Raw genomic sequence first — 72089 nt, 5'->3', positions numbered from 1 at the left:
CTGCTGAGATCACTTGATAGTTCGTTTGACATCCTGGCCCTGATGATTCAAGAACGTCCTGATTTCAAGACACTCGATCCGTCTGACATACTTGAGAGGCTCAACACACATGAGTTTCAGCTTTCTGAGAAAAGAGATATCTACGGTCCAAACTATGGGCGAACTCGTGCCTTGAAGGCAAAAGCTGTCTCCTCATCTGAAGAAGAATCTGACTGCAGTTCTGATGATCCTGAAGACATTGGAAGAGAACTTGCAATGCTAGTGAAGAAGTTCCAAAAATTCACCAAGAAGAAAGGCTTCGGAAAATCTTCACGATCAAGCTCAAGGAATGATGAAGTTTCTGCTCATGACTACAAGAAGAAAACATGTCACAAGTGCAAGAAAACTGGGCACTTCATTTCTGAGTGTCCACAGTGGGACAATGAGAACAAAAAGAAGAAGAAGAGCAAGGAATATGACTCTGACGACAAGAAGAAGAAGAAATACTCAAAGTCTTCTTCCAAGTCTTCCTCAAAGTCTTCATCACACAAGAAGAGCTCATCTGGCAAGGCACGTGCGTTTGTTGGAAAGGAGATGGATTCAGAGGAGGAGTCCGCATCTGAGGAGGCAGAGGTGGAGTCTGAGGAGGAGTCTGATTCTGGCATTGCGAGTCTGGCTAAAGCATACGTCGCCAAGTCCATTTTCAACACTGAAGACAATGACTGCAACACCGACACGACGCAAATGACAAGAACGACTCCACTCCTACCTACTGCTTCATGGCACGCGGTGCCAAGGTAAACACACGCACTACTCGCTATGAAACATCTAGTGACGATGACTCTGAATGTGATTCAAAACCTAGCTACAAAACACTTGCTAAAATTGCAACTGAACAACAGAAAGCTATGGAACATATTCAAAAACTGTTAGACAGAAGCGATGATCTGTTGGGTGCTGAAATGACTCGATCTGAATCCTTAATTGAAGACATAAAAAACCTTCACGTTAAGTATCAGGAACTTGAAGATCGTTCATGATACTCTCTCAACAACTCATGAAAAGCTTTCCTATGATTATCTTCAAAGGAAGCAAGAACTTGAAATTGAGGGTGGCTCATGAAGATCTTCAAAAGGAAAACGAGTCACTTCGCTCCGAACAGATCAGTCCCGCTCAGAAGGATTTGAACCACCATGTCTTAAATGCATTGAGCGTGATAATGCTGCTTCTGTTGCTGAATGTTCCACTGCTACTACTCTTGTCCAATATCTTCAACTGTTGATGTGGCCTAACCCCTCTACTGAGGATACCACTCAATTGCTGATGAGAATGCTAGGTTGAAGACATTGCTTGAAACAGGGATGTACAAAAGTCTAAAAGGCATCAGACATTATGTGATGTCCTTAAGAAGCAGATTCTGAACCGAAAACCCTAGGAAAGAGGGTGTTGGGTTCGTGAGGAAAATAATGCAGATGGCTCTTACTGGAAACCTGAGCAGTACCCCAAAACCTACATGGGTTGCTGCAAAGGAACTTTCAGCAGATCCATCCAATTTATCTGGCTTCACTTGTGCTAACCCAATTATCATTGATGAATCCTTTGATGCAAACTATAAACTGTTTAAGAATCAGAATGGTGAAGTGTTTGCCAGGTACATTGGTACTAACTGCAGGAATGGACCGCCTATGAAGAAGATCTGGGTTCCGAAAACATGTCTGGAAAATCTTCCTGTGAATGTCTTCATGACACCTCACTTGAAGAAGACAAACCTCGGTCCAAAGGCTTCATACAAAAGGGGACTCCTGAGTCCACACTAACGCAAATGTTGGCAGGGAAACCCATACTCAGGCATATGAATATGAGAGTGGTTCATCGAACCGTCATGTTCATAGACCAAAACTTATTCTGCTTATTCCTATGAGTATTATTGTCCACCTGCTAGACTGTTTGCTAAGGTTTCAAAGCCAAAATTCTCAGATGTTGCACTTAGACTTATAGCTTCTAAGCCACCCTTGAGATTGTGGTGGTAAGAAGCTTAACTCTTTGCAGGAGGTCTCCAGCACAAAAACGAAATCGTTCTGATGGCTAATTGCTGGGGACCATAAAATCTTGTGGGGGCGCATAACTGCCCAAATGGCATCATTATGTACTTCGTTCCTGAATCGCATGCTACTCTCCCCATTAGTCCTAATCTGGATTAAGTTTTCATAACCCACTGGTTCGTCAAATGTTTATGCTTCACAACACTCTCGAAGCCTATCCCCCTAACTGCACTGTAGGGTACGACCCAGCGACTTCAAAGTCTTCAGAATGGATTATTGACAGTGGGTGTACAAATCACATGACTGGCAGAAGAAGCCTTCTTATGGACTCAACTTTACGTCCATTCCGACAAGAGCCACATTACATTCGCTGACACTGGTAAAAGTAAGGTATTGGGTCTAGGTAGAGTTGCAATCTCAAAGGATCAACACATGGATAAAGTCATGCTTGTTGAATCCCTTGGCTTCAACTTAATGTCTGTCTCAATGCTTTGCGATTTGAATATGATTGTAATGTTTGGCAAATATCGCTGCCTGGTGCTAATGGAATCTGACAAATCTCTAGTGTTTGAAGGTATAGGAAAGGTGATTTGTATGTGGTAGATTTCTCAGCAGGACCACAACTTGCAGTATGTCTTCTTGCAAAAGCTTCAGAATGCTGGCTTTGGCATCGAAGGCTTGGGCATGCTGGCATGAGGAACCTCCACACCCTTGCGAAAAAAAAGCACGTCATATGGCATCGAGGGCGTCAAGTCAAGAAAGATCACTTATGCGTGCATGTGAAGCAGGGAAGATGACAAGGGCAAAACATCCTTCGAAGACAATCATGACCACTACTCAACCCTTCGAACTGCTTCACATGGATCTTTTCGGTCCCACTCACTACACAACTTTTACTACTTCTGCATGCCTCTATGGCTTCGTAATTGTTGATGATTATTCTAGATATACTTGGGTGCACATAATCCTTTACAAGACTGAAGTGCAGGATGTCTTCAGACGCTTCGCAAATCGAGCTATGAACAATTTTGGCGCCAAGATAAAGCACATCAGAAGTGACAATGGCACTGAATTCAAGAACACTGGCCTTGATACATATCTGGATACCTTGGGCATCACACATGAATTCTCAGCTCCATACACGCCACAGCAGAATGGCGTCGTCGAACGCAAGAACAGAACACTCATTGAGATGGCCAGAACAATGCTAGATGAATACAAGACTCCAAGAAAATTCTGGACTGAAGCCATTGATACTGCATGCCATACAATCAATCGTGTTTATCTTCACAAGCTTCTGAACAAGACATCTTATGAACTCCTAACTGGCAAGAAGCCAAATGTCAGTTATTTCAGAGTATTTGGCGCAAAATGCTGGATCAAGGACCCACATCACACCTCAAAGTTTGCACCAAAAGCACATGAAGGCTTCATGCTTGGATATGGAAAGGATTCGCACTCCTACAGAGTCTTCAATCTCTTCCACTACAAAGTGGTTGAAACAGTGGATGTGCGATTTGATGAAACCAATGGATCACAAAGAGAGCAATTGCCAAATGTGCTAGATGAAGTTCCAGCAAATGAATCAATCAAGCTTATGGGAACTGGAGAAATTGTACCTTCTGAAGCTCAACCTGAAGAAGAACTTATCATCTCAGCACCTGATCCACATGAAGACAATGCTCAGCCTGAAGATATACCTTCAAATGACCACATAGATCAGCAAGAGCAAAGTCTTCACCCCACACACCCTCGTGTTGCAAATGAAGTACAAATTGACAAAATACTTGACAGCATCAATGCACCTGGTCCACTCACTCGTTCAAGGGCAACTCAGCTAACAAACTTCTGTGGGCATTTCGCATTTGTCTCAATATCAGAACCCAAGAAAGTTGAAGAAGCATTCATGGAATCTGAATGGATTCAAGCTATGCAAGAAGAGCTTCAACAGTTTGAGCTGAATAATGTATGGGAACTGGTTAAGCGTCCTGATCCACGGAAGCACAACATAATAGGCACCAAATGGATATACCACAACAAGCAAGATGAGCATGGTCAAGTTGTCAGGAACAAAGCTCGTCTCGTTGCTCAAGGATATACTCAAGTGGAGGGCATTGACTTCGATGAAACATTTGCTCCTGTGGCTAGGCTTGAAGCCATACGCATACTGCTAGCCTATGCAAATCATCATAACATACTTCTCTATCAGATGGATGTGAAAAGTGCCTTTCTCAATGGCAAGATTGAAGAAGAAGTGTATGTTGCACAACCACCTGGCTTTGAAAATCCAAAACATCCTGATATGGTATACAAGCTCAACAAGGCACTGTATGGCCTCAAACAAGCCCCTAGGGCCTGGTATGATACACTCAAGTACTTTCTGAAAAGCAAAGGCTTCATACCTGGTTCCCTGGATCCCACTCTTTTCACGAAGACATATGATGGTGAACTGTTTGTGTGCCAAATATATGTGGATGACATTATCTTCGGCTGCACCAATCAGAAGTATAATGAAGAGTTTGGATATATGAGGCAAGAGCAATATCAGATGTCCATGATGGGGGAGCTGAAGTTCTTCCTCGGTCTTCAAATATGGCAACAACGCAACGGCATCTTCATATCTCAAGAGAAATATCTTAAAGAGTGCCTGAAGAAGTTCGGTATGCAAGACTGCAAAGGCTTCACAACACCAATGCCAGCCAAGCATCATCTGGGTCCCGACGACAATGGTAAAGAGTTCGATCAAAAGGTATACCGCTCCATGATTGGGTCTTTGCTTTATTTATGTGCATCTAGGCCAGATATCATGCTTAGTGTTTGCATGTGTGCTCGATTTCAAGCGACACCAAAGGAGTCGCATCACTTAGCTGTGAAGCGAATTCTTCGATATTTGGCTCACACCCCAACTCTAGGATTATGGTACCAAAGGGCTCAGAGTTTGATTTGGTTGGATTTTCGGATGCTGATTATGCTGGTGACAAAGTTGATCGCAAGTCTACATCAGGCACATGTCACTTTCTGGGACGATCACTTGTATGTTGGTCTTCAAAGAAGCAGAACTGTGTATCACTCTCCACTGCTGAATCTGAATACATTGCTGCTGGATCTTGCTGCGCTCAGCTTCTGTGGATGAAGCAAACACTCAAAGATTATGGCATTCATCTGAAGCAAGTGCCACTTTACTGCGACAACGAAAGTGCCATCAAGATTGCCAACAACCCAGTTCAGCACTCGAAGACAAAGCACATTGAAATTCGTCATCACTTTCTCAGAGATCATGTTTTGAAGGAAGACATTGATATCATACACGTCAACACTGAAGAGCAATTGGCAGATATCTTCACCAAGCCCTTGGATGAGAAGAGATTTTGCAAGTTACGGTGTGAGCTAAATATCTTGGAATCCTCAAATGTCCTGTGATCAGGCACACATCCTAACACTTAAGCATATTGATGACTTAGATGTGCAACACACGAAGTAGCGTATATCTTCAAACAATGAAGACATACATTCTAAGTGTGAATACATTAATGTGGAAATTGACTTCGGAGCGCCACGATAATTGTGCGCCGTGTCTGGGTCTAATACTTCCAATACGGTGGGTAACGCCACCACCAAACGTTCCATTTTGAAGTGTTTCTCTCATGGCGTTACCTCTCAATGTCTTCACAATTGGTTTGGCTTCATTCTCAGTATGTCTTCATGATTATCTTCACTGCGTTGATTATATGGATATATATGTACTGATGTTCTGTCCTCTACAGCATTCACTTATAGCTATGTCTTCTTGGTTGAATCTTTTTGAACTTAGTGAATGTGATCGGACCCTAACCTCTCTATGCTTCCTATCCCAAACTCTATCTCTCCAAGTCATATGCATTCTGTTGAAACTGTCAAATGTCTTCACTGTGTCCTTGTCAGCTGAAGACATAGTGACAACCATAAAAGTCCAGTTTTAATGCTCATTCCTCCACATAAGATCCGAAGAAGCAGGAACGACCGCCCGACAATTTAGGCATGCGTGGGACGTGGAACAAATCCCAATCTTCCTCTAACTGGCCACGCATGCCTCAAATGCGAACCGCCAGGGGTACCTGCGTAATAGCGCAGTGCCACCTCTATCCCTATAAATACACGATTCACTACGGTCATTATCTCCTTCTTCCACCCTCGCACGAACCCTAGCGCCACCGCTAGCACTCGACGACGCCGGCGACGAAGCGCTTCACTGCCGCAACCTCTCCGACGCTATTTTCACGCCGACAGCGGACATCGCTCTCTCCGCCGTCGCCGTAGGTGTCTTCCGTCGCCAAGTTAGGGCACGGAGGATCGAACTGCTCGACCTCAACTCTCACTTCGTCTAGTAGTTCCAAGTGTGGTAAATAAAACCTCTTTTTACAGCCCCTTTTGATCCCACAGTTCAGTCACTTTCTGCCATAAGAAGTTTCTCTTCACATCAGTTAGTTATCTCGCTACATCTCATGACATGCCTAGTATATTCACTTGTGCTTCATAAGGTAGTTAGATTCCTCACTTGTACTGATCTATGGGTTCGTACAAATCTGGAACCAACTTCTTATCTGTGAGTGAATGTCTTCGCACAATGAGGTCTATGTCTTCTAAACCGATTTATCTTCAAAATCTTCTGAGAATGCATATGACCTCTTCCCCTTCCCTCGCGCCTTAATGCTGTCATAGGTACATGTCCGTGGGAGAATCCTTTGGTTCTCATAGTCTGCATTCATTTGCAGAGTACTTCCAGCATCACATCAACTCTCCTGAAGCCAGTTCTTGCAAAAGGAAGCCTTTGAACATCTTGAAGCCTTCCAAGTTATTCATGGCTTCAGAAACAGCAGCAAGGAAGGGAGGCAGACAGCGACGTGGTGAAACGTCCAAAGATCTGCCTGATGAATTGGCAGAGATGTACAAAACTGATCCTGAAGAAAGCTATGGTCAGCGCAAGACACGAATCCAATGGATTCGAAGATATTGGGCAGAGCAATGGTTCCACTACCGCTTCGTCACTCAGGAATATGCGGAGAAGTGCGCCATCAAGAGACCGTGGGGAGACGTACTATACAAAAATCTCGTACCCAGGTCTAGAGTCGAAGCCATTGCTCAAGGCTTCTATCCATGCATGGTGAGAGGACCACAACCAGCTGAGGCACATCCGTCATCACTTCTCTGGTGCCGCGATGATAATCTCTTCAAGCGCAACTTTCAGTTTGCACAACAGTCAGCGAAGATAAACAAGAAGAAATTTGGGCTTGACTTCAACCCTGGTCCCTCCTCACCAAGGGCAGATGGCACACGCAACGCCGATCCCAATATCATCGGGCCGTATGCCAATCTTGCAGGCCTCATCACTCGCATCCTAGTCCAAGGGACTGCTGTGAATAACCCTCCAGCAGATACTGAGTCAGATGACGCCCCTGCTGCGCCGAAGCCGAAGCAGAAGAAGCCAAAGGCTTCAAAGCCAGCCGCTTCTCCCAAGATCGCAAGAGTGAAGCCTTTAGCAACTGCACCTCCTGAAGCCAGTGTGCTGTCAGAAGGCTTATCACGAGTGTCCAAGCCCCAAGAAGCCAAGAAGCCTCAGCCACACACAGGCAAAGAGCTCACAGCTGCTGACATTCTGCGCTGCGAAGCCATTGATCTCTCAAGCGATGAAGATCTTGGAGATGATGCTCTTGAGCAGCTCATCAAGAGTAAGGAGGAGGCTGAAATCTTCAACAATCTGCCTCTGTTCGATGTCGCCATCATCCACAACTTCATCGATGAATGGTTTGCCTCACCAGACATCAGCTTCAACGATCTGCAGCTGCCCATAGGCCTCAGCGTTGCTTTTCAAGGCGCAATTGCTTCAGAACTTGCAATAGCCCAGCGCATTGTAGAACTGAAGCAGAAAATTGATTATGAAAAGGATCAGTTCAAGAAGCACGTGGCAAAGCTCAGTGTGCAAGAAGTGAGAAACTTCAAGATCATGTTGCACGAGCTGAAAGAGAACTTCCTGAAGACGCGTGCCGAAGCTCAAGGCTCGCGAGAACGCATGAAGACTTTGGCTGATCGCTGCGTGCAGGCCTACAATGAGGTAGAGAAACGCAAGGCACTTGGGCGTCCTGGCATTGACCCCAGGATGGCCGCGAAGAAGAAAAAGAAGGCTGCTGTGCCTGAACCTGAAGCGCCAAGGTCAGAAACTACTCCGATTGTCTTCCCCGCTGCAACGACTGGCTCGAAGCCAAAGAGTCGATCAACCGCCTCACAGCACAAGAAGACACAGACTGCAGAGGCTGAAGCTAAGAAAAGAAAGCATTCTGAAGCCTCTCCTTCTGAACCCATCATCAAGAAGCGCAAGACCAAGAAATCTCGGGCTGCTCCCACAGAGCCCTTAACAGTTGAACCCCTCTCCATCCGCTATCCTGACGCAGATCGTCAGTTGACTATGCATGAACCCAACACTGAAGACATTCCAGCAGACGAACCCTACGCTGCTGAAGACATTGGTCTCCAAGAAAATGTGCAAGGTGATGCAGCCCTTCCTCAGCTTGAGACAAGCGAACTGATCAGTATTGGTCGTCCATTGACGCCAATCACACAAGATGCATCGTGGGCAGATCGCTCACAGGAGGAAGATGAGCCACAGCCCACTGCAACTCCACAAGCGTCGCCCAAATTCCGTAGGCTTCGCAAAGGGACAAGGGCTCAGGCTGCTGACGACATTCCGGCTGCATCAGCCGAAGAGCATGCAGAGACACCACAAGCTCCAACTCCTCCACACCAACAAGAAGCAGTTCTCCAGGAGAACGTGCCTGAGTCTGCAAATGTTGAGGCTGCCATAAACAACGCCGAAGCAAATGTGGAGCCCAACCCAACAATAGCTTCAGAAGACAATGAAGCTACTGCTCCTGAACATTCTGTGCCTGAGTCTGCTGCCAGACCACAATTCAACTATCGTATTGCGTACAGACCCCAGGTCCAGAAGCCAATCCCACGACTGCCAAGGTTCCCAGGTCCTGCATCAGCTCCTGGTTCCTTCAACATCAACGGCTTCAGGGCAGATAACACGTTTTCGACCGCTCCAAGAACCCTTATTCAAGGGAACGGATTGTATCGGATAGGTTCTGGAGCCATCAACAGCGCAGCTATTATTCATGCATCCTATACAACCAAGGCCGCATCTTTCCTCACAAGCGCCTTGAGGTTGAAGCTGTTGCTGGTCTGCCTGGTCTGGAAGAAGCACTGGATTGCTTCAAGCAAGTAGGTTTGCTGCCATTTATCACTGATGAAGAGCACTGGAACAAAGAGCTTCTGCTCCAGTTCTATGCCACTTTGCATATCAAAGGCTATAACAGAGATCCGAAGACATGGATTCTAGAGTGGATGACAGGCAATATCCATCATGAAGCCAATGCTTTCGACCTAATTGAGCTTACCGGCCTTCCCACTCCTGGCGAATTCTTTGAAGAAGGGTGCCAACTCCATGCTGAAGCAATTGAGAGCATATTTCAGCGTCCTGAGCCAGATATGAGTCAGATGCTCTCAATGATGAAGCCACTGCCTCCTAATGCACCCTATCCAACTAGGTTCTTCGTTGAAGACTTAGAGTACTTGCCCAGAACAATATATCATATCATAAGGCAGACTCTATGGCCTGTTAAGGGACACTCTCGATATGCGACAATTGATGGTGCAATGAAGACTCTCATCTTCTGCATTCTACATGGCAAATGCTTCAACGCACAGGATCTCTTCATCCGTCACTTTGCAGCGTCTGCCTCAGAACTGTTTGGATTAAAGTTCTATGCTCCTTGGGTTATGAGGCTGATCAAGCTTCACTCTGCAATCTCCTATCAACCCTCAGCCCGCAACCATAGGATATTTTTGCCAGATGTGGACACATCTGCTGAAGCAATATATCCAGAGCCTGGAAAGCAACCACTAAGTCTTCAAAATGCAGAACACCAGAGCTTCACTCAAAATATTGAAGGTGTTGCAGCTCTCTCCCGAGTGTATCCAGTGGCTGGCACCACACGTGCCCCTGCATCAACTGAAGCCACTGACAGCACATCTGCCAAGAGACCCAAGAAGCGCGCTCCAGCACTCAATGACCGAGAGCTTCTTGTGGCTCTTCACCAAAAGCAAGATAGGCATCACGACTGGCTCAAACGGCAGATGAAAAGCATCATGCAAGACGTCAATCGCATCAGAAATCTGGCAACCAAGAATGCGTTTGTCGCACACGAGACCTGTCGCCGCACTTGGAAAGGTCTCACCATGATGAGCAATGAAGCTGAACTGCAAGAGGATGGCTTCAGAGAGAGATTCCAATTTGACTCCACGCCTCCAAGAAGAGCTGTGATGCGAAGCACACCATCACTTGAAGAGTCAGAATTCTCTTCTTCTGCTGCCATCGTGTCTGCCCGGATTATTGAAGAAGACGACGACGCGACATCATCTCCACCTGCTTCAACATACGTCGAATCTGCACCAAGCTCATCTGCTCCGCCACCAAACAACTCCACCGACCCTGCTGCGCCTGGGAACGCGTAGAAAACTCTATGTCTTCAAACCTTTTTGGTCATCACTGACAAAAGGGGGAGAAGCATGATGTTTATAGTCTTCAAGCGGGTCACTTTGGGTGGGTGCCTTTATACATTTTGCTACATTTTGCTTCGTGCTTACAACTCCCGTTTTTGCTACATTTGCTTCTTTGAGTTGTAACACTTAGCCTTGATGGCCGTCTGCTACCTGTTTGTCACTCCGTTATGCGAAGATAAATTTCGCATGTGCGACGATAAATTCCGCACTCATCTCTTACTGCAGACGTCCATTTTCCATTATGCATGTCATTATCTTCATATACTTTCACATGCATAGTGGATTGTCATCATAAGTTGAAGAGGATCTCCACAAGTACAACCTGCCATGTGCATTTGCATTCAAAAGACAAATTACTTATATGCACATCTTCAGGGGGAGCCCTTGCAACTTATGAAGACAAATTCCTTTACTATTTCACAAATTATGTTCCCCGTTGAAAACTTCAACTAGTTTGTCATCAATCACCAAAAAGGGGGAGATTGTAAGTGCATCTAGTGCCACCCCTAGTTGGTTTTGGAGTATTGACGACAAACCTAGTTGAGGGACTAATGTGTTTGTGAGAATTGCAGGAAAACACAGGTAGAAGTCCCTTATTGATTCGGTTTTACCAACAGAGATGACCCCTAAAAATGTACGAAGACATTGAAGACAATGGTGGTTTATGAAGATATTCATATTGAAGACAATGACATGAGAAGACTCCCTATGAAGCTTATGGAACTCAAAGACTTAGATCCTTCGTAGTTTTATTTCATTTATGTAGTGTCATAGGAATCACCGTACTGTTAAGTGGGGTCCAAAAGAACCAGTCAGAATGACTGTAGTGATGCCTAATTCAAATCCTATGTCTTCAAGCGAAGACTTTGAGAGAAAATCTTGTCCAGAGTCAGACAAGTCAGCTTTACTTGTAGCCCAAGTAAAGTTGCCGTGTGAGTTCAAAATTCGACCGTTGGTACACGTGTCAGTTCCTCAGTGACCCAGGGTCATTTCGGACAAATCAGGTCGGGTTGCCAAGTGGCTATAAATAGTCCACCCCCCACAACCTTAAACGGTTGGCTGCTCAGATTTCAGTGCACGGCTTTTGTCGTTTGAGAGCAACCCACCTCGAAGCCTTTGAGAGAAAAATTCCTAGTGAGGAGAAAAGCCCTAACCACCCAGAGCCAGAGTAAATTGGGCATCACTTAAGTCTTCATGTTTGTGTGATTTGAAGACTTATTACACTTGAGGACTGTGCATCCTCCAGACGGTTAGGCGTCGCGTTCTGAGCATCCAAGAGAAATTGTGGATTGCCAGTGAACGAAGTCTGTGAAGGTTTGGGAGTCTACCTTGAAGACTTACTTGAGTGATTGAGCGAGGTCTGTGTGAACTTAGCTCAAGGAGAAAACGGTGAGGACTGGGTGTCTTGGACTAAGTGTCCTTGACTGGGTGTCCGGGACTGTGTGTCCTTTGGTTTAAATACCTAGCCGCTCCAACCAGACGTACAGTTGTCACAGCAACTGGAACTGGTCCAACAAATCATTGTCTTCAACTTGTCACTGGTTTCATCTTCACTTCCCTTCACTTACAGTTATTCATTGTGAAGCCATTGCATGCTTGCTTTATCTTTTGTCTTCACAACATGAATGTATGATCTGTTCGGCTTCATAACTTCTTCCTACCTGATCCTTATTACACTGAAGCTGTTTGTCATTGCGCTTTCACTCTATTGAATACATGACCATGGCTGGCCTAGTGTAATCTAACTTCCGCTGCATAGTAATAGGCATAATCTTCACTGTTTGTCTTCATAACTCTCACGTTTTGAAGACTTTCATAAAAATCGCCTATTCACCCCCCCTCTAGTCGATATAACGCACTTTCAATGGTGCATTTGGCTGTTCATCTACCTGATGAGGCACTACTTAGAGGTCCAGTACAGTATGGCTGGATGTACCCTATTGAAAGGCGTCTAGGCACTTTCCAGGGCTATGTTAGGAACAGAGCTAGACCTAAGAGTTCCATTGCAGAGGCCTACATTGCTATAGAAGCATTGACATTCTGCTCAAAATACATTGAAACAGCTGATCAGCTTAGTAATGAGGTGGGTGAAGACAATCCTGAGCTCAATGTTTTCAATTGTTCTGTTTGAGTTACAGGGAAGAGTCGACAAGGCGAGAAACCTAAAGATTTGGACAAAATGGTTTAGTATGTCCTGAATAACTGTCCTAAGATTCTACTTTGTATCAAGTAAGTGCAAAGTACTGCAGCTTATAAATCATAATCTACTAAACTTGCAGCAACTCTTATATATTTAGATGTTTGACGTGATCACTATGTTGTGCAGCATCTACAAAAAGGAATTACTGCCGCAAAATCCAAGAAACATTGACAAACTGGTTAAGGCAGGATTTGCGAAATGGCTTCAAGAGCCATGTAAACTTTTCAATTGCACTGTCAGTTTTTTTAATATGTTGAGTACATAAGATGATCAGCTTGTCTATTTTCTAACCATAGGTTAAGAAGATGCGGGAGCATGGCCAGGCAGTTAATGATGCCCTTTACACACTAGCAATGGGTCATGACACTCGGGTAAGACATTATGAATCTTGCGTTGTTGGAGATGTGCGCTACAACACCCTTGCACACGACGAAGGCATGAAGACACAAAACAGTGCCATCATGAGCATAGATATGTACGGGGAAGAGACAACTAAAATGTATGCCAACATAATAGACATTGTTCAGTTGCAGTATATCTCTAGTTTCGAGGTTCATCGGTGTGTGGTTCTGTTGTGTTGTCGTTGGTATAACCTGTTTTTCAGGATCGCAAAACCCAAACTGACGAGCCTTTTATTTTGGCAAAATCAAGCAACACAAATATTTTTCTTGAAAGACACATGCATGTAGCGATGATTGGACAGTATTGCAAAGGTTTGACCAGAGGAATTCGTTTAATGAAGTTGCACAACGATATGATGCTTACACTTCTCATGTAGAAGATTCTATAGATGTTCCTAATATCTTTGAGAACCATCACATCAATGATGCTGGTGGAAAGATTGCATGTCAGGATGTGGACATACGAGAGTTGATCAATAAGACGCCAACGTTTGAGGACATTGAGGATGAAGAAGAAGATGACACCGGGGGGAATTACGATTCAGACTGATACACATGGCGAAGATGTTGATGATGCTGCTGCGGATGATGATTAGATTGCTTTTGTCATTTTTTCCTGTGAGAAGACGACTTTTTATCTACTATGTGAAATTGTGTTTGTTATGACAATTGAAACCTAATGAAGTTGCTGTTTAGTATTTTGCCATGAGAACATCACTTATTATGTATGTTGATTTGTGTTTGGTGATTGTATGACAACTAAAACATGATGACATTGTTGTTTAGCTATACTCATATTTGGCTGTGAAACTTGTATTTGATGACATAGTTTGTTGTTGGACAGCAATTTACCCTACGTCTTCAAATTTGAACGAAGCTGGCCCGATAGGGCCTCTGCTAATTTATTTATTAGCCAAAGGGCCTCTGCTAATTTATTTATTTATGAGAAAAAGGGGATACCCCCAATTTTCGATAATAGAAATCATTAGATGTTCACAACACTAAGCCTGGCCTGCTAAACAGGTTCCATTCATTACTAGTTGCAGCAAAGTGCTCATGTCATAGCCACTTAATACATCACGAGTGCTACATACACTGCAAATACAGAGACAATCATCTTATAGAGCACAACGGTTTTGCCCATTATCTGCACAAGCTCTTTCATCTCCTCATTGTTGTCAAGGTCGTTCAGCAGCTGTTGCTTGGCCATGATCATAGGAACTGCATCTTTAACCTTCTGTTCTACATCTTCCTCTTCTGTCGTTACTTTAGTTACTTCTGCACCCCAACCTGCTGGTATTGGGATTCCTCGGCTAACCAAATAATTAGCGTAGTTCCATTCCCCCACATCAGCTACTTCCTAGAAATATAATTCACACAAATCTTCCCTTTTCTACATGAAAAAAATTGGAAGATCACCAACCAAACTATTAAAAATTCAGCAACTGAAAGCTGCGGAACAACACTTAAACATATTATCACCCCATGATTCGGGCATTTTTAGAAGACTCGCCTAGGGTTGAGGATTGTGGTTGAGATGCGACGGATGACTCTGCGTGATTTTCAGCAGTGGCACCACACCAACGACAGCGGGTTGCGATGAGCAACCGGCTGTGGTGCGTGTGCCGGCGGGGGGGTGATGAGACCCATAGGCGATGGTATGGATGGCGACTTGGTGCATATCTGGTTGTTGCCTGCTGAAGAGCAGGTGGACGAGCCGCCAGTGGACATGGTTGCTGCGGCCAGAGCTTCTGATGCTAGGCAGAGTAAGTAGAGAAGAGCAGAAGTGAAGATTGGATATGTCAGTTTCATTACTTGCAGAGTAGCATAGCACCATATATAGTCATAGTCTAGGTTTGGATTCGAACCAGCTAGAGGAGCATGTCTCTCTTTTTTCTAAAACTCAGCAATGTCTCTTTACTGGTACAGTAGCTTGTTCTATACGCCTTCTCAAGTGTTTGATTTTCTTTCTCCTTTTTGCGAGGAAGGAAGGAGGAGAAAATTGAGGGTTCATGGGACTCAAACCCAAGACCTCTAGGTTGAAAACCAAGGGTGCTAGTCACTGGCGAACGTTCCCTGGGAGGAGGATGGAAAATGAACTCATTTTCCTAGCAGTTTTAGTTGCAACGCAAGATCAAACGGTCGTAGTTTCGGGAATGTTATCTGGCGAACAAGACTAGTTTTTCTTTTCTTCCTATAAAAAAGTATGTTACATGGTGTCGGCATAGTCAAAAAAAGATTGTGCCAACCTTTACCGTTGGATTGACATTCAACGTCTGTCGTGTTTCTTCAGTCTCTTCTTCCTCCAGCTATGAAAGGCAAACCAGTGCCGGTGGGACAGCCTGCTCCCGCCTCCCAGGACTGGTTGTGCTGCCGCGCACACATTGTGGCCACATCGCACCCTAAAACTTTGCGCATCTTCCCCGGCTCATCTTCATTCCCGTCCGAGGCCTCACCATCATCCTTCGCCTTGGTTCACTCACTACGGCGCCGCCCTCCGGTGTTGTCAACATGGTCAACAATCAAGAGGAATAAGGAGATGACTGTACATGGTGAGGATGCCAGGAGGGACCCACCAGGATCATGGAAGTAGGCAAGCTAGTGCCTCCTTTATTACAAGAAAAAAGGGTTCCTCCTGATGGTTTCTTGACATCTGGGTTCCACTCCACTATCAACGTAGGCAATAAGCGAGTTAACTGCATAAGGAGCGGTTGATACCTGGGACCCAGCAGTGCGCACAGTAATTTTTTTTGTTTTTGGGACGGAGAAGGGTATCAATTGGGTTGTGTGGGAGTTGTGGCCCATCTAGCCCAGGCTTTTATTTCATATGTTTACCACATGGCCAGCCCAGTTTTTTTCCTTTCTGAAAATGGGTAGCCCCACTATTTTGTTTTTTACAGAACAACCAACATAGGCCTACTTGCTTTTCTATGCCCTGTTGTGCCGAAAATCTTTCAAGACGAGGAGGGATGCATTCGGGGTTGCCAAGAAAATGAGCTATAAGTAATAAGAAATGGGCTATGAGTAATAACAAATGGGCTGTAAAATGAATAAATACAGCAAACAGGCAATTAGTTCCAAAATATATTTTTTCTTTCAGATTTTGATATTTTAAATTTCATTGTTTTTGTGCGGGTAAAATTTCATTGGATTTAAATTAAGTTATGTTTAGTTTTTAAATTAATTTGAATTTGGCTGGAAATTTCGGGTTGTATGCTGTTTGGGACAGATTTGGAGGCTGACTTGTGGGTCTACTAGGTTGACGTGTATGAAAGGATTTGTGAACTTAGTCCACAAAAAATTCTAGCAGCAGTGACCGTTGGATGTTAATCCAACAGCCGTGATGCTTTTTCAATATCTGATCTTCTTGCTCAAGCCGCCCAAACCAGCACCAGTGGGACTGCCTGTTCCCGCCTCCCGTGGCCAGCTATGCTACCGCACACGCCACACCGCCCCACCCTACTCCATCATTGGCTAGGCCATTCCTCTACTCACCCACACCTCCTGTTATTTAGGGCCAACGGCAGCTGAACCAGTAAACCCTCGTACTCCCCACCGTGTGGGCAACCACTGCCGTGTCTTCCCCAGCTCTGGGTCATTCCCTTCCTAGGCCTCACCATCGTCCACCGCCCTAGTGCTATCGGCGCGGCGTGGTGAACGTGGTCAACGAATGACATCCATCAGAAGAGGACTGTACATGGAGAGGCTGACACCTAGCTCCACGGTCGTACGCAAGTAAGTACCTCCTTATTATGCACAAAATAATGATTCATCCACTTGAATGTGAAGACCCATCGTAAGGGCCTCTATATTTTGTGAAAAAAAGTTCCTCCCACTGACAGCTCAGACCCACCAGCTATATCTTCGCACGCAAGGAAGTGACTCCTTATTACGCACAAAAAAAGAATCCCCCCCCTACAAGCTGGGGCCCGCCATATTTGGACGCTAATATGTGGGCCTACTAAGTTGATGGGGATGCAGGATTTGTCAACTTAGTCAATATAAACGATTCTAGTTGCAGCGACCATACGATGTCCATCCAATGCTCGTCATGCTTCTTCAACCTCTGGTCTTCTTGCTCCAGCCGCCCAAACCATTGTCGGCCGTGCCACCTGCTCCTACGTCCCATGGCCGGCTATGTTGTCGCGCAAGCCTCACCACCCACCCTACTACCATCGCTGGCCTGGCCATCCCTGTACTCACCCAAACCTCCTGTTATTCTGCAGCGATGGCAGCCTCACGCTGAACCAAAGAAGTAAGCCCTCGTACTCCCCTCTGCGTGGGAAACAACTGCCGAGTTTTCCTCGGCTCCATGTCATTCCCTTCCTAGGACTCGCCGTCGTACCCGCCTTGGTGCTCTCGACGCGGCGTGGTCAACGTGGTCAAGAACGACTTCCATCGGAAGAGGACTGTAAGCGGAGAGGCTGACATTTGAGTCCACGGACGCGGCAAGGAAGTGCCTCCTTATTACGCGCAAAATAATGATTCCTCCACCTGATAGTGGGGACCCACCGGAAGGGCCACCGTATTTTGTGAAAAAAATGTTTCCCCCATGACAGCTGGGACCCACCAGCTACATCTTCGCACGCAAGGAAGTGCGTCCATATTACGGGCAAAAAATGATTCTTGCCCCCAACAACTAGGACCCACCAGCTATATCTTTGCACGCAAGGAACAATGGGGACCTACCCGGTTGAAGCATACGTAGCGCTATCTGTGTACATACCGGTCGATTGGTCTGTCTGCCACGATGAACCGTGGCTGAGTAAGGAGCGGTAGCATTTCAGGCAGTCTAGTCAAAACCGCGTACATGTACGTATAGCAAAATGACAAAAAAAATACAGTCACGTACATACATATGGGCGGGGTCTCGAACGCGTACTCGCGCATATGTACGGCCAGGGCTCATGTACATGGAGAAGCAATGGACAACAGCAACGGCGTCCTATTCGTCGAAAGCCAACCGGCTGGGTCGGAGCGAAGAAACCACGTCATGTTCATAGGGAGGCCACAGAATACGTCGTGTTCATGATAGCCAACCGGCTTGGACGAAATAGCCGAAATGAGGTCTAGCGTACCGCAGAACGGAGGAAACGGACCTTCTGTTCGACCGCGTATCGTCGAAACGGGGTCCTGTTCATCGGTAAGGCTCAGGTGTACCACAAAACGGAGGAAACAGACTTTTGTTCGAGTGCCTACGGTCGAAACAGGTCCTGTTGAGCGGGAGGGGTGTGGCGTACCGCAAAATGGAGGAAACAGAATTGTGTTGGAGCGCCTACGTCGAATCAGGGTCCTATTAATCCACCGTCTACTAGCTCTCTCCAGCCTCCACGGGCTATTGTTCATCCATCGCCGACCTCCTCCAGCCTCCACGCGCAACTGTTCATCCACGGGCTACTGTTCATCCCACCTCCACCGACTATTGTTCATAGAGCCTCCACGGGGTCCGTTCATCTAGCCCCAACCACTTGGGGTGGGGTGGCCTCCTCGGGGTCCTGTGAATCCAACGGCAACGGCCTACTACCACGGGGTCCTGTTCATCCAACCCCCACCGGGAACTGTCACTACTAGGAAAAGGCCTACTAGTGGCGCACCAGTTTTGCCTACTAATGGCGCACTACTGGTGCGCCACTAGTACCACGCCACTAGTATTATATACTAATGGTGCACCATGGGTGCGCCATTAGTATCTGGTATACTAATGGCGCACCACGCCGTGCTCCATTAGTATAGACCAACATGCGCCATTAGTATGCCTCCCAGGGGGGCCATATTTACCCATGTGCTTTGGCATACTAATGGCGCACTGTGGGGTGATGCGCCATTAGTATCCTTTGGCATACTAATGGCGCATTGTGTAGTGATGCGCCATTAGTATCCTTTGGCATACTAATGGCGCACTTTGAGATGATGCGCCATTAGTATGAATATTAGGTTTTATTTATTTTTTTACTTTTCTGATTTTTGCACGGGTTACAAAATATATTATTGGACAGAATATAGACAACACCACACAGCAACAGCAGATTCATCGAATACAATAGAAGATTAGTCTCTGAATACAATTCATCATATTAGTCTCCGAATTCAAAAGACCGAACAAAGATAGAACATTATAAGTCTCGAGACCGCGAGTAGCGAGTTTGTCTTCACATTACAAGTCGATATCGATCATCTAAACTACCATCACATAGAAGAGAGTTGCGGTCATCACGATGAGCATCATCGCGATGAAACTGGTCTTCACCCGGTTCCTCCAATGCTCCCTCCTCTCTCCCGCTAGATAGCGGGCGTATCTAGATTACGCCTCCGCCCTAGTGGTGTACCCTTTGTAACTGTTACCGCTGAAACGGTTAACCTGTCTCCGACACTCCTCCCAGTCGTCGTAGACTCCGGGAACCTTACCCTTGTACACGACATACGACGGCATCTCTATGCACAAGCCAAACAACAAACAATACATGAGCAATATATAAGTATGCAACAAAAGGATCGGAAGAGAAAAGCAAGACATTAATAGCACGATTCATGGTCCTACTAATAAATAGCATCGATTACATCTAAGTTGAACGACTGTCCAAACCAAAGAGATATACAGTTCATTAAAGTTTAATTACAACATGAGCCAATCAATGTTTCAGAACTACACATAGCATCACGACTTTCGACTCGACTCATGGGACCGGAGCGTGGATGAAGCCGCCGTCTGTCGTGATGGTCATGAAATCGCGGGCGTTGTCAGCCTACATTTGTAGCTTTGTGTCTATCTCACTGTTGGACGGTTGATATCTGAGGTAGAACTGCCCCGAGGTATGAAGGACATCTTGATGGATGATTTCGCAAACTCCGACTGGATGAGAAAGAATTCTTGTCTGATGTCCGCATCCTGGATTGCCGACAAGCTCGCGGCCCAATCTTTGAGATTATCTGGTAGCAGAAGGTGATGATGGTCCTGTACGATCGCCCGCATGTGAGGGAGGGCGTACTAGGCATCCTTCTAACCTCCAGGCGGCTGCTTGATGTAGCAGAACTTAGTATTGTGGGCGAACATGTGCCTGCCGTACCTATGAACTGGCCTGGTGAAGGTGCCTCCATATTTGGCGTAGCCGGGGAGAACATCATCAAGAACTTTCTTGATATTTGTGTAGTCTATCTTGGACTCACAGTTCGGGTCAAAATACGTGGCCATGGAATATTTCGGGCTTAAGAGAATGAGTGTGCAATGTGTGTCACTGCACAGAACACGGAATGTTAGAACAAAATGATTGAAATCTAAGAAATCATATGTTACGGGGCAGTTAAGGGATGACTTACTCGGGAAAGTAAGACACGTGGAAGTTGTCCTTATCTGGGTTTGCCAGAATGACGCCTTCGAGGTGTGAACTCGCGACTTGGGGTCCCCAGCGCTGCCCAAGAGCTTGGCACGCATGTAGAAGGGGTCGACTATCACGATGTCCGGGGTCTTGTCTCTAATGATCCGCATCTCCATACTCAGCGAAAACAGCCGAACGAAGGTGTAGTGCAGCGGATGAAGGTTAAACATAGCAAAGATGTCATCAAACCGCAGGACGATCGTACCCCCGATGGCGCCATCCACAAAGCCCTTGCCCTCTGGCACCTTGGCCATGAAAACCGAGTATGCCACATCATTCTCTCTGAGACGCCGCTTCTCCAAAGAAAGAACGCTGTCATGTAGACTCCGCATAGCACCGGTTGCAGCATTGAGCATATTTGTCGGTAGCATCGCCCTACCCGCCACATGCACCCTCCTCGAGATATCCTTAGGTGAAGGTGGCCCGTCCTGAGCACGGATCGTACTCGGTGCCGGCTGGCTCGCACCGGCGCCCTTTTTAGCCTTCTTGAGCGTGTTGGGGCTGATAATATTTCGCACCTTAGCTATCTAAGGCTCGGTGAAGGCGGCAGCTGGAGGCGTCTCCTGAGAACTGAACGCCAGACGACGCCTGATGCCATTGGGTTTCTCCGTCGTACCAGCTAGATCGCGGTCGTCTTGGTTGGGTTCATGAGAAGGAGGCCCGCAGAACTCATCACCGTACACATGTTCGGTAAAGTACTTATCGACGTTGGTAAATGTACCATCGTCGTTGTCGTCTTCATCCGAATCCTGTGCCATATGCATGTCCGGATCCTATGCCATAGGGATGTCCGGCATGTCCGGTAACGTTGTGGCGTTCTTGCCATGGCTTGGCGCTGGCACGACTGGCGGTCTTGTCTGTGGGGTGGTGTCCCCCGCCCCCAAACGAATATGGCTCTTCGGCCAAAGCAGGGGCCAGCTTACGCAGGCGCTGAGGGTCATCTCATCTTCTTCGTCGGCCCCAGCAGGTCGAATCGGAGGTAACAGCTCGTCGCAGCCTGGCAGCACCCAAACCACTTCAACCCTATACACTGTGGGTGGCATCGGATTACCGTGGAACATGGGGTTGCCCGGTTGAACGATTCTGCCCTTGGCAACATCGACCAACTCGCCACCCACGAAGTGCAGGAGAGTGCAAGGAACGTCGGCGGCGCCCTGCGAAAACATGTAGGGCACATCCTTCATACAATGGAGTAACCGCGTCTATCTCCAGTTGATCCAGCTTGGCTTTCTCTCGGGCAGCAGCTCTTGCGTTATCCGTCTGCTTGAGAAGCAGCTCTTGAATATGAGGGTCCTGCACCCAGCCTCCATCGTCGTCTACTCCGGCATCTTCATCTTCATGATCATGCCCTTCGTCTTGATCTTCCTCATCATCATGTCCGGCATCTTCTACATGATGACTGTGTACAGCATCACCGTCATGATCATGTCCTGGAGATTCTTCGCCTTCTCGCCCGCCCGAGCCGCGGTGGTTGTCTTGCTGCCCTTCCTCATTTCTTGCCCGGCCCCCATGGACGACTTCATAGTCATCTTCATCACCTTGCCACCGATAGCCATCCATGAAACCACGCAAGAGCAGGTGGTCTCGCACCTGCCCGGAATCCGGGTACGCAATAAGGCTCTTCAGCTTGCATCTTCGACACGGACATCTTATCTCTGTCTCGTTCTTTTCAAGCATCTCGGCCTTCACGGAGCTCAAAAACCAATTCACGATGCCTTCGGTCATTGTGCGGACCATGGTCGCCTGCGGGGTAGAGCAAAACGATATTTTAGAACCAAGAAAAAATTGGCATGACTTTCCCTAAAAATAGGACCAAAAAGAATGCATAGTGCCAAAATTCTCGCTGAAACGGAAATGAATCAACATTCCAGCAAAATATTGGCAACTATCGCATTTCAAATACCGGTACCTGAAAACACAAACATATATGCAACACCACAAACATATGCAACACCACAAACATATGCAACACCACAAACATACATAGATCTAGCTAGGCCACAAAAAGTGCATGTGCACGTTGTTGGAGCAAGCTAAGGAAAAAAGGTAGATCTACAACATAAAGATAGCTTTCCCCTTACTTACCTATCAAAAAAAGGTAATTTAACCACTTAATTTTGATGAATCTATGGTGCAAATGAGGTGAGGAGGAGGAGGCAGCCGACACAAGCTTGGAGAAGGAGGTGGAGGGAATGAAGTGGGGAAAGTGAGTATGTAGGTGTGGCTGTCCAAAATATCTAGCTGGTCCCAGGTTACTAATGGCGCACCACCCACTCATGCGCCATTAGTAACCCTACATACTAATGGCGCACCTGCTGGTGGTGTGCCATTAGTAGTTTTGCAATATATATATATACTAATGGCGCACCGTGGCAGAGTGCGCCATTACTAGTTTAAACTAGTAATGGCGCACTATGCTACGGTGCGCCATTAGTAGTTTTGCAAAAAAAAGAATAAAAAAATACAGTAGTGGCGCACTTGGTGGTTGGTGCGCCATTACTAGTTAGAACTAGTAATGGCGCACTGTGCCTGGATGCGCCATTAGTATGTTTGGAAAAATGAAAAAAAAAGTTTCTGTTACTAGTGGTGCACCATGCGTCTGGTGCGCCATTAGTGTCTTCCACACTAATGCCGCACTAGCACATGGTGCGCCATTAGTATATAGTAGTGGCGCACCACATGTCTGGTGTGCCATTAGTGTCAATTTCATCTATAGCCCTTTTCCTAGTAGTGTGTTCATCCACTTCCAACCAATCGGCTCGACTCACAACGACTCGACTCGTTCTACGTCCCACACGCGCAGTAGCAACGGTCACTATTCATCGAGAGGCAACCCAATACTGGCTGTCTATGTCTCGCACAGGGGCTCGATCGGCTTCAATAAGCAGTAGTGATCGATCGCCCAGTTTAGTTAGCAGCAGCAACGAAGGAATCGCTCGAGTTCAGTCAGTAGCGTATGAATCACTCGGGTTCAGTAACGAGTGATCGCTCGGTTCAGTTAGCCAACGCCTCACACACATGCCCGTTCACAGGAGAAACGCAGAAACCTCCGTGCATCGCTCGGCCCCAACCACCCACCGTAACCAGGAACTCCCCAATATTTTCCTCGCCCTCACTTCAACCACGATTTTTTCTGTCATGGACGGGCCAAAGAATGCCATGCAGCTGCGTCTCCGGCCCGCCCAGGACGAAACGCCCATTTTTGTCATGATTTTTTGTCATAGAAGTAGGAGCCCACCACATCTACGATGATACGTGCTTTTGTCACAATTATCATCATAGAAGTGTCATAAGCATGACATAAAAAATTCGAAATTTATTTACTTGAAAGTATAGAGGCATTCATCCTTTGCATGGATAGGATACATGCATAAGTACCCATCAAGGCTTGTCTTTTTCATTAATATGCAGATAAGCAAGTATAGATCTTACATAGCACAAACATGGATAAAATAGATCACATGTTTAAGAGTAAAATTTGGCAAGCGCCTACATATTTTACAGTGAAAAAAGATAAGTGCCTCGTAATCCCATTCTTGTCCCTCTCCTCCTAGGAACTACAGTGGGAGGTGAAGAGGACAGAAGGAGCGCCTGGGTAGAAGCCTAGCCTGATCCCGTCAGGACCTGTGGGACAGAGCCTGACAAGATCGGGAGGGCGCGACGAAGGTGATGGATGGGGAGAACAGCTAGGCGATGGCCTGGTGATACATCTCCAACGTATCTATAATTTTTGATTGTTCCATACTATATTATGTTCTGTTTTGGACATTATTGGGCTTTATTATACACTTTTATATTATTTTTGGGACTAACCTACTAACCAGAGGCCCAACCCAGAATTGTTGTTTTTTGCCTATTTCAGAGTTCCACAGAAAAAGAATATCAAACGGAGTCCAAACGGAATGAAACCTTCGGGAACGTGATTTTCGGAACGAACGTAATCCAGAGGACTTGGACCCTACGTCAAGAAAGCAACCAGGAAGGCACGAGGTAGGGGGGCGCGCCTACCCCCCCCCCTAGGCACGCCCTCCACCCTCGTGGGGCCCATGTTGCTCCATCGACGTACTCCTTCCTCCTATATATACCTACGTACCCCCAAACTACCAGATACGGAGCCAAAAACCTAATTCCACCGCCGCAACCTTCTGTACCTGTGAGATCCCATCTTGGGGCCTTTTTGGGAGCTCCGCCGGAGGGGGCATCAATCACGGAGGGCTTCTACATCAACACCATAGCTCTCCGATGATGTGTGAGTAGTTTACTTCAGACCTTCGGGTCCATAGTTATTAGCTAGATTGCTTCTTCTCTCTTTTTGGATCTCAATACAATGTTCTCCCCCTCTCTTTTGGAGATCTATTCGATGTAATCTTCTTTTGCGGTGTATTTATTGAGACCGATGAATTGTGGGTTCATGATCAAGTTTATCTATGAACAATAATTGAATCTTCTCTGAATTCTTCTATGTATGATTGGTTATCTTTGCAAGTCTCTTCGAATTATCAGTTTGGTTTGGCCTACTAGATTGATCTTTCTTGCAATGGGAGAAGTGCTTAGCTTTGGGTTCAATCTTGCGGTGTCCTTTCCCAGTGACAGTAGGGGCAGCAAGGCACGTATTGTATTGTTGCCATCGAGGATAACAAGATGGGGTTTATATCATATTGCATGAGTTTATCCCTCTACATCATGTCATCTTACTTAAGGCGTTACTCTGTTCTTTTGAACTTAATACTCTAGATACATGCTGGATAGCGGTTGATGTGTGGAGTAATAGTAGTAGATGCAGGCAGGAGACGGTCTACTTGTCTCGGACGTGATGCATATATACATGATCATACCTAGATATTCTCATAACTATGCTCAGTTCTGTCAATTTCTCAACAGTAATTTGTTTACCCACCGTAATACTTATGCTCTCGGGAGAAGCCACTAGTGAAACCTATGGCCCCAGGTCTATTTTCCATCATATTAATCTTCCGTCAACAAGCTATTTCTTTTGCCATTTTTATTTTGCTTTATTTACTTTGCATCTTTATCATAAAAATACCAAAAATATTATCTTATCATATCTATCAGATCTCACTTTTGTAAGTGACCGTGAAGGGATTGACAACCCCTTTATTGCATTGGTTGCAAGGATTTTATTTGTTTGTGTAGGTGCGAGGGACTCGTGCGTGGCCTCCTACTTGATTCATACCTTGGTTCTCAAAAACAGAGGGAAATACTTATGCTAATTTGCTGCATCACCCTTTCCTCTTCAAGGGAAAACCAACGCAGTTGCTCAAGAGGTAGCACCTGGTCACCGCCACCAGGGCTAGCAGGGAACGGCAGCATGGATACCGGTAGGAAGGATGAAGTCAGAGTCCACGAGGAAGCCTGCCTTGGTCTAGGTGGAAGACTGCTGGAGGAGGCGAAGACACCACCCGCACCCAACTCCCCAGCAAATCGCCTTGCGGGGGAGGAGATGCAGGTGCAGATGGTGGTGCCGTCGGCTGATTGTGACGGTGCGGCTAGTGTTCAGGCGAAGTCGGAGCCGTCGTATTCCCCACTAGCTCTGCCGTCATCGCCATCACTGTCCTCCTCGTCGCTATCGCTGAGGAGCTTTTGTCATCGGTTGAGCTCTCTGCGCAGCACCCGAACCACTGAAGACCTTGAAGGAGAGCAAAGTGGCATCCATTAGCTTGAAATGAAGAACATGCCCTGCTACCCAGCTATCGGCATGAGCGATGGTCTTCCAGTCATGCCGGAGAAGCATGACATGAGGAGCAGGGGACTCTACATCTGCTTGCATGCTGCCAGTACAGCAACCCCTCATGTGTAGCCTCAGACCCGGCAGCTGTTCGACCTCCATCACCCTCGTGAATGGAGATGGAAGCCGAAGGCTACTGCATGGGGGGCCGCGCAGCTTTACGATGAACTCCAGCAGCTCGTCACCAACGTGGCCTTCGTTTGGACCCAATGAAAATGGAGGGAGGAGTGATCAAGACACCGCCTAAGAGAGTCATGGACTAAGGGGTCCTCAGGGCGACGACCCATTGTATATGGATCGGACTGGTGGAGCCGTACTATGACGGGAGATCTGTGAAGCCGTGGTGTGCCCACGAAGTCAAGAAGGCGTAGGATCTCTTTGATTCCTAATTGTAATCTATCTTTGGTAACCCTGACCCTAACCCTATCGGTGTCTATATAAACCAAGGGTTATAGTCATTAGGGAGAGAGCTATCTTCATCTCCCGTAGCCTAGGGTTTAGCTCATGATGATCTCGAGGTAGATCTACTCTGTAAACCACGTTATACAATCAATACAATCAAGTAGGACATAGGGTTTTACCTCTTCGAGAGGGCCCGAACCTGGGTAAACACTGTGTTCGTCGTCCCTTGTTACCCATCGATCCTAGATCCACAGCTTGGGACCCCCTACCCCGAGGTCTGTCGGTTTTGACACCGACATTGGTGCTTTCATTGAGAGTTCCGATGTTGGATCGCCGGAAGGATCGATGGCTTGCTTAGTCCTTGGAGAGCACTTCAGTTCCATGGATCTCTTCATCCCTGGACAACTCTTCACTTTTGGCAGCATCATACTGCACACTGATTCTATCGGTCATTTTGGCCAGTCCACAACTTCGCTCCCGAACACCGGATTCGATTCGGCAATCTAGAGTACGTCAGTGACGCACGGGGGGCGGGGGGGTTTGGTTTTCACCGGATTCACCACCCTCGCAGGCCCTGCCGTGCCTGCTCCGACATACACCTCCGATCCGATCTGTGAATCGGCCCCAGTCCACCAAATGGCTTCAAGCCAGGAAGGACTCCCTGGAAGAGGGGACCTTAACCCACTGACAACCGAAATCACATCGGTGGAGGATTTATTCCCGGCCCTCGAGGCAGAACCAGGGGTCAGAGGCCAAAGTTTGATCTCGGTCGAGCTCCTCCCGCACAACCCATTGCTGGCCTCGGGCCCACACCCTAGATCGGCAAATAGAGGCTAGGGGTAGCCCCCGACCCGAAATGACCCGACCACAAACATTGGCATGGAAGGTGCACAGGAGGGTCAAAGCACAACTTCAGTTTCCGAGGACAATCCGGTGCCCCTCAAGGTTTCGGTCCCGAATCTTGAAGATAGGTTCATCCGGGACCAAGGACCGGTTGAGTCACAGACCGACCTCCGTTCCTTCACCACAAAATCTAGCCTAGACCCCTCAAGTCTGACAACCCTCGATATGTTGAATGAGGCGCTAGACCAAATTCAGAAAAAGACTATCCAGGAGAACCTGCCTTCCGCCTTCAATCACTGACCCTTCGAGACATTCAACAAGGAATTTTCTTCCCTGCCCACCACCCATTTGGTAGCAACTATCGATGATTCAACCTATATGTTAGACTATAATTCGGAGAATGTCGAATACATCAACGAGGAGGACGTGGCCACGGCTAAATGCTGGGGGCGTGCCCCCCCCCCCCCCCGTCACAGGCCGCTGGTCGACCACATCCACCTATGACATTTACATTGTGGACACCCCAAAGGATGGCAAGGGCACTCCTGATGAGCCTCCCAAACGCCAAAAATGGCACCGTCGATCAAAACCACATCGAAGCCATGCAAGCAACGTAGACTCGGCGAAGAACGACACCGTAAATAATACAAACACCTCGCTGGAGACGTAGCCAACGAGCATCATCATGATGACCCCGCAGGGCAGGAGGACCTGCTCAATCCGGAAAGCCATGAAGACTTTGAGGATAGCAACTACCTCCCACTCTCTGAAGAGGAGGCCATGAAGGAAATATGCCCTAGAGGCAATAATAAAGTTATTATTTATTTCCTTATATCATGATAAAAGTTTATTATTCATGCTAGAATTGTATTAACCGGAAACATAATACATGTGTGAATACATAGACAAACAGAGTGTCACTAGTATGCCTCTACTTGACTAGCTCGTTAATCAAAGATGGTTATGTTTCCTAACCATGGACAAAGAGTTGTTATTTGATTAACGGGATCACATCATTAGTTGAATGATCTGATTGACATGACCCATTCCATTAGCTTAGCACCCGATCGTTTAGTATGTTGCTATTGCTTTCTTCATGACTTATACATGTTCCTATGACTATGAGATTATGCAACTCCCGTTTGCCAGAGGAACACTTTGTGTGCTACCAAACGTCACAACGTAACTGGGTGATTATAAAGGAGCTCTATAGGTGTCTCCAAAGGTACATGTTGGGTTGGCGTATTTCGAGATTAGGATTTGTCACTCCGATTGTCGAAGAGGTATCTCTGGGCCCTCTCGGTAATGCACATCACTTAAGCCTTGCAAGCATTGCAACTAATGAGTTAGTTGCGGGATGATGTATTACAGAATGAGTAAAGAGACTTGCCGGTAACGAGATTGAACTAGGTATTGAGATACCGACGATCGAATCTCGGGCAAGTAACATACCGATGACAAAGGGAACGGCGTATGTTGTTATGCGGTCTGACCGATAAAGATCTTCGTAGAATATGTCGGAGCCAATATGAGCATCCAGGTTCCGCTATTGGTTATTGACCGGAGACGTGTCTCGGTCATGTCTACATTGTTCTCGAACCCGCAGGGTCCGCACGCTTAAGGTTTCGATGACAGTTATATTATGAAATTATGAGTTTTCATGTACCGAAGTTAGTTCGGAGTCCTGGATGTGATCACGTACATGACGAGGAGTCTCGAAATGGTCGAGACATAAAGATTGATATATTGGACGGCTATATTCGGACACCGGAAGTGTTCCGGGTGATTTCGGAGAAAACCGGAGAGCCGGAGGGTTACCGGAACCCCCCGGGAGAAGTAATGGGCCATATGGGCCTTAGTGGAGAGAGAGAGGGGCAGCCAAAGGTGGGCCGTGCGCCTCCTCCCCCCTTGGTCCGAATTGGACTAGGAGAGGGGGGGCGGCGCCCCCCTTTCCCTCTCCCTCCCCACTTCCTTCCCCCTCCTAGTAGGAGTCCTACTCCTACTAGGAGGAGGACTCCTCCATGGCACGCCTATAGGGCCGGCCGGCCTCCTCCCCTTGCTCCTTTATATACGGGGGCAGGGGGCACCCCTAGACACACAAGTTGATCCACGTGATCATATTCTTAGCCGTGTGCGGTGCCCCCTTCCACCATAGTCCTCGATAATATTGTAGCGGTGCTTAGGCGAAGCCCTGCGACGGTAGTACATCAAGATCGTCACCACGCCGTCGTGCTGACGGTACTCTTCCCCGACACTTTGCTGGATCGGAGTCCGGGGATCGTCATCGAGCTGAACGTGTGCTAGAACTCGGAGGTGCCGTAGTTTCGGTGCTTGATCGGTCGGGCCGTGGAGACGTACGACTACATCAACCAAGTTAACGCTTCCGTTGTCGATCTACAAGGGTACGTAGATCACACTCTCCCCCTCTCGTTGCTATGCATCACCATGATCTTGCGTGTGCGTAGGAATTTTTTTGAAATTACTACGTTCCCCAATAGTGGCATCCGAGCCTAGGTTTTATATGTTGATGTTATATGCACGAGTAGAACACAAGTGAGTTGTGGGTGATATAAGTCATATTGCTTACCAGCATGTCATCCTTTGGTTCGGCAGTATTGTTGGACGAAGCGGCCCGAACCGACATTACGCGTACGCTTACGCGAGACCGGTTCTCCCGACGTGCTTTGCACATAGGTGGCTTGCGGGTGACAGTTTCTCCAACTTTAGTTGAACCGAGTGTGGCTACGCCCGATCCTTGCGAAGGTTAAAACAGCACCAACTTGACAAACTATCATTGTGGTTTTGATGCGTAGGTAAGATTGGTTCTTGCTTAAGCCCGTAGCAGCCACGCAAAACTTGCAACAACAAAGTAGAGGACGTCTAACTTGTTTTTGCAGGGCATGTTGTGATGTGATATGGTCAAGACATGATGCTAAATTTTATTGTATGAGATGATCATGTTTTGTAACCGAGTTATCGGCAACTGGCAGGAGCCATATGGTTGTCGCTTTATTGTATGCAATGCAATCGCGCTGTAATGCTTTACTTTATCACTAAGCGGTAGCGATAGTCGTGGAAGCATAAGATTGGCGAGACGACAACGATGCTACGATGGAGATCAAGGTGTCGCGCCGGTGACGATGGTGATCACGACGGTGCTTCGGAGATGGAGATCACAAGCACAAGATGATGATGGCCATATCATATCACTTACATTGATTGCATGTGATGTTTATCTTTTATGCATCTTATCTTGCTTTGATTGACGGTAGCATTATAAGATGATCTCTCACTAAATTATCAAGAAGTGTTCTCCCTGAGTATGCACCGTTGCGAAAGTTCTTTGTGCTGAGACACCACGTGATGATCGGGTGTGATAGGCTCTACGTTCAAATACAACGGGTGCAAAACAGTTGCACACGCGGAATATTCAGGTTATACTTGACGAGCCAAGCATATACAGATATGGCCTCGAAACACGGAGACCGAAAGGTCAAACGTGAATCATATAGTAGATATGATCAACATAGTGATGTTCACCAATGAAACTACTCCATCTCACATGATGATCGGACATGGTTTAGTTGATTTGGATCACGTAATCACTTAGAGGATTAGAGGGATGTCTATCTAAGTGGGAGTTCTTTAAGTAATATGATTAATTGAACCTAAATTTATCATGAACTTAGTACCTGATAGTATCTTGCTTGTTTATGTATGATTGTAGATAAATGGCCCGTGCTGTTGTTCCGTTGAATTTTAATGCGTTCCTTGAGAAAGCAAAGTTGAAAGATGATGGTAGCAATTACACGGACTGGGTCCGTAACTTGAGGATTATCCTCATTGCTGCACATAAGAATTACGTCCTGGAAGCACCGCTGGGTGCCAGGCCTGCTGCTGGAGCAACACCAGATGTTGTGAACGTCTGGCAGAGCAAAGCTGATGACTACTCGATAGTTCAGTGTGCCATGCTTTACGGCTTAGAACCGGGACTTCAACGACGTTTTGAACGTCATGGAGCATATGAGATGTTCCAGGAGTTGAAGTTAATATTTCAAGCAAATGCCTGGATTGAGAGATATGAAGTCTCCAATAAGTTCTATAGCTGCAAGATGGAGGAGAACAGTTCTGTCAGTGAGCATATACTCAAAATGTCTGGGTATAATAATCACTTGATTCAAATGCGAGTTAATCTTCCAGATGATTGCGTCATTGACAGAATTCTCCAATCATTGCCACCAAGCTACAAGAGCTTCATGATGAACTATAATATGCAAGGGATGAATAAGACTATTCCCGAGCTCTTCGCAATGCTGAAAGTTGCGGAGGTAGAAATCAAAAAGGAGCATCAAGTGTTGATGGTCAACAAGACCACTAGTTTCAAGAAAAAGGGCAAAGGGAAGAAGAAGAAGGGGAACTTCAAGAAGAACAGCAAGCAAGTTGCTGCTCAAGAGAAGAAACCCAAGTCTGGACCTAAGCCTGAAACTGAGTGCTTCTACTGCAAGCAGACTGGTCACTGGAAGCGGAACTGCCCCAAGTATTTGGCGGATAAGAAGGATGGCAAGGTGAACAAAGGTATATGTGATATACATGTTATTGATGTGTACCTTACTAATGCTCGCAGTAGCACCTGGGTATTTGATACTGGTTCTGTTGCTAACATTTGCAACTCGAAACAGGGACTACGAATTAAGCGAAGATTGGCTAAGGACGAGGTGACGATGCGCGTGGGAAACGGTTCCAAAGTCGATGTGATCGCGGTCGGCACGCTACCTCTACATCTACCTTCGGGATTAATATTAGACCTAAATAATTGTTATTTGGTGCCAGCGTTAAGCATGAACATTATATCTGGATCTTGTTTGATGCAAGACGGTTATTCATTTAAATCAGAGAATAATGGTTGTTCTATTTATATGAGTAATATCTTTTATGGTCATGCACCCTTGAAGAGTGGTCTATTCTTATTGAATCTCGATAGTAGTAACACACATATTCATAATGTTGAAGCCAAAAGATGCAGAGTTAATAATGATAGTGCAACTTATTTGTGGCACTGCCGTTTAGGTCATATCGGTGTAAAGCGCATGAAGAAACTCCATACTGATGGACTTTTGGAACCACTTGATTATGAATCACTTGGTACTTGCGAACCGTGCCTCATGGGCAAGATGACTAAAACGCCGTTCTTCGGTACTATGGAGAGAGCAACAGATTTGTTGGAAATCATACATACAGATGTATGTGGTCCGATGAATATTGAGGCTCGTGGCGGATATCGTTATTTTCTCACCTTCACAGATGACTTAAGCAGATATGGGTATATCTACTTAATGAAACATAAGTCTGAAACGTTTGAAAAGTTCAAAGAATTTCAGAGTGAAGTTAGAAAACATTGTAACAAGAAAATAAAGTTTCTATGATCTGATCGTGGAGGAGAATATTTGAGTTACGAGTTTGGTGTACATTTGAAACAATGCGGAATAGTTTCGCAACTCACGCCACCCGGAACACCACAGCATAATGGTGTGTCCGAACGTCGTAATCGTACTTTACTAGATATGGTGCGATCTATGATGTCTCTTACTGATTCACCGCTATCGTTTTGGGGTTATGCTTTGGAGACGGCCGCATTCACGTTAAATAGGGCACCATCAAAATCCGTTGAGACGACGCCTTATGAACTATGGTTTGGCAAGAAACCAAAGTTGTCATTTCTGAAAGTTTGGGGCTGCAATGCTTATGTGAAAAAGCTTCAACCTGATAAGCTCGAACCCAAATCGGAGAAATGTGTCTTCATAGGATATCCAAAGGAGACTATTGGATACACCTTCTATCACAGATCCGAAGGCAAGACTTTTGTTGCTAAGTTCGGAAACTTTCTAGAGAAGGAGTTTCTCTCGAAAGAAGTGAGTGGGAGGAAACTAGAACTTGACGAGGTAACTATACCTGCTCCCTTATTGGAAAGTAGTGCATCACAGAAAACTGTTTCTGTGACACCTACACCAATTAGTGAGGAAGCTAATGATAATGATCATGAAACTTCAGAACAAGATACTGCTGAACCTCGTTGATCAACCAGAGTGAGATCCGCGCCAGAGTGGTACGGTAATCCAGTTCTGGAAGTCATGCTACTAGATCATGATGAACCTACGAACTATGAAGAAGCGATGGTGAGCCCAGATTCCGCAAAATGGCTTGAAGCCATGAAATCTGAGATGGGATCCATGTATGAGAACAAAGTGTGGACTTTGGTTGACTTGCCCAATGATCGGCAAGCAATTGAGAATAAATGGATCTTCAAGAAGAAGACTGACGCCGACGGTAATATTACTGTCTACAAAGCTCGACTTGTCGCAAAAGGGTTTCGGCAAGTTCAAGGGGTTGACTATGATGAGACCTTCTCACCCGTAGCGATGCTTAAGTCTGTCCGAATCATGTTAGCAATTGCCGCATTTTATGATTATGAAATTTGGCAGATGGATGTCAAAACTGCATTCCTGAATGGATTTCTGGAAGAAGAGTTGTATATGATGCAACCGGAAGGTTTTGTCAATCCAAAGGGAGCTAACAAAGTATGCAAGCTCCAGCGATCCATTTATGGACTGGTGCAAGCCTCTCGGAGTTGGAATAAACGCTTTGATAGTGTGATCAAAGCATTTGGTTTTATACAGACTTTTGGAGAAGCCTGTATTTACAAGAAAGTGAGTGGGAGCTCTGTAGCATTTCTGATATTATATGTGGATGACATATTACTGATCGGAAATGATATAGAATTTCTGGATAGCATAAAGGGATACTTGAATAAGAGTTTTTCAATGAAAGACCTCGGTGAAGCTGCTTACATATTAGGCATAAAGATCTATAGAGATAGATCAAGACGTTTAATTGGACTTTCACAAAGCACATACCTTGACAAGATTTTGAACAAGTTCAAAATGGATCAAGCAAAGAAAGGGTTCTTACCTGTGTTACAAGGTGTGAAGTTGAGTCAGACTCAATGCCCGACCACTGCAAAAGATAGAGAGAAAATGAAAGATGTTCCCTATGCTTCAGCCATAGGCTCTATCATGTATGCAATGCTGTGTACCAGACCTGATGTGTGCCTTGCTATAAGTCTAGCAGGGAGGTACCAAAGTAATCCAGGAGTGGATCACTGGACAGCGGTCAAGAACATCTTGAAGTACCTGAAAAGGACTAAGGATATGTTTCTCGTATATGGAGGTGACAAAGAGCTCATTGTAAACGGTTACGTTGATGCAAGCTTTGACACTGATCCGGACGATTCCAAATCGCAAACCGGATACGGGTTTACATTAAATGGTGGAGCTGTCAGTTGGTGCAGTTCTAAACAAAGTGTCATGGCAGGATCTACGTGTGAAGCAGAATACATAGCTGCTTCGGAAGCAGCAAATGAAGGAGTCTGGATGAAGGAGTTCATATCCGATCTAGGTGTCATACCTAGTGCATCGGGTCCAATGAAAATCTTTTGTGACAATACTGGTGCAATTGCCTTGGCGAAGGAATCCAGATTTCACAAGAGAACCAAGCACATCAAGAGACGCTTCAATTCCATCTGGGATCTAGTCCAGGTGGGAGACATAGAGATTTGCAAGATACAAACGGATCTGAATGTTGCAGACCCGTTGACTAAGCCTCTTCCACGAGCAAAACATGATCAGCACCAAGGCTCCATGGGTGTTAGAATCATTACTGTGTAATCTAGATTATTGACTCTAGTGCAAGTGGGAGACTGAAGGAAATATGCCCTAGAGGCAATAATAAAGTTATTATTTATTTCCTTATATCATGATAAAAGTTTATTATTCATGCTAGAATTGTATTAACCGGAAACATAATACATGTGCGAATACATAGACAAACAGAGTGTCACTAGTATGCCTCTACTTGACTAGCTCGTTAATCAAAGATGGTTATGTTTCCTAACCATGGACAAAGAGTTGTTATTTGATTAACAGGATCACATCATTAGTTGAATGATCTGATTGACATGACCCATTCCATTAGCTTAGCACCCGATCGTTTAGTATGTTGCTATTGCTTTCTTCATGACTTATACATGTTCCTATGACTATGAGATTATGCAACTCCCGTTTGCCAGAGGAACACTTTGTGTGCTACCAAACGTCACAATGTAACTGGGTGATTATAAAGGAGCTCTACAGGTGTCTCCAAAGGTACATGTTGGGTTGGCGTATTTCGAGATTAGGATTTGTCACTCCGATTGTCGGAGAGGTATCTCTGGGCCCTCTCGGTAATGCACATCACTTAAGCCTTGCAAGCATTGCAACTAATGAGTTAGTTGTGGGATGATGTATTACAGAACGAGTAAAGAGACTTGCCGGTAACGAGATTGAACTAGGTATTGAGATACCGACGATCGAATCTCGGGCAAGTAACATACCGATGACAAAGGGAACGACGTATGTTGTTATGCGGTCTGACCGATAAAGATCTTCGTAGAATATGTCGGAGCCAATATGAGCATCCAGGTTCCGCTATTGGTTATTGACCGGAGACGTGTCTCGGTCATGTCTACATTGTTCTCGAACCCGTAGGGTCCACACGCTTAAGGTTTCGATGACAGTTATATTATGAATTTATGAGTTTTGATGTACCGAAGTTAGTTCGGAGTCCCGGATGTGATCACGGACATGACGAGGAGTCTCGAAATGGTCGAGACATAAAGATTGATATATTGGACGGCTATATTCAGACACCGGAAGTGTTCCGGGTGATTTCGGAGAAAACCGGAGAGCCGGAGGGTTACCGGAACCCCCCCGGGAGAAGTAATGGGCCATATGGGCCTTAGTGGAGAGAGAGAGGGGCAGCCAAAGGTGTGCCGCGCGCCTCCTGCCCCCTTGGTCCGAATTGGACTAGGAGAGGGGGGGCGGCGCCCCCCTTTCCCTCTCCCTCCCCACTTCCTTACTCCTACTAGGAGGAGGACTCCTCCTTGGCGCGCCTATAGGGCCGGCCGGCCTCCTCCCCTTGCTCCTTTATATACAGGGGCAGGGGGCACCCCTAGACACACAAGTTGATCCACGTGATCATATTCTTAGCCGTGTGCGGTGCCCCCTTCCACCATAATCCTCGATAATATTGTAGCGGTGCTTAGGCGAAGCCCTGCGATGGTAGTACATCAAGATCATCACCATGCCGTCGTGCTGACAGTACTCTTCCCGGCACTTTGCTGGATCGGAGTCCGGGGATTGTCATCGAGCTGAACGTGTGCTAGAACTCGGAGGTGCCGTAGTTTCGGTGCTTGATCGGTCGGGCCGTGGAGACGTACGACTACATCAACCAAGTTAACGCTTCCATTGTCGATCTACAAGGGTACGTAGATCACACTCTCCCCCTCTCGTTGCTATGCATCACCATGATCTTGCGTGTGCGTAGGAATTTTTTTGAAATTACTACGTTCCCCAACAGGCCAGTCTCAGGGAGGACAATTTTATCGTCCTCGAAGACCCTTTGCAGCAAGAACGGATCAAGAAAAGGCTTTCAGCTACCGCCCGCAGCCTAAAGAAGCAAAAACACAAAATCAAGGCCGAACAGGACACCCTCAACGACCGATGGACTAAAGTCCTAGCTGTCGAAGAGGGGTACAGTCGCGATCAGCCAACCAGGAGTTATCCTAAACGAAGGTTATTGCCCTAGTTCGACGACGAGGCTATATAGCCAACACACCCGACGTATACAAACGCCGAACAGCCAGACCGACCCCCTAGAGGGGTGGACAGGGAAGCTGATGAGGCCAAACACCTAGCTGCCCCCACCTCGCCGTCACGGCAAGGATCAACTGCGGTCCACTTACGAGTACGACCTCGGCCATGACCTAGACGCTCGTGGAGGCCGTACCAGGTCCATCTATGGACCCAGAGAGGATCTGTCCGCATATCGAGAAGGATACTGTGATCGGTTAAACCGAAATGATAGAGTCCGAGAGCAGCAGCAGAGTAGGAGGGCCGAAGCCCTCCGTCGAGCCGTAGCCTGAGTTCGGGGCGCCGCACACCCCCATGCTTCACAAAGAGGGTAATGCGGCACCAATTCCTAGAAGGCTTCAAGCCTGTGAACATCGAATCGTACGAAACATCAAATCATGCGACAGGGCCACAAATCCAGCCGTATGGGTAGAGGATTTCCTCCTCCACATACACATGGCATGAGGAGACGACATCCACGCCATTAAATATTTATCGCTCAAGCTTAAAGGCCCAGCTCGACACTGGCTGGACAGCCTTCCCGAAGACTCTATAGGTTGCTGGGAAGAGCTTGAGGATGCTTTTCGAGCGACCTTTCAGGGCACCTATGTCTGGCATCCGAATGCTGACGACCTAAATCGCATCACGCAACAACCCAGAGAATCTGCCAGACAATTTTGGAACCAATTTCTGACTAAGAAAAATCAGATCATTGACTGTCTGGATGTCGAAGCCTTGGCTGCCTTTAAGCATAGTGTCAAGGACGACTGGTTTGTACGGCAGCCCAGTCAGGACAAACCAATAACTATGGTAGCCCTTACTTCCCTCATGACCCGCTTCTGTGCTGGCGAAGACAGTTAGCTTGCTCGCAAGAACACCAACCCAGACACACCCGATACCTCCGAGGTTCGGGACGGAAATGGAAAGCCCCACACAGCAAGAATAAACATCGCCACAACGATAGCGAAGGTGAGGATACGGCAGAAAATGCTGGATTCTGAAACTAGAAATTCAGAACCCAAAAGAAAGCCCCTAAAGGCAGTGGTGATGTCCCGTCGAAACTGGACACAATTCTAGACAGGCCTTGTCAGATCCACGGCCCACCAGATAAGCCCGCCAACCACTCCAACCAAAATTGTTGGGTGATCAAACAGGCGGGCAAGCTCACAGCCGAAGACTCGGGCAAAAGCACATGGAGTGAAGATGATGAAGAGCCCCACAGGCCGAATAGTGGAGGCCAGAAACCTGTCCCTTCCGATGTCAAGATGGTAAACATGATCTATGCAACCCACATAACAAAGAAGGAGAGGAAGCAAGCACTACATGATGTATCCTCCGTCGAGCCACTAGAGCCAAAGTTCAATCCATGGTCAGCCTGCCCAATAACGTTCGATCGCAAGGATCATCCCACCAGCATACGCCATGGATGGTCTGCAGCCCTAGTGCTAGACCCCATCATCGATGGATTCCACCTCACTACAGTCCTAATGGACGGAAGGAGTAGCCTCAACCTGATATGCGAGGATACAGTGAGGAAAATGGTGATCGATCCATCAAGGATTAAACCCAGTAACACCACCTTCAAAGAGGTCATCCGGGAGTGGAGGGCGCCGTGACGCTCGAAGTAGTGTTTGGATCTCCAGATAATTTCCGAAGCGAGGACTTGGTCTTCGATATTGCATCTTTTTGCAGCTGCTATCACGCCCTCCTCGGCCAAACAAAGTTAGCCAATTCAGTGTCATTCCGCATTACGCATACCTCAAGTTGAAGATGCCTGGTCCTTCGGGCGTCATAACTATCAACGGCAACACAGAACGCTCACTTTGAATCAAAGAGCACACTGCGGCCCTAGGGGGCGAAGACCACACCGGCCCGTACAGGTCCGGATGCTGACCCGCCATAAGGGACGGTGAAAATATAAATAGGTTTGAACCCATTCCCCGTCATGGGTACCCGCATGCTTTTGCCGCAAATAGGGATGCGCGCCCCATGGCACACCCACATTCTTCATGCTCTACCTGCCTCATCAGCACAACTTCTCACTCAAAATACCATGGGCGGCCTTGAGTCATATATTAACCCGAAGTACATGTTCGGTTAAACGGAACTTCGGAATCTCCTCGTCTTCGGATGACCCAGGGACCAATTCCTGACACCCCAAAGCTTAAAGCTCCATCGGCAGGGTCCTTGCCCATCAAAGGTCTCATCGAAGGTCCCAATCCCCTCCTATTTGATGCAAAGGAACAGACATGCAACGGGGCAAAGTGAAGGCTTCAGCTCACGCGTCAAGGCCCTGTGTCAACCTTTCCTTTGTACATTTTCTTTTTTTAATCTTACAAGTACCACCTTCACAGTTCAAATTGTACGGTTAGATATGCCGAGATTACGAGAAATAATGAAAATGCCCTTTATGGTATTCGGATATCCGCATCCCGTGACTCGTTGACTCCCTTTCCGATTCTCTCCTCGCTCTTCGAACAGCCCAGCATGAAAATATATTAATCAGTCAAGAGTTCGATTTATATATCAGCTCAATATCTTCAAGTCTGGCACCGCTTCCCGCTAGGTGTCCGACGTCTCAGATATTGCACTATATGCATCTATTCCGAACTATGTCTTGGATCAATAGTTGGGTTGCCCGGCTCCTTTGTTGGCCCCTTATGTTCCACATGTTCGGCTAAGAGGGTAAAGGGAGAACCCCTGCGATTGTACTACTGGTTTGCCCGGAGGAAAAAGCCGAAAAGTGATTGTCATAGTAAGCGCGAATGGGTCCGCGATCCGATGACAAGGTTGGACTCTAAAAAATTGTTGGCGATTTCGCCGTGTCACACGAAGGGTTCGTCTTAACACAAACCGCGTAATCGGAAGGGGCGGGCTTTTATCCCTAAGTACATCACAATACACCAGGGGCTAGTCCCTAGTCCCCACCGTCAAGCTCCTAAGGCTAAATGAAAGCAGTAAAACGAAATAGTCTGATTGCCTGGTTTCGCTCCCGCACTACCGCCTCCGGGCACCAAGACGTTGGCTAAGGGTAATAGTGTAGAGACGAAACACCGCTCGTGATATTCACTTGGGGGCTAAACCCGATGACTAGTAGCTTTCAGAATAAACATACAGCCACACAGGAGTCAAAATTTAATCATTACAATATCAAATAAGTTCGCCAGGCGCATAATAAATCATAAGTCCCACTTGGTACAAACTTGCTACAACTACTCAAGCATTACATTTTACGAACACTGGCCCTCTATCGCCCGCGCTCCGGTCATTGATGTCTACTACACAACCTTCTTCTTGTAGACATTGTTGGGCCTCCAAGTGCAGAGATTTGTAGGACAGTAGCAAATTTCCCTCAAGTGGATGACCTAAGGTTTATCAATCCGTGGGAGGCGTAGTATGAATATGGTCTCTCTCAAGCAACCCTGCAACCAAATAACAAAGAGTCTCTTGTGTCCCCAACGCAGCCAATACAATGGTAAATTGTATAGGTGCGCTAGTTCGACGAAGAGATGGTGATACAAGTTAAATATGGATGGTAGATATAGTTTTTTGTAATCTGAAAATATAAAAACAGCAAGGTAACTAATGATAAAAATGAGCGAAAATGGTATTGCAATGCTAGGAAACAAGGCCTAGGGTTCATACTTTCACTAGTGCAAGTTCTCTCGACAACAATAACATAATTGGATCATATAACTATCCCTCAACATGCAACAAAGATTCACTCCAAAGTCAGTAATAGAAGAGAACAAACGAAGAGATTATGGTAGGGTACGAAACGACCTCAAAGTTATCCTTTCTGGTCGATCTATTCAAGAGTCCGTAGTAAAATAACATGAAGCTATTCTTTCCATTCAATCTATCCTAGAGTTTGTACTAGAATAACACCTTAAGACACAAATCAACCAAAACCCTAATGTCACCTGGATACCCCAATGTCACCTCAAGTATCCGCGGGTATGAGTATACGATATGCATCACACAATCTCATATTCATCTATTCAACCAACACAAAGAACTTCAAAGAGTGCCCCAAAGTTTCTACCGGAGAGTCAAGACGAAAACGTGTGCCAACCCCTATGCATAAGTTCACGAGGTAACGGAACTCGCAAGTTGATCACCAAAACATACATCAAGTGGATCACGTGATATCCCATTGTCACCACACATAAGCACACGCAAGTCATACATCAAGTGTTCTCCAATCCTTAAAGACTCAATCCGATAAGAAAACTTCAAAGGGAAAACCCAATCCATTACAAGAGAGTAGAGGGGGAGAAACATCATAAGATCCAACTATAATAGCAAAGCTCACGATACATCAAGATCGTGCCGAATCAAGAACACGAGAGAGAGAGAGAGAGATCAAACACATAGCTACTGATACATACCCTCAGCCCCGAGGGTGAACTACTCCCTCCTGGTCATGGAGAGCGCCGGGATGATGAAGATGGCCATCGGAGAGGGATTCCCCCCTCTGGCAGGGTGCCGGAATGGGTCTATATTGGTTTTCGGTGGAAAGAGGCTTGCGGTGGCGGAACTCCCGATCTAGGTTTATTTCTAGGGGTTTCTGTATTTATAGGATTTTTTGGCGTAGGTCTCACGTCAGGGGGTGATACGTCCATTTTGCATCATGCTTTTATATTGATATTTATTGCATTATGGGCTGTTATTACACATTATGTCACAATACTTATGCCTATTCTCTCTTATTTTACAAGGTTTACATAAAGAGGGAGAATGCCGGCAGCTGGGATTCTGGGCAGGAAATGGAGCAAATATTAGAGACATATTCTGCACAGCTCCAAAAGTTCTGAAACTTCACGGAAGTTATTTTCAAAATATATAAAAAAATACTGAGCGCAAGAAGTTCCAGAGGGGGCCCACACCCTAGCCATGAGGGTGGGGGCGCTCCCTACCCCCTGGGCGTGCCCCCTGCCTCGTGGGCCCCCTGGTGGCCCTCCGATGCCCATATTCTGCTATATGGAGTCTTTCGTTGAGGAAAAAATCATAAGCAAGCTTTCGGGACGAGACTCCGCCGCCACGAGGCGGAACCTTGGCGGAACCAATCTAGGGCTCCGGTGGAGCTATTCTGCCGGGGACACTTCCCTCTGGGAGGGGGAAATCATCGCCATCATCATCACCAACGATCCTCTCATCGGAAGGGGGTCAATCTCCATCAACATCTTCACCAGCACCATCTCCTTTCAAACCCTAGTTCATCTCTTGTCTCTAAGTCTGGAATTGGTACATGTGGGTTGCTTGTAGTGTTGATTACTCCTTGTAGTTGATGCTAGTGGGTTTACTTGGTGGAAGATCATATGTTCAGATCCATTATGCATATTAATACCCCTCTTATTATGAACATTAATATGCTTTGTGAGTAGTTATGTTTGTTCCTGAGGACATGGGAGAAGTCTTGCTATTAGTAGTCATGTGAATTTGGTATTCGTTCGATATTTTGATGAGATGTATGTTGTCTCTCCTCTAGTGGTGTTATCTGAACGTCGACTACTTGACACTTCACCATTATTTGGGCCTAGAGGAAGGCATTGGGAAGTAATAAGTAGATGATGGGTTGCTAGAGTGATAGAAGCTTAAACCCTAGTTTATGCGTTGCTTCGTAAGGGGCTGATTTGGATCCACATGTTTCATGCTATGGTTAGGTTTACCTTAGTACTTTTGTTGTAGTTGCGGATGCTTGCAATAGAGGTTAATCATAAGTGGGATGCTTGTCCAAGTAAGGACAACACCCAAGCACCGGTCCATCCACATACCAAATTATCAAAGTACCGAACGCGAATCATATGAGCGTGATGAAAACTAGCTTGACGATAATTCCATGTGTCCTCGGGAGCGCTTTCCTTTATATAAGAGTTTGTCCAGGCTTGTCCTTTGCTACAAAAAGGATTGGGCCACCTTGCTGCACCTTGTTTACTTTTATTACTTGTTACCCGTTACAAATTACCTTATCACAAAACTGTCTGTTACCGATAATTTCAGTGTTTGCAGAGAATACCTTACTGAAAACTGCGTATCATTTCCTTCTACTCCTCGTTGGGCTTGACACTCTTACTTATCGAAAGGACTATGATAGATCCCCTATACTTGTGGGTCATCAGGAAATGTGTGGGATCCCAAACGAAAAGCACACGCCACTCTTGCGGCAAAGGTCGGTGATACCCAACAAATCAGAAACGGCCTGCAACACTTGTATGTGTGTGAAGGGGCGCCTGAACCATTTGTGATGGAACATTATTGCAGACGGTAATTGTTGGGAAACATGTGCGATGGAGTCTTGCATGGCATACGGGTTACGCAGAAAACTCGTGTGCGATGGGGCACAAATCGCACACAGTTCATATGTTGGCCCGTGTGCCTCACATATTGTTTCCCAAACGGTTCATCACGACAGACCATATGGTTTCACTGCGTCATTAGAAACGTTTAATCACCAATACCACACGTGCGAAAGAACTTAGTGTGTGTTGCATCGAACATGATTACATTTTGGAAGGCCTCTAGATCATTGCTCCATATCCTCAATAGTTTCTGGGTCGTGTGGGAAGGACACCCTATCACCCATACTCACTTGACGACGGTCCCAAATGCCATCACAGAAAGGGGTTAGAAACCGTTTGTATATCACCGACGCGTACCCGTCATGCTATAAAGAAAAGAATATCAGATGACATGTTAGGCATCATTTCACATCAAAAATTCTATTTTTATCATTTACCTACTTGAGGACGAGCAGGAATTAAGCTTGGGGATGCTGATACGTCTCCAATGTATCTATAATTTTTTATTTTTCCATGCTGTTATATTATCACTCTTGGATGTTTTATAATCATTTTATGGTCATTTTATATCATTTTTGGTACTAACCAATTGACATAGTGCCAAGTGCTAGTTGTTTTTTGCATGTTTTTTTACGTCACAGGTAATCAATATGAAATGGAGTCCAAATGCAGTGAAACGTTTTGTGGATTTTTTTTGGACCAGAAGACATCCAATGGGCCGGAGAAGCGTTTGGGGGTGCTCCAAGGGGAGCACAACCCACCAGGGTATGCTTGGAGGCCCAGGCGCTCCCTGGTGGGTTGCGCCCACCTTGGGTGCCCCCCGGACCACCTCTTTGCTCTATAAATATATTCCAGAAACCCTAGGGGAGTCAACCAAAATCAATTCCAGCCGCCGCAGAGTCCACAACCAGTAGATCCAATCTATACACCATCACGGAGGGGTTCACCACTTCCATTGGTGCCTCTCCAATGATGCGTGAGTAGTTCTTTGTAGACCTTCGGGTCCGTAGTTAGTAGCTAGATGGCTTCCTCACTCTCATTTGATTCTCAATACAATGGTCTCTTGGAGATCCATATGATTTAACTCTTTTGCGGTGTGTTTGTTGGGATCCGATGAACTTTGAGTTTATGATCAGATATATCTTTTTATATCCATGAAAGTTATTTGAGTTTCTTTGATCTCTTATATGCATGATTGCTTATCACCTTGTATTTCTTCTCCGATATTTGGGTTTTGTTTGGCCAACTTGATCTATTTATCTTGCAATGGCAAGAGGTGCTTTGTAGTGGGTTCGATCTTACGGTGCTTGATCCCAGTGACGGAAGGGGAACCGACACGTATGTATCGTTGCTACTAAGGATAAAATGATGGGGTCTATTTCTACATAAAATAGATCTTGTCTACATCATGTAATCATTCTTCTTGCATTACTCCGTTTCTCGATGAATTTAATACACTAGATGCATGCTGGATAGCGGTCGATGTGTGGAGTAATAGTAGTAGATGCAGGTAGGAGTCGGTCTACTAATCTTGGACGTGATGCCTATATAATGATCATTGCCGGGATATCGTCGTGATTATTTGAAGTTTTATATATTGCCCAATAGTAATTCATTTACCCACCGTTTGCTATTTTTCTCGAGAGAAGCCACTAGTGAAACCTACGGCTGCCGGGTCTCATTCTCATATTATTTGCCTTTGCGATCTATTTTATTTGCCTTTTTATTTTTAGTTCTATTAAACCAAAAAGACAAAAATGCTTTGCTGCAATTTATTTTATTTGGTGTTTGATCTATCAATATTTACAACTCTCTCACATCCGTTTACCAATTTTTTCCACTGTTACCCAGAAGGTATTGACAACCTCTTTTACACGCCGGGTTGCGAGTATTTGTTATTTATGCGCAGGTTCTGTTTACGCAGTGTTGCTTGGTTGTCCTACTGGTTCGATAACCTTGGTTTCATCACTGAGGGAAATACCTACCATCGTTGTGCTGCATCATCCCTTCCTCTTTCGGGGAATTCCGACGTAGCTTCAAGCCACATCAATATATAGGACGATGGTATTCGGACACCGAAAGTGTTCTGGAGGGTACCAGGTACTTATCAGGTCAGCGTAAAAGGAGTTTCGGGAACCCCCAGCAAAGATATGGGCCTTATGGGCCAAGTGAGGGAACACACCAGCCCCGGTGCGCCCCTATAGAGGCCAGCCCTATCAGGAGGAGAAGGAAAGAGGGGAGGGCAAGGAAAGTGTGGATTAGGATTCCTACTTCCTTCCCTCCGCCCCCTCTTTCCTTCCACCTCGATCATATATGGCAGGGGGGCGCGCCGCTTGGGAGGGACTCCAAGTAGGATTCATCCTACTTGGGCGCCTCCTATGGCTGCTCCTCCCTCCCTCCCACCTATATATGTGAGGACGGGGGGTGCCTAGCACACAACAGACAATTGCCTAGCCGTGTGCGGCGCCCCCCTCCACAGATTACACCCCCGATCATATTCTTGCTGCGCTTAGTCGAAGTCTTGCGCGGATCACTTCACCATCACCTTCACCATGCCGTCGTGCTGACGAAACTCATCTACTTCCTTGGCACTCTGCTGGATCAAGAGTTCGAGGTACATCATCGAGCTGAACGTGTGCAGAACTCGGAGGTGTCATATGTTTGGTGCTTGACCGGTCGGAATGAGAAGAAGTTCGACTACATCAACCGCGTTGTCAAACGCTTCCGCTTTCGGCCTACGAGGATACATAGACATACTCTCCCCCTCTCGTTAATATGCATCTCGTAGATAGATCTTGTGTGAGCATAGGAATTTTTTTGAAATTGCATGCTACATTTCCCAAGAGTGGCATTCGAGCCAGGTCTATGCGTAGATGATATGCACGAGTAGAACACAAAGAGTTGTGGGCGGTGATAGTCATACTGCTTACGACCAATGTATTATTTTGATTCGACGGTATTGTTGGATGAAGCGACCTGGACCAACCTTACATGACCACGTTCATGAGACCAGTTCCACCGATAGACATGCAACTAGTTTTGCATTAAGGTGGCTGGCGGGTGTCTGTTTCTCGAACTTTAGTTGAATCGAATTTGACTGTGGCCGGTCCTTGTTGAAGGTTAAAACAGCAAACTTGATGAATCACCATTGTGGTTTTGATGCGTAGGTAAAATCGGTTCTTGCTGGAAGCTTGTAGCGGCCACGTAAAACTTGCAACAACAAAGTAGAGGACGTCTAACTTCTTTTTGCAGGGCATGTTGTGATGTGATATGGTCAAGATGTGATGTGATATACATTATTGTATGAGATGATCATGTTTTTCTAAAAGTTACTGGCAACCGTCAGGAGCCTTATGGTTGTCCCTTTATTGTATGAAATGCAAACGCCATGTAATTGCTTTGCTTTATCACTATGCGTTAGCGATAGTTGTAGAAGCAATAGTTGGCGAGACGACCATGACGCTACGATGGAGATCAAGATGTTAAGCCAGTGACGATGGAGATCATGACGATGGTTTGGAGATGGAGATCAAAAGCACAAGATCATGATGGCCATATCATGTCACATATTTTGATTGCATGTGATGTTTATCTTTTATGCATCTTATTTCACTTAGTATGGTGGTAGAATTGTAAGATGACCCCTTACTAAAATTTCAAGGTATAAGTGTTATCCCTGAATATGCACCGTTGTGACAGTTCGTCGTGCTGAGACACCACGTGATCATCGTGTGTGATAGGCCCTACGTTCACATACAATGGGTGCAAGACAGTTTTGAACATGCGGAATGTTCGGGTTAAACTTGACGAGCCTAGCATGTACAAACATGGCCTAGGAACACTGGAGACCGAAAGGTTGAACGTGAATCATATAGTAGATATGATCAACACAGAGACGTTCACCATTGAAGACTACTCCATCTCAGGTGATGATCGGACATGGTTTAGTTGATTTGGATCACGTATCATTTAGATAACTCGAGGGATGTCTATCTAAGTGGGAGTTCTTAAGTAATTTGATTAATTGAACATAATTAATCATGAACTTAGTCCTGATAGTATTTGCATATCTATGTTGTAGATCAATATCTTGCATGTCGCTACCCTATTTTATTTCTGATATGTTCCTAGAGAAAATAAGTTGAAAGATGATAGAAGCAATGATACGGACTGGGTCCATGATCTGAGGATTATCCTCATTGTTGCACAGAAAAATTATGTCCTTGATGTACCGCTAGCTGGCAGACCTATTACAGGAGCAGATGCAGACGTTATGAACATTTGACAAGCCTAGTATGATGACTACTTGATAGTTTAGTGCACCATGCTTTATGGCTTAGAACCGGCACTTCAAAAATGTTTTGAATGCCGCGGAGCATATTAGATGTTCCAAGAGCTAAAATTGGTATTTTAGGCTCATGCCCGTGTCGAGAGGTATGAGACCTTTGAAAAGTACTTTGCCTACAAGATGGAGTAGAATAGCTCAGCTAGTGAGCATGTGCTTAGAATGTCTGGGTACTACAATCGCTTGAATCAAGTGGGAGTTAATCTTCCAGATAAGATAGTGATTGACAGAATTCTCTAGTCACCATCACCAAGCTACTAGACTTCGTGATGAACTATAATATGCAAGGGATGATGAAAACGATTCCCAAGATCTTTGCGATGCTGAAATCAGCGAAGGTAGAAATCAAGAAAAAGCATCAAGTGTTGATGGTTGACAAGACCACTATGTCGGCTTTCTGGTACCGAGGGTGGCTAGGCTTGCTTGCCTGCGGCCCAACGCATGGCTCCACCAACGGCCTGGTATGGCCCATCTTCAATAGCAACAACTCAAGACCCTTGTGTGGGGCCAAGCCTCGCGAGGCGGACGACACCAAGACCTCCCTGGGGGCAGCCTCACTAGGCTGGCTCCTGAGAAGTGCAGATATCTATGCAAGGGGAACCTCGCGAAGTCCATGTGACGTGAGCCATGACGACCAAGGCCAGGCTGGCGCCAACCGCCACAGTGCACCAGTTTCCTCTTTGGTGCTAAGGAGGCAAGCGTAGGCACGGGGTCCTGAGGCATCAGTCAAAGGTTTCCATATCGGTGCAACAAGTCCAAGACTAGCAGGACGGTGGGATGGAGGTCATCGCGGAACCCACAACAGCATCACCACCAGAGCCTTTGGTAGGCGAAGACCACCTTTTGTCAGGATAGCTTGTACTAGTTGTCCCCCTTCAAACTTGGCCGTTGTGGGATCCCTTCCTGCCTAACATTTGGGAAGACCACCGAGGCCACTATAAATAGGACATAGCCACCACCATAGAGGGGATCGAATCCATTCCACCCTAATCAGCTCACCAACTCATCGAGCCCAAGAACACCTCACCTCCTGAGTCTATTCATCCATTGTACTAGTTCATCCTCAGCTCCTCGAGGCAATTCACCCACACACTGGAGTAGGGTATTACACCGCAAGGTGCCCCGAACCAGTATAAACCCTCGTGCCTCTTGTTCTTCGGGTACGCCGAGCTAGGCCATGGGATTGTTGAGAGAGCGAGCTAGGCTCTTGAGTCATGATGCTTAGGAGTCCCCCATGACGTACAAACAGCCCACGGGGAGGAGATGCGAAAGTAGGCCTTAGGTTCTGCGTCGGCAGGGCCCGGTGCCGCGCATACCTCAGCCACCGTTGGGTCCTTCGGATCAGCAGGACGAGACCAAGGGGTGAGGGGCTACGTGACCAGTTAGGCCCCTGAGTCGTGATGCTCATGAGTCCCCCTTGACGTACAAACAGACCTCCATACCTTTCCTCACTGAGGTCCCACTCGGGGGGGGGGGGGGGGGGCCCCCTCTCCCAACGGGGGGGGGGGGGGGGGGGGACGACCAGGTCCGAGGGACCTGGCACGGTGGCGTGCGCCAGGCGTGACATGAGCGTAGCCCCCGTGCCTAGCCCCCTCGCGCGACTCTCCCGAGGGGAATGTGTTGTGATGAGGCTGGACACTGAGGCTCGCGGCTCCCTGAGGTTGATGCGGCCAAGGGGCCGCCCTTAGTTGTTTATCACCAGTGCGGAGCATGGCGCTGCTGCACTTGCACGGGCATAGGCGCTCCTCGACCGTGTCGACTGCAAGCGCGGAGCATGGTACTTCCACTGGTGTGTCGGTGGGGGCTTCCTCTGAGTGGAACCCCCGGGGCGTGTACATCCCCGCCCTCACACGTGGCTCTCACGACAGGGCCAGACGAGGTGTGTCTGGGCACTCATGAGCCAGCGCAGGACTCACGAGGCCCTACCTCAAGGCGGGTTGCGCCTGAATTTCATTCTTGACAGTTGTGATGGCCCTGTGAGATGGTTAGACAACCTGCGCCGAATGAATCTGTTGAGGTGATCACATGAGAAGGCCAAACACCAACGAGCCCAGGAGGTGTCGTGAATGGGACCGGCCCGCCAGACAGAGCTGAGTCATTGGGTTTATCAATGCTGCAGGGACGGTCCCGAGCACAGATGCCATGCCTAGTCTTCTCATGCGAAAATCCTGAAGAAAGACAATCAGCGCGCGGCTCCCGTGGTGGCGAGGCACCGAGTCACGCGCCCTAGCTCATCCACCCATGATTAGTTCATGCGAGAACAAGGCACGTACACGGGAGCTGGCCCACGAGCCAGGGCTCAGCTTCTTGGGTTTAGCGACACTACAGGGACGGACCCGAGCACAGACGCCGTGCCAGTCCTTAGTCATGAGGCGGTCATGGGTGGGCTTGCAAGGGTGTATGACGTTCATGGTATGGAAGTACCAGATAGACATATAATAATCATAAAGCAACTCATGGGGCAGACCCACGCGGCCTGGGGATGATGCAGCCCGAGGGGTGCCCCCACCAGAGCGACTGGAAGATGCAAGAAAGATACATGCCGCAGGGACAGGCACATGTGGTCTCGGGATAATGCAGCCCGAGGGGCGCCCCCAGCTGAATAAAGCAGAAAATATCACCTGGTATCATTGCTGAAGAGATGTTAAAGGAGCTGAAGATGCGTGCTAATGAGGTTGATCCTCATGAGCAGCCTGGCTCTGGAGGCTCGGGAAGAGTCGTCGCCATCTCCGCCAGGACTTCGTGGTGCCTGGCCTCTTGTGCCACCATGATGCATTGTGGGCGCGCTGGAAGGTAATAGCCGTGCTCGGTAGGCCAAAGGGCATGCAAACCTAGTTGTGAGGTGGATCCTCACACTGACCAACACACGAAGAGCAGAAGCGCTCCTGGGATGCAGCTCTGTTGAGCCCTGGAATGTTGACGCAGACGCGTAGCTCATTGTCCTCGCTAGGACAAGGGGCCGTGCCAGGTGGTAGGCGGTGGTCGCTGCGCATGGCTCTTGCCTCTTGAAGCTCCTCGATCGCCTCGATGATGAACTGCTAAGCACCAGGCACCCTGTGCCTTGTGTCCTCGTGAGGGAAGCGTGCGATGAAGCATGCCTCCATGTGGTGCCCGAGCGCCTCCCTCATGACGTTGGCTAAGTCAGAGGCCCTCCGGAAGAGATCCCCCGAGCCCAGCCTAAGGAGGGCGTCGGGCACGCCTTCCTATGCGAAGGAGGGAGGTGCCCCATCCGTGGGCGCAGGTCCTGAGGTGGTGCAGCTGGAGACACCATCTCCTGAGGCTCTTGGCGAAGCAGCTGCTTCTTCTTCTTGAAGATAGCCTCAGGAGGGTAGATGGCGCCTTCATTGTCTGGGTCTTCGACCACCGCAGCCTGGTAGGCACGCTCATGGGAGAACACCGCATCCTTCTCCTCATAGGTTATCGTGATGATGTCGCGGTTCCCTGGCATCTTGAGGACTTTGTAGCCATGGTGGGTCACTACCATGAACTTGGCCAGGGCCGAATATCGAAGGATGGCATTGTACGGAAGGCGGATGTGGGAGACGTCGAAGTTGATGAGCTTGGTGAGGTAGTTTTCACATTGGACGAAGGTGACAGGGAGGCGGATCTGCCCTATCGGGGTGATGGAGCCGTCGGTCACTCCTGAGAAAGGCTTGGTGGGCTACAGCTGATCGTATGGCACTCGGAGGCAGTTGAACATCTGGATGGAAAGAACATTGAGCCCTGCATGGTCATAGATGTGAGTCCTGGTGACAAGGACGTTGCTGATGACGGGCGAGCAAAGCATTGGGAGGGCGCCAGCAGTTGCTTCACACTTGAGCTGGTCGGATGAGCTGAAGGTGTTGGTTCACTTGGACCACCTGAGTGGACGCGTGGCCTCAAGCCTGGGGAGGGCCGCGTTCACCTCACAAGCGAACTGCTTAAAGATGCGCTGGGAGTCTGGGGCCTGAGCGCCACCCAAGATGCAGGAGATGACACGAGGCTCCTGGAAGCCCCCAGCCTCCTTGTCCTGGTGGTGGTCGTCGTTCCTTCTTGGTGGTGGTGGCAGCGGAGGGAGGCCGGCATTTCCCTGAGGACGGTCCTCGAGGCTGATCTCTCCAGGCGCCCTTGCGAGGATGGCCTTGCCAGCGGTCCTCACGAGGCTAGTCACGCCACTCCTTGAGGGGACCGCGGTCATCCCAGTGTCCTCCACTTCTGCCTCCTCCACGGCCGTAGCCTCGATCGTTGCGCTCGGGATGTCGACCGAGGCGCCCACCGCGTATGGCCCGGAGCTCCTGTCAGTCATTGGTGTTGTGGCTATGTACATTGTGGAAGATGCAGAATTATCAGTAGTATATCCTTCCCAAGGACAAGCAGAGCATGATATCCATGCCAAGATAGAAGTATAAAACCATTTAGGTAAGGGGATAGAAATTTCATGACATTACCCATACAACGGTGTTTGGATAATTGATAAAGAATAATTTAGTATCATGCTTCAAATGTTCTTATTGAAGATCGGAGTACCACATACATGCTTCAAGATAGCATTGACATGGTCACTGGGTAAAGATCAGACCTTGGATTCACAAAGGGTCCTACGGGAATATCTAGAACATATCATGTTATTTTATCAGGGAAAATATGAGGAGGTGGCCGATGGGTTCAGCAGCAATCCATCGACATGCCAAAAGGATGTATTTCTGAAATTATATGAACAAGTTTGTGTTGGGGAAGGCAAGAATATTATGATGATAACATAATTCATCAAGGGGGGATTGTATTTCTAACCATGAATTCGATTGATATCCTGGAAAAGCTCAGAATGTTGATGATGATCACGACAAATTTATCGAGAGATTTCATGAAGATGGCACCGAGCAGAAAAGGAAGGAAGAAGTGAAAGGCTATGAGAACCATGGATTCGACACAAGCTCAAAGTTAAGCTTGTTGTTCGAGGTGAAACGATAAGATGAGGAAGATCGACGTAAGCTTAGCTCATCATCGGAAGTTCCTCTGGGCATAAGCACCAGGTAGCATAGTTAAAAATTTGACATGATAAAAATATAGCTGATCAAGCTAGGAATGATGTGATGGGGTATAAAGCTTCCTAGTATCAAGTACTAGGTGCTATGCCAGAAGGTAGATCGGAGTAGAGGTTGGACGGGGGAATGACTTGCAGAGGATAAGTAATTGTAACTTACCCAGTAAATGGGATCAAGGAGGAAATATGGCCGGGACCATAACTGCAAGGGATCCAATTTACGATACCAGAAGAATTATTTGAATGATTAAATATCCTTGCAAGAAGCTTTCATGTAAGTTCCACACCGTGTCCGTGGGCATGAACACAAAGGTTCAGGGCCGACTCCCACTTCAACAATGCATAACCTTTCATTTTACTTCTCGCTCTTGATGAAGCTGTAGTATTGAAATTTTATGTGACGAAAAGCCAGTAGAGTATAATCCGCATAACTTTTGAGTTCACACAGCTTAGGGAAGGCATAGGTTCAACCCATCGGGGCATCTTAGGAACATATATCATAAATTTCGAGAGTAAGTAACACAAGCTCGGTAGTAGAGCATGCTTGAGAAAGCGGAGGATACAACTTACCAAAGGCATTATGTATCTGAGGAAAAGGCTACAAGGTTACTGAATATGAAGGACGTTGTTGGATAAAATCCGAAAAAGGGGTATGGTGGTCCACAAGGGATCCGATGTGAGTATCGGTACTCTATCAAAGGAAGAAGGAATGCAAGTGCTTTGGATTATAGAAACAACTGACTAACTCAAAGCTCAAATGCAAAGGAATTATGAATTCCAAGATAAGGGATCAGAAGCAATGCTCTGATAAGGGATGGATAAGTTGAATAGCCTTAGGGGTACAATCGATGGTAATATGATTGGTCGCGATCCCGCTCATGTTCAAAATGACGTCTGAGCTGGGAAGATAATTTATAAGGATCAACTGATCATTGCGTGCATTCGCAACATATTGTATCAACGGACTCAAGGTGATAATGTCAAAGGCTGACAATAAGATTACTAGACTGATGGTATTAACCGTAATGCAAGCAAGCAATAAATTCAAGAACAATAGGCTGTTGAGGATTTTCACAAGAATGAATGGTATTACCAAGACTTTTGTGAAGTACATGAGTCAACTGAGGATGAGCGGATACTCGATAGGTGCACAAGGTTATCTGTAGGGGTATTCAGATGACAAGGAATTGCAAGGCAGTAAGCTCAAAGGTGTGACACCCGAATAATTAAGCTACAATAATCCCACGTTAATGAGGCCACGTCACATCGGTTACTGTTGTTAATCTCGCATTGATTCAAATCCATTCAAAATTCAAATTTAAAATAAAGTCAATCTGTCAAAGTTTTCAAACGTTAAAACTAAAATGTTCTATGTGTCACAAATAATCCCTAGAAAATATTAGAGCAGATCCACATTTTTATAGAGTAATTAAATGATCCAAAGTAAATAAAACAGTGGCTTAAACAATTAAATAAATGCCTTTTATAATTTATAAAGTATTAAACTATTTTAATTAGGAGTGAAACCTTTGGTGGAAATGGTAGAACTAGTCACACTACTTTAGGTGCTCTTGTAGGTATTTTGAAAATAAAACCAAATGAGAATAAAGTTAAAACAATAAGGAAAAATTTACTAAAAATAAAAGGGAACCTCCCCCCTTCACTGGGCTCCGGCCCAGCTGGCCAGCCCAACTGGCCCACCTAACCTCCCCTGGCCTATATGGCCTTGTACCCCAAACCCTAACCCCCCGTCGCTCCACTCACCCCACTCCTCTCGCTCCCCTCACCATCCCTCGCGCCGCCACACGCACAGAGGTGAGACGCCTCGTGCCTAAACCCCCCTCACACCCTCTCCTCCCTCCGTTCACTCCTGCCACCGCCGAGCCGCGTCGCTAGCCTTTCCCGTCCCCTTGGCCCCGGCGCCAGCCTCTGCCTCTGCCGAACTCACGTCGCTCCCTTTCCCCGCAACTGCCCGACGCGCCCCGAGCCCACAACTCGTCGCTGTTGCCACTGCCCCGCCTGACGCAGTCGCCGCGTCGCCTCCGCCGACCGCCTCTTCGTCGACTTCGCCCATAGGAGCAAGCCCGAGACCACTACCTCGCCGGATTGGCCTCGTCTTCCACCTCTGCCCCGTCGGTCATCGCCGTCAGATCCGTTGCATCGAGCCATTTCCGGCCTCCCCGAGCCCTCCTCTGCAACGATGTGAGCATCCGGCTCCCCTCTCCTCCCCGTGCCCTCCAGCGCCAGTTGCCGCTAGCTTCGCCGTCGTCGTCGCCTTCCGTCGCCCCCGACGATGTTTCGGCCGGTCCTAGCTCCAGACGACAGCACGGCTCGGCGCGGCGCATCACGCTTATTCGATTGACGCCCGGGCTGGCCCTTTTTGGCAGCCGTCCTCTGATCTAACGCGCACGCATGTTCTAACACTGGGTTGACCCACTGACGTGTGGGCCCGCCCGGTTTAACCAATCCCCTAACCACGTAATTAGATAGAGCCTAATAAAACTGTTAGTTGAATAACTTGAAATGACATGTGGACCCTTTTCTTTTAAAAGCATGTTTAAAATTATCTAAGTCAATGACATGTGGCCCCCACCTAATCTGTTAAAATAAATTAAACAATTAATTTACACTGTCTCTATGAAAGATGGGTCCCACCAGCCAGTTTGACCAGTCAACAGTCAATATGTTGACCGCTAACTGAACTGCTGACTCAGCCCCTGGACCCCACTATCAGCCTCTGCTGACTAGGCAGTTGACTCAGTCAACTAGCCCCACCTGTCAGCCTCACTAGCACCTCTTTGGGTACACTTCTGTGTACCCATAGCATTTATTATTTAAATGAATTTCGAATTAAATTAAACCCAGGAAATCTAGAAAATGATTAAATCTTTATAAATTAATATAAAATAATATATAATTCGGATGAAAAAACTTTGTACATGAAAGTTGCTCAGAACGACGAGACGAACCCGGGTACGCAGCCCATTCGACCGCCACGCATCCCTAGCATAGAGAACACACAACTTTCACCCTTCGATTCATTTGTCCGAAAACGTGAAACACCGAGGATATTTTGCCGGATGTTTCCCCCTTCACCGGTACCACCTCATACCGCGTTAGGTCACCTCTAGCACCGCGTAATACCATGTTACACTTTGTGATGCTTTGATTGCTCTGTTATTTATTGTGTTCCCCCTCTGTTACTTCTTTCCGGTAGACCCCGAGACTGCCGGCGACCCCCAATCTGACTACGGTGTTGACGACCCCTCCTTGCTAGAGCAACCAGGCAAGCCCCCCCCTTTGATCACCAGATATCGCCTACTCTTCTCTCTACTTCTTGCATTAGAGTAGTGTAGCATGTTACTGCTTTCCGTTAATCCTATCCTGATGCATAGCCCTGTGCTTGGTACTACTGTTGTTACCTTTACCTGCAATCCTAATGCTTAGTATAGGATGCTAGTTTATCATCAGTGGCCCTACATTCTTGTCCATCTGCCATGCTATACTATCGGGTCGTGATCACTCGGGAGGTGATCACGGGTATATACTATATACTTTATACATGATACACGTTTAACGAGATCTTGGTATTTGATCTGAGTCTAGCCACTGGCCTATACGCACTAACCATCTACGTGGGGACAGTTATGAGCACTCGACGTCGTGGTATCAGCCGAAGCCTTCGTGACGCCAGCGACTGAGCGGCGCGTGCCGGATTGGACCGTAAGCCTGCTCTTGTATTAAGGGGGCTAGTTCTGCTTCCGGCCGCGTTCGCAACGTGCAGGTGTGCAAAGGGTGATGGGCCCAGACCCCTTTGTCATAGGATTTAGACCGGCGTGCTGACCTCTCTGTTGTGCCTAGGTAGGGCTGCGACGTGTTGATCTTCCGAGGCCAGGCATGACCCAGAAAAGTGTGTCCGGACAAAGGGGATCGAGTGTGTTGGGAAATGTGGTGCACCCTTGCAGGGAAGTTAATCTATTCGAATAGCCGTGATCTTCAGTAACATGACGACTTGGAGTTGTACCTTGACCTTATGACAACTAGAACCGGATACTTAATAAAACACACCCTTCCAAGTGCCAGATACAACCCGGTGGTCACTCTCTAACAGGGCGACAAGGAGAGGATCATCAGTTAGGATTATGCTATGCGATGCTACTTGGTGAACTTAGCATCTACTCTCTTCTACATTCTGCAAGATGGAGGTGGCAAGAAGCGTAGTCTTCGATAGGACTAGCTATCCCCCTCTTATTCCGGCATTCTGCAGTTCAGTCCACCTATGATACCCTTATTCCATTTGGTACCAATGCATACATATGCAGTGTAGCTCCTTCCTTGCGAGTACTTTGGATGGGTACTCATGGTTGCTTTGCTCCCTCCTTTCCCCCTTTCCATACCCGTTTGCTGTGACCAGACATTGGAGCCCAGGAGCCTGACGCCACCATTGATGACGACTACTACTACTCGGGAGGTGCCTACTACTACGTGCAACCCGCTGATGATGACCATGAGTAGTTTAGGAGGATAGCAGGCAGGAGGCATGCGCCTCTTTTGATATGTATCCCAGTTTGTGCTAGCCTTCTTAAGGCAAACTTGTTTAACTTATGTCTGTACTCAGATATTGTTGCTTACGCTGACTCGTCTATGATCGAGCTCTTGTATTCGAGCCCTCGAGGCCCCTGGCTTGTAATATGATGCTTGTATGACTTATCTTATTTGTAGAGTTGTGTTGTGATATCTTCCCGTGAGTCCATGATCTTGATCGTACATGTTTGCATGTATGATTAGTGTATGAATGAATCGGGGGCGTCACAAGTTGGTATCAGAGCCGACTGTATGTAGGAATCCCCCTTTCAAACTCCTTGGCCAAAGTTGAGTCTAGTCATTGCAAAACTTTTACTAACATGGCTGTGTGTCTTACGGGCCCATGTTGCCATTGGGTGGTATTAGGATCTTTTACTCCTCGATCTTTACTCTGGGACTCTAACCTCTCCCCTATTCGGGTTAAATGATTTTGCTAAAAATACTAACTTTAGGTTCTTGAAAGACTTTCTCCCGGAGAGCCCCGCACTCTAGATGATCGCTTGCTGCACCAGAAGATTTCGAAGATACTCTCCGAGGTTTTCCCGAGACCCTTGTGCCCATCGACTTTACAATCCCCTACCACCGATATACCCTTATGGATAACTACCTATAATTGTCGTTCATAGCTTCATCCTCAGTTGCTCGTGTTATTACAAGATGCCCTAAGTTGCTCTTCGTTGTTCCGAAAATCCTTTAAGCTTACTGCCTTGCAGTTCTTTGCCACATGAATACCCCTATTGAAAATTCCTCGCACTTATTGAGTATCTGTTCATCCCCAGTTGTTCGTATGCTTCATAAGATACTCTGAAATACTATCCGACCTTCTGAGCATCCTCTTCAAACTATTGCTCTACAAATACTTGTATGCTTACATTATGGATGCTCCCATATCACTAGCAATATTCACTAGTATCTTTTGACACCGTCATTTTGATCCTATTGATTCAACATGTGTGCGAATACACACAATCATCTATCAACCCTTCTAAGTTATCTTTCTGGCTCAGACGTCATTTTTGAACATGAGCTGGTTCTCGACCAAACTATTTATCGTCAATTGTGCCTCTGGTCTATCCAACCTTGATTAGAGCGTCTGCTTATGATTCTTTGTTTTGGAAATCTTAATTCCTTTGTTATCTAAGAATCGAATTATTCAGATGTTCTATAATATGATGCCCGTGCATTCTTCTTCCTCTGGTTGAGTACCGATGCTCACATCAGATCCCTTGTGGACCATCGGTTCCTTTGTTGGATTTTATCCGCAGTGTCCTTCATATTGAATAACCTTGTGAGCCTTTCCATGGGTATATAATGCCTTTGGTAAATTGTATCATCTGCTTTTGAACACTGCTCTACTTTCGAGCTTGTATTATTTACTCCGAAGTTTGTGGTATATGTTCCTAAGATGCCCTGATGGGTTGAACCTACGCCTTCCCTAATCCATGTGAACCCAAAAGATTTCACGTGTCATACTTATCTGGTATTGCACCAGGTAAAAAAACTTTCAACAACTAATGTCATTTTCGAAATACGAGCAGTGAATGAAAGGTTATACATTGAAGAAGTGGGGGTCGACCTTGAACTTTGTGTTCATGCCCATGGACATGATGTAGATCTTATCATTAAAGCTTCTCTTAAATTAATTATTCCTTTGGTATAAGTTCATCTTATATCTGGGATCTGGCCTTCTGCAATCGTGGTTCCGACCATATTTTCTCTTTGATCCCATTTCTCGGACAAGTTAAAGTACTTGTCTTTTGCAAGTTAATACACCAGTCCAACCTCTACCTTGATCTACCGTCGAGTATTACCCTCTGGTATCTCGAGAATATCTAAGAACTGTGTTGCATATTATGAGTCTTCATCAGCTATAATTTCTCACTGGTTCCAATTTTTCATGGGTTCTGGGTTGTCGTCAATCAAGAACATCGATAAGTGAATCGACTCCGAGCTCCGATACGATAACTCTAATAATTTTCGTTGCTTATGTGTTTAATAATCCTTCAAGTCATTCCTATCCTGATTGGCTATATCCTTATCATACTAAATTTTAACTGTGCTGCCTGGTCCTTCTTTTCGGAGCACAATTTTCGACGATGAGCTAAGCTTACGTCGATTTTCCTCATCATATCATTTTGCCTTAAACAACAAGCTTGATTTCGAGTTGTGTCATACCCTTGGTTCCAATAACCTTTTGCTTCATCATTCCTTTGACTTGATGTCATCGCCGATCGATTACATCTTCATGAAATCTCTCGACAAAGGTGCCGTGAACATCATCAACATTCTGGGTTCTTCCAAGATAGCCATAAAATTCTTGATGAGAAATACCGTCCTTGCCCATCGATGATTTGTGTTATCATCGGCAACTTTATTGCCCTCCCTCAAACACAAACTTGTTCATGTTTCATGTAGTACCTTGGGTTCCTTGCCATCTAGCTTATGTTGTGTTCTACCTTGGAGTATTACCATCTGTTATGTCGAGAATGTCATGGGAATGCACCACCTGTTAAGAAATTCTTGATGTAGTGATGCTTCTCGCCATCACCATTCTTTCTTGCCCTGTGTTGAGTGAACTCTATTGTGAGAATTTAATATCTCTAGAAACCCTCTTGTTTCAAAGTGAATGGCCGATAGTTTCGTTATTGAGTCACCATTAGCCATTCTAACATTGATTGTACAACCCAACCCATATTTTGGGTGCACCTTTCAACCAATGTTTAACTGTGTATGTTTTCCTTGAGCATACCTCTTTATATCATTTGATCTGACAAATGATATCCCCTCATTCACATAAGAGTGGAAATCCATCTGTTGAGAATCTCAATGAATTGTCGCCGAGTCAATAAGCCACCTCCTCACCTCTCCTTGATTTTAATGATGAACTCTTGTTTCGGAACTCGCTCCCGCAGTTCAACTCCGAGAATCTTACAATGTCATCTTGACAACTTTGTTGCACATCTCTTCTCATGCATCCCGAGTCTGCGGTATCCTGACAACAATCAAAACTGAATCTCGGTCAGATATGATGGTTGGAACATATTTCCAAGAGTTATAACGATGGTCTTTATGTGACCCGGTAAGGTGATGTCGTGCCTAGCACACTTGGCCAGAGTCCCTATTGTTATAGATTCCTTTTCAGCAAGGTTATCCATTCTTCCATGAGGAAATTGTAAGACTTATCCTATAAGTTGTTTTCGATGAATCCTTTGTGTTTCCAAAGTCTGATCTTCACTGATGACCATGTCAATGCTATCTTGAAGCATGTATATGGTACTACGATTTTCAACCAGAACATTTGAAGCCCAATGCTAAATGTTTCCTGCTCAATTATCCAAACACCGCTGTATGGGTAATGTCATGAAATTTCTCTCCCCTATCTAAAAGGTTTTCTACATTATATCCTGTCATGGATATCATGCTCTGCTTGTCCTTGGGAAGGGTATACCCCTGGTATATGTGTCAAACACATTTTCCTTTCCATTGTTCTGTTTGATCTGATGATCACATTTTCCTTCCATTGATTTGTTTAACCTTCCTTGTGATCCATATGATCTAAGCAGTAATATTCTTCTGCTCATGTAAACACCTTGGTGTACAACCGTGTCAGTAAGACCCTGTTGCTTTTGTTGATGGCATTCCGGTAACCACCGATGGACGAGAACTTTGCCTATTGGTCCGCCTCTTTTCAACGAGCAGGAGAATGGTTCTCTTAGTCCCTCGCCCTTGGTACCAACGTTGTTGCCAACATAACTGACAGGCTACCCTCTGACATGTCTTGCTATCATGACCGTGAAAGATGTCAACGGCCTTCCTACTTTTAACCACATGGTGGGCCCATAACCCACAGTTCCACAGGATCGAAACCTGACTCTCTTGTACACCCATGTTGCCAAAGTTATTCCTAGAGCTTGACTTCGTATGTAGTTCACGATCCACCTGCCTAGTGATCTATTCTGGTATCAGACGCAATAATTATTCCCATTGCTTTGAACCCCTTTGACACTCTTTTTCAGGCATTGAACGATTGTCTATCCACTTGGAACTCCTTGTTGTACCTTCTTACCTTGCTCTCAATTTGTTCAACTCGAGAGATACTCATCTGTTCATTCACGGGAAAACCCCAGACGATTACCCCTTATAGCATTCTACCATTGATGAGCTGGCCCTTGCCTATTCGTAAGAATGATGGAGATCCTGAAGAAAGGACGACAACTTCATCATGACACATTGATGCATAGGAATGAAGATGTCGACGCTATGGACCGACCTCTTCGAGAAGAGGAACCAAGACCGACAAGATTCGTTAGAATTTCGTAACCAGATCTTTCCCCCTCACTTCCCTCGTAAATCTCGGGACGAGATTTCTTGTAGTGGAGGAGAATGTGACGCCAAAATAATTAAGCTACAGCAATCCCACGTTAATGAGGCCACGTCACATCGGTTACTGTTGTTAATCTCGCGTTGATTCAAATCCATTCAAAATTCAAATTTAAAATAAAGTCAATATGTCAAAGTTTTCAAACGTTAAAACTAAAATGTTCTATGTGTCACAAATAATCCCTAGAAAATATTAGAGCAGAACCACATTTTTATAGAGTAATTAAAAGACCCAAAGTAAATAAAACAGTGGCTTAAACAATTAAATAAATGCCTTTTATAATTTATAAAGTATTAAACTATTTTAATTAGGAGTGAAACCTTTGGTGGCAATGGTAGAACTAGTCACACTACTTTCGGTGCTCTTGTAGGTATTTTGTAAAACAAAACCAAATGTGAATAAAGTTAAAACAATAAAGAAAAATGTACTAAAAATAAAAAGGGAACCTCCCCCCTTCACTGGGCTCCGGCCCAGCTGGCCAGCCCAACTGGCCCACCTAACCTCCCCTGGCCTATATGGCCTCGTACCCCAAACCCTAACCCCCCATCGCTCCACTCACCCCACTCCTCTCGCTCCCCTCACCATCCCTCGCACCGCCGCACGCACAGAGGCGAGACGCCTCGTGCCTGAACGCCCCTCACACCCTCTCCTCCCTCTGTTCGCTCCTGCCACCGCTGAGCCGCGCCGCTAGCCTTTCCCGTCCCCTTGGCCCCGGCGCTGGCCTCTGCCTCCGCCGAACTCACGTCGCTCCCTTTCCCCGCAACTGCCCGACGCGCCCCGAGCCCACCGCTCATCGCTGTTGCCACTGCCCCGCCTGACGCAGTCGCCGCGTCGCCTCCGCCGACCGCCTCTTCGTCGACTTAGCCCATAGGAGGAAGCCCGAGACCACTACCTCGTCGGATTGGCCTCGTCTTCCACCTCTGCCTCGCGGTCATCGCCGTCAGATCCGTTGCACCGAGCCACTTCCGGCATCCCCGAGCCCTCCTCTGCAACGATGTGAGCATCCGGCTCCCCTCTCCTCCCCGTGCCCTCCAGCGACTGTTGCCGCTAGCTTTGCCGTCGTCGTCGAATTCCGTCGCCCCCGACGCTGTCTCAGCCGGTCCTAGCTCCAGGCGACAGCACGGCTCGGCGCGGCGCATCGCGCTTATTCGATTGATGCCCGGGCTAGCCCTTTTTGGCCGCCGTCCTCTGAACTCACGCGCACGCACGTTCTAACACTGGGTTGACCCACTAACGTGTGGGCCCGCCCAGTTTAACCAATCCCCTAACCACGTAATTAGATAGAGCCTGATAAAACTGTTAGTTGAATAACCGGAAATGACATGTGGACCCTTTTCTTTTAAAAGCCTGTTTAAAATTATCTAAGTCAATGACATGTGGCCCCCCACCTAATCTATTAAAATTAATTAAACAATTAATTTACACTGTCTCTATGACAGCTGGGTCCCACCAGCCAGTTTGACCAGTCAACAGTCAATATGTTGACTGCTAACTGGACTGCTGACTCAGCCCCTGGACCCCACTATCAGCCTCTGCTGACTGGGTAGTTGGCTCAGTTAACTAGCCCCACCTGTCAGCCTCACTAGCACCTCCTTGGGTACACTTCTGTGTACCCATATAATTTATTATTTAAATGAATTTTGAATAAAATTAAATCCATGAAATCTAGAAAATGATTAAATCTTTATAAATTAATATAAAATAATCTGTAACTCGGATGAAAAAACTTTGTACATGAAAGTTGCTCAGAACGACGAGACGAACCCAGATACGCAGCCCATTCGACCGCCATGCATCCCTAGCATAGCGAACACGCAACTTTCCCCCTCTGATTCATTTGTCCGAAAACGCGAAACACCGAGGATCTTTTCCCGGATGTTTCCCCCTTCACCGGTACCACCTCATACCACGTTAGGTCACCTCTAGCACCGCGTAATACCATGTTACACTTTGTGATGCTTTGATTGCTCTGTTATTTATTGTGTTCCCCCTCTGTTACTTCTTTCCGGTAGACCCCAAGACTGCCGGCACCCCCAATCTGACTACGGTGTTGACGACCCCTCCTTGCTAGAGCAACCAGGCAAGCCCCCCCCTTTGATCACCAGATATCGCCTACTCTTCTCTCTACTTCTTGCATTAGAGTAGTGTAGCATGTTACTGCTTTCCGTTAATCCTATCCTGATGCATAGCCTGTGCTTGCTACTACTGTTGTTACCTTTACCTGCAATCCTAATGCTTAGTATAGGATGCTAGTTTATCATCAGTGGCCCTACATTCTTGTCCATCTGCCATGCTATACTATCGGGCCGTGATCACTCGGGAGGTGATCACGGGTATATACTATATACTTTATACATGATACATGTGATGACTAAAGTCAGGTTGGCTTGAGGAGTACCCGCGGTTGATTCACGAATTGGGGGCTGGAAGGACATACTTTCCCGACAGCCCTCTGTGTGGATCTTTGTGGCGAAGCGACAGGGCAGGTTGAGACCACCTAGGAGAGAGGTGGGCCTGGCCTTGGTCGGCGTTCGTGGTTATTTTAAGATAACACGTTTAACGAGATCTTGGTATTTGATCTGAGTCTAGCCACTGGCCTATACGCACTAACCATCTACGTGGGGACAGTTATGAGCACTCGACATCGTGGTATCAGCCGAAGCCTTCGTGACGTCAGCGACTGAGCGGCGCGCGCCGGATTGGTCCGTAAGCCTGCTCTTGTATTAAGGGGGCTAGTTCTGCTTCCGGCCGCGTTCGCAACGTGCAGGTGTGCAAAGGGCGATGGGCCCAGACCCCTGCGTCATAGGATTTAGACCGGCGTGCTGACCTCTCTGTTGTGCCTAGGTAGGGCTGCGACATGTTGATCTTCCGAGGCCAGGCATGACCCAGAAAAGTGTGTCCGGATAAAGGGGATCGAGCGTGTTGGGAAATGTGGTGCACCCCTGCATGGAAGTTAATCTATTCGAATAGCCGTGATCTTCGGTAACAGGACGACTTGGAGTTGTACCTTGACCTTATGAGAACTAGAACCGGATACTTAATAAAACACACCCTTCCAAGTGCCAGATACAACCCGGTGGTCGCTCTCTAACAGGGCAACAAGGAGAGGATCATCGGTTAGGATTATGCTATGCGATGCTACTTGGTGAACTTACCATCTACTCTCTTCTACATTCTGCAAGATGGAGGTGGCCAGAAGCGTAGTCTTCGATAGGACTAGCTATCCCCCTCTTATTCCAGCATTCTGCAGTTCAGTCCACATATGATACCCTTATTCCATTTGGTACCAATGCATACATATATAGTGTAGCTCCTTCCTTGCGAGTACTTTGGATGAGTACTCATGGTTGCTTTGCTCCCTCTTTTCCCCCTTTCCATACCCGTTTGCTATGACCTGACGTTGGAGCCCAGGAGCCTGACGCCACCGTTGATGATGACTACTACTACTTGGGAGGTGCCTATTACTACGTGCAGCCCGCTGACGACGACCAGGAGTAGTTTAGGAGGATCCCAGGCAGGAGGCATGCGCCTCTTTCGATATGTATTCCAGTTTGTGCTAGCCTTCTTAAGGCAAACTTGTTTAACTTATGTCTGTACTCAGATATTGTTGCTTCCCCTGACTTGTCTATGATCGAGCTCTTGTATTCGAGCCCTCGAGGCCCCTGGCTTGTAATATGATGCTTGTATGACTTATTTTATTTGTAGAGTTGTGTTGTGATATTTTCCCGTGAGTCCCTGAACTTGATCGTACACGTTTGCGTGTATGATTAGTGTACGAATGAATCGGGGGCGTCACAAAAGGATTCTCGGAAAAAGGAGAGCAGTTCAGGGCATCTTGTAATAACAAGAGCAACAAGGAATGATTGTATGAATGACAAGTGTATGTAGTTATCCATAAGGATATATCGGTGGTAGGGAATTGCAAAGGCAATAGGCAGAAAGTCTCAAGAGAATATCGTAGAGTATCTTCAGAATCTTCTGATGCAGCAGGCGATCATCTGAAATAAGGGGCTCTCCGGGCGGATGTGATCACAAGATCCTAATGTTTGAGTTAGTAAAACCATTTATAGACGAGGAATAAAAGATCATAATACCACCCAATGGCAACGTGGGCCCATAAGGCACACAACCATGTTAGTAAAAGTTTTGCAATGTCTAGACTCAACTTAGGCCAAGGAGTGTGGAAGGGGGATTCCTACAGGTAGTTGGCTCTGATACCAACTTGCGACGCCCCCAATTTGACCATACACTAATCATACACGAAAATGTGTACATTCAAGATCAAGGACTCACGGGAAGATATCACAACACAACTCTAGACACAAATTAAAATAATACAAGCTTTATATTACAAGCCAGGGGCCTCAAGGGCTCGAATACATAAGCACAAAAACACAAGAGTCAGCGGAAGCAACAATATCTGAGTACAGACATGAGTTAAACAAATTTGCATTAAGAAGGCTAGCACAAAGGCAACAACGATCGAAAATGCAAGGCCTCCTGCCTGGGAGCCTCCTAACTACTCCAGGTCATCAGTGGTCGTCACGTAGTAGTAGGAACCCTCGGGGTAGTAGTAATCATTAGTGGTGTCGTCTGGCTCCTGGGGTCTGTCATCTGGTCGCAACAATCGGGTATGGGGAAAAAAGAAGTAGAAAAGCAACTATGAGTACTCATCCAAAGTACTCGCAAGACTTACATCAGATCTAAACTAAGTATGCTTCTGTATCAAAGGAATGGGTTGTATTTGTGGACTAAACTACAGAATGCCAGAAGGGAAGGGGAAAGCCTAGCCTATCGAAGACTAGCATCTTCTGGAAAACCACCATCTTGCAGCAATATGAGGGCGTAGAGTAGCATAAGGTAAAGTACCAGTAATGTTATCAACCTCGGCCAGAGATCCTTTCTCGACTCCCTGCGAGAAAGCAATCCCAGAGCCATACTATCCAAGTGTCAACACATTCCAATTCTCATCACCATCCAATTCTCATCACAAGTATCCAGTTCTAGTTGTATCGATCGGAATACAACTCCAAGTGTCCGTTACCATAGGACAGGCTATCAATAGATGTTTTCTTCCCTGGAGGGGTGCACCAACTTACCCACCACGCTCGATTAACTCTGGCCGGACACACTTTCCTGGGTCATGCCTGGCCTCGGCCAAACAATATGTTGCAACCCGACCTAGGCTTAATAGAGAGGTCAGCACGCCGGACTAAGCCTATGCCCTAGGGGTCATGGGCCATCTCCCCGGGAACTCCTGCATGTTGCGTATGCAGCCGGTGAGCAGACCTAGCTACCCCCTTCAAAAAGGCGGGTGCTTACCAGTCCAACCCGGCGCGCGCCGCTCAGTCACTGACATCTATTAAGCTTCGGCTGATGCATACGACACAGAACGCCCATACTATGCCCACGTGATGGTTAGTGCTATCAGGACAGAGGCCCCTCAGATCAAATATCCAAATCGTAGTGGATTAGGAGCACGCGGTAACGAGCAGAGACTCACGATCGATGTGACCCCGTCGCCCCATCTCGAGTACTTGTGGCAAGGGCTAAGAATGCCCGGCCATGCCTCGTAAGTATCTCGTGGGCACCTTCCAGGTCAACCCGACTACACATCACTCAGTATTAAGCTCGTGCGTGTACCCCTCAGGGCCGACCCGTCTTCAGTAACATGGTTTAGTATAGTCATAGTAACCATAGTAACTGTGTGTCTAACACCAAGGGGAAAACCCGAGGAATCACCCCTAGTGAATTCCACTCGATGTTATCATCAAGGTGAACATAAGAGGAACCACCCTCGAAGTTCACACTTGAGGGGTTGCACGACAGAGTCGTACCGGAAAGTGGTTAAGGCGGAATCACCCTCGATGACCACGACCGAATAGCTACACTATAGGGTAACATCAGAAGTGCTGATGAGGTCTCACCCTCGGCACTCGATAGTAACCCAGTAGTGTCGAGCAACTAAGGGGAAAGTGATGTGCGGTGTCGGGGCCTGGTCTTCGATCCCATTGATTGGGTCTTCGATGATGAAGCAGGGGCAACAGGGACAAGGTGGGGGTCACTGATGGATCACTAACCAACCTATACTAAGCAGTTTAGGATTAGCAGGTAAGGTGTGAAAGCAGGTAACAACAATAGGCTATGCATCAGAGTAGGATCATACATAAAGCAGGAGCAGTTCTAATGCAAGCATGAGAGGGAAAGAAATGGGCGATATCGGAATGCTCAAGGGGGGGTTTGCTTGCCTAGTTGCTCTGGCAAGGAGGGGGGTCGTCGTCGACGTAGTCGATCAAAAGGGCAGCATCGGTCTCGGGATCTACCGGAGAGAAGAGGGGGAAGAAACAGTAAATATAAAGCAAACATAGCACCACAAAGCATAACATGGCAATAAGATGTGCCGGGTGTGACCTAATGCGGTAGGAGGTGATACCGGCGAAGGGGGGAAACATCCGGGAAAATATCCCCGATGTTTCGCGTTTTCGGACAGATGAACCGGAGGGAAAAAAATTGCGTGTTCACTATGCTATGGGTGTGTGGCGGACGAACGGGCTGCGTATCCGGGTTCTTCTCGTCGTTCTGAACAACTTTCATGTACAAAGTTTTTCCATCCGAGCTATGGTTTATTTTATATTAATTTTAAAATATTTAAATCATTTTCAGAATTTATTTAATTTATTTAATTCAACATTATCCAGAATAGTGTTTGCTAACGTCATCATGACGTCAGCAGTCAACGTTGACCGTTGACCTGGTCAACCTGACGTGTGGGCCCCGTTGGACCCACCTGTCATTCTCTGTTTAGGTTAATTAGGGTTTAGGTTAATTAAACAGGATTAATTAGGTTAATTAATTTAGTTTAATTAATCAAAATTAATTAACTTAATTAACTCTTTAATTAATTAATTAATTTTATTTATTTATTTTTAAAACCGTTCTGGGGGCCAGGGCCCATATGTCATTGGCCCATAGGCCTCAACGGGCGGGCACACGGGTGCGGGTGCCTGGGCACGGGCGCACCCGAGCGGGTACTGGGCGTGCACGATGCACGCCGGCGCCGGCGGCCAGGGCAAGGGGAGGTGGGGCTCCGGCGAGCCAACGGAGCGGCGGCGGCTGGCGTTAGGACGAGCGGGGCGCGCCCAGCGTGAGTGCGTGCATGGTGGTGCGGGATGCGACTAGCGTGTGCGGTGGAGGGCAGCAGCGCCGGCGGCCACCGCAGCGAACAGCAGCAGCGGGGAGGAAGCGGGGAACGAGGTGAGACCAAGCAGGCGACGGTGGCGCGAGGCGTGTGTGGCCATGAGTGCGCAGCAAGTGCGGCCGCGACGAGCAGTGGCGGGAGAAGAGCAGGGAGGAGCAGCAGCGGCCGCGGGGGAGCCTAGGCAGTGCAGGGTGGAGCAGATGGGCACGCGCGCGCCAACGGCAGTAGCCGTGCATGGGTGCGGGCAGGCGCGCACGGGGCACAGGAGGCTGCGGTCGGGCGCAGGAGGTTGCGGAGCAGGCGGCGATGCGCGCCGCGGGCGGGCAGGGAGGCCAGGGAGCGTCGGTTGGGGCGCACGTGGGGTGCGCCGGGCGCTAGCGGGGGGGGGGGGGGGGGGAGCAAGGGGGGCATATAGGACAAGGAAGGTGCGGGGTGGGCCGGCTGGGCCGGCCTGGTCGGCTGAGCCGACTGGGCCTATAGGCCTAGTGGGGGAGGGGGGCATTTTCTCTTTCTTTCTTTGTCCTTTTTTTCTTTTTCTTAAACCCTTTTTTGTCTTCTTATAAATTGTGAGACTAAAGGAGTTTTGATAGAAAAGAGACTTGTCAACTAAAACAAGCACATTAATTCTAAGAGTCACAAAAAGTTTAAGGCCGAAAGTAGTTGTCCAACTATTTTTAGAAATTTAACAGGCCAATTGTAAATGTTGCTGGATCACTAAATATTTTCCAGGGGCACTTTCGAAATCCAAAAGAGGTTGGTTCCAACATGAAAAATATCACGGGATTATTTGCCACACTTTGAACATTTTAGTTTTCATGTTTCGCAAATTGGAATTTTTGACTTTAAATTCCGAGTTTGAATTTATATCATGATTTGGACAAGTGAGGATTAACAACAGTAATGTGAGACATGTCACCATCAACAGGGGATTACTGTAGCATGACACTGGGGGTGTTACACGCCCGCCTGGCCTTGGTCATCATGGCTTGCGTCACGGGGACCTCGCGAGGTGCCCCTCGCCTTGATCTCTCTGCCCCTCGCGAGCTAGCCTGGCGAGGCCGCCCCCGAGGAGGTCTTGCGTCATCCGCCTCACGAGGCTTGGCCCCTCGCGAGGGTCTTGAGTGTTTGCTGATGAAGATGGGCCGTACAGGGCCGCTGGTGGAGCCACGCCCTAGGCCACAGGTAGGCAAGTCCGGGAACCCCCATTCCCAGGACGCCGGCAGTAGCTCCCCGGGCCCAAGGCACGCTCGGGCTTGGCTTCAAGGTGAAGCCAAGGGGCAAGTGCGAAGTGCTGCGGCCCCAACAGCCTACGACATTGGTTGACGCGTGGCAATTGATGGGACGTGGCCGTCTCCGCTTCCCCATGCTGCCTCGGCAACTGCCCAACTTGACAAGTCCCTGCTGCATACGGAGAAAACCATAATTACCTATGATCGTGGGGGTCGCCGGATGGCCTTCTCCTGCTATAAATGAGGAGGGGGGCGGAGCCCCCGTCGCCCATCTCTTCCTGCTCCGCACGCTTCTCCTCCATTGCTTCATCGTTCGCAGCGACACCCATGGTGCCAGTGAAGAGGTTCTTGGCCGCGGAAAAGGGGAAAGCCCGCCAGGAGGGGCCCGGCTCACCGGCACCCAAGAGGGGGCGTGGTTGCCCATGTAAGTATGCCACGACCCCCACCGTGGCCCCTCGTAGCCGTGTTGGCGGAGGTGCTGCCGGAGTTCGTCGTGTGGTTGGAGAACCCGGCTGGCACCTGGCTTCAGCTCCTATGCTTCTTCGCTGGCGAACTGCCGGCCACATGTCCAGATGGTCTCTGGCTGCAGGCGAACGGCTGCTGCAGCAAGGCTTCATGGGTCGCGGTGGAGGTCTTCACCGCGGGCAACGCAGCCTTGGCCCACGGCTGGCAGACGTTTGCCCCCGCGCGCGGCCTGGGTAGGCGGTGTACCCTCCACTTCAAGTACGACGGCAACACGACCCTCTACGTGAGGGTATTCGGGGAAGATGGTCGCCGTGTCGGGTGCTGCCCTGAGGACAACGACAGCGGCGAGAGGCTTGGCCTTGGCAATGGTCGTGACGAGGGTGAAGGTGGAGTTGTCCTTGGCGCCGGCCGCGACTCGTCCAGCTACGACAACTCTTCCTCCGGCGACAGCTCCAGCAATGGTGGCTATGACCAGCCGCCACGCCGCCGTGCCTGCTTCGAGGGAGGTAGTGGGTCGTCTCGTTGCCGTGCCCTAGTGAAGCGCGAGGAGGGGTCTGGCTGAGTCTAGGGGAGCACCGAGGGCCCACCCTCGCGAACCGCTGTGGTGGCGCGCACTACTGTCATTTTGTTCTTTCCTTTCTTCCCGCATTCAAAAAGAAACAAGTATGGGGCCTTGCAGGGGCGTGCAACGACCCGTGATTTCCATGTCGCTATGTTATGTTTATCGTTCCTGTGTCGTGTTGCAGTATCAATATTTTATGTAGGCATGTAGAGATAACTTAGCTTGATGTGTCTAAAGTAGTTTCCACCTTGTGAGGCGCGCCTCTCCCAGTACCTGGTGAGACCTCCTTGCCTTTATCTTGGGAGGCGTCGAGGTACTGCAAAAATTTGTTAAGAACCTCTTATTCTTCCAAGCCCAGGTCGTAGGCGCGGCCGGCCATGACCCAGAGCTCCACATCGCGGTACCTGAGGGGCACAAATTAAGGGAGGAGCACCAGCTTGCGAGCTCGAGTGAGGGTGCCTCGCGAAGAACAGGAAAAACGCTCACGAGTGCACCTGTCTAGCCCCTCGCGAGGCATGTGAGGGAGAGTACGGCCCAAAACAAAGAACTGTGAGAAGAACAGAGGAAAAGGCGACCGAACCAAGATGACAAGAAACACCAGAATGCGAACTTCCATAAAAAAGGGGCAAGCCAACTACGGAAAGAAAATGAAAATCCGCGTCCGACACGTAGTCTAGTCTTCTCACCAGCGCGGAGC

The sequence above is a fragment of the Triticum urartu genome, chromosome 3 (genome assembly GCF_003073215.2).
Source record: "Triticum urartu cultivar G1812 chromosome 3, Tu2.1, whole genome shotgun sequence".
In the NCBI taxonomy this organism is placed as follows: domain Eukaryota; kingdom Viridiplantae; phylum Streptophyta; class Magnoliopsida; order Poales; family Poaceae; genus Triticum; species Triticum urartu.
This window is presented reverse-complemented; position numbering follows the sequence as displayed.